The 60948-nt window shown below is 34.1% G+C and overlaps 5 protein-coding genes and 1 long non-coding RNA gene across 9 annotated transcripts; 4 read left to right on the plus strand and 2 right to left on the minus strand.

The window, feature by feature from the left end:
* Window positions 1-2064: 2064 nt before the first annotated feature.
* On the plus strand, window positions 2065-11889 carry LOC25490158 (sucrose transport protein SUC4). 3 transcript variants are annotated; one of them, XR_003010645.2, is made up of 6 exons: window positions 2065-2777; window positions 5883-6613; window positions 7057-7120; window positions 7207-7250; window positions 8095-8316; window positions 11278-11889. XR_003010645.2 is itself a non-coding variant. In XM_013606623.3 (5 exons), the coding sequence occupies exons 1-5, from the start codon at window positions 2258-2260 to the stop codon at window positions 8251-8253; spliced, it is 1518 nt and encodes a 505-aa protein (XP_013462077.1). In that variant the 5' UTR covers window positions 2065-2257; the 3' UTR covers window positions 8254-9139. The 3 variants fall into 3 exon arrangements, 1 of the variants encoding a protein (XP_013462077.1); XR_003010646.2 differs by lacking the exon at window positions 11278-11889 and adding an exon at window positions 9991-10397; XM_013606623.3 differs by lacking the exon at window positions 11278-11889 and having other exon boundaries at window positions 8095-9139.
* Window positions 11123-12035, minus strand: LOC120579636 (uncharacterized). Its single transcript, XR_005645366.1, has 2 exons — window positions 11728-12035; window positions 11123-11568 (listed from the first exon to the last, which is right to left on the minus strand). It is a non-coding gene; the product is annotated as an uncharacterized lncRNA (long non-coding RNA).
* A 730-nt stretch (window positions 12036-12765) lies between these two features.
* Window positions 12766-15243, plus strand: LOC11435474 (protein DETOXIFICATION 48). The gene is made up of 2 exons (XM_003603628.4): window positions 12766-13179; window positions 13462-15243. The coding sequence occupies exons 1-2, from the start codon at window positions 13036-13038 to the stop codon at window positions 14977-14979; spliced, it is 1662 nt and encodes a 553-aa protein (XP_003603676.2). The 5' UTR covers window positions 12766-13035; the 3' UTR covers window positions 14980-15243.
* A 15972-nt stretch (window positions 15244-31215) lies between these two features.
* Window positions 31216-34636, plus strand: LOC11437095 (probable beta-1,4-xylosyltransferase IRX9H). The gene is made up of 3 exons (XM_003603632.4): window positions 31216-32347; window positions 33779-34028; window positions 34115-34636. The coding sequence occupies exons 1-3, from the start codon at window positions 31443-31445 to the stop codon at window positions 34283-34285; spliced, it is 1326 nt and encodes a 441-aa protein (XP_003603680.1). The 5' UTR covers window positions 31216-31442; the 3' UTR covers window positions 34286-34636.
* A 2105-nt stretch (window positions 34637-36741) lies between these two features.
* LOC112420294 (protein MAIN-LIKE 1-like) lies at window positions 36742-37703 on the plus strand. The gene is made up of 2 exons (XM_024779086.1): window positions 36742-37152; window positions 37323-37703. Exons 1-2 carry the CDS (start codon window positions 36742-36744, stop codon window positions 37701-37703), a joined length of 792 nt encoding a protein of 263 aa, XP_024634854.1.
* A 3449-nt stretch (window positions 37704-41152) lies between these two features.
* On the minus strand, window positions 41153-59848 carry LOC25490161 (uncharacterized). 2 transcript variants are annotated; one of them, XM_013606626.3, is made up of 27 exons: window positions 59386-59848; window positions 59117-59276; window positions 58535-58627; window positions 58048-58150; window positions 56652-56814; window positions 52997-53171; window positions 52505-52633; window positions 51789-52403; window positions 51035-51658; window positions 49350-49415; window positions 48106-48219; window positions 47759-48004; window positions 47363-47410; window positions 47136-47276; window positions 46554-46706; window positions 46396-46458; window positions 45746-45856; window positions 45568-45651; window positions 45432-45479; window positions 44553-44627; window positions 44159-44254; window positions 43477-43557; window positions 43321-43392; window positions 42734-42778; window positions 42570-42653; window positions 42335-42438; window positions 41153-41790 (listed from the first exon to the last, which is right to left on the minus strand). In XM_013606626.3, the coding sequence occupies exons 1-27, from the start codon at window positions 59592-59594 to the stop codon at window positions 41676-41678; spliced, it is 4017 nt and encodes a 1338-aa protein (XP_013462080.1). In that variant the 5' UTR covers window positions 59595-59848; the 3' UTR covers window positions 41153-41675. The 2 variants fall into 2 exon arrangements, with proteins under 2 accessions (XP_013462080.1, XP_024635423.1); XM_024779655.2 differs by lacking the exon at window positions 49350-49415.
* Between the last annotated feature and the right edge of the window lie 1100 nt (window positions 59849-60948).

A 60948-nucleotide genomic window follows, 5' to 3' on the forward strand; every position in this document is an offset into this window, starting at 1 on the left:
ATGCTAGTCCTTATATATTTGATTTCATTCTGTCGCAAAACATACAGGCACATGCTCCCACTATGCTATGTGTGCCTCTCTCTTCTCCTAATGACATAACTTGTTGCATTGCATTAGGACGTCACGACGCTCTACGTGTTCTGATTTGCATGCAATCCAATATGCTGTGTTTCCTCCATCACTGTTTTTTGTGAAATCCTATATGCCGTCTTTGCTTTCTTCTTGTCGCAGTCAAGCTGGCCTTTTTCTTTTATTGCAATCTCAATCGAAAGTTTATGATGTGTTTGGATTAAAGGTTTAGGGGAGGAAGGGAGGAGAAGATTTAGGGCCTGTTTGGTTCACTTTTGCTTTTCTGTTTTTAAAAACTATTTTATAAATCAATATTTAAAAACTGTTTTTAAGAAGAACAAAAATTAAAACAAAATCCGCTTGATGATCGAATCTGCCTACAATTTTGTAGAGATTATTCAGGTAGGCTATTTACGAATTTGCCATTAAAAAAAGGAAATGATTGTGACCACGAAAAATTTATTCACGTGTAATAACGAACCATTGATTTCAATTATCTCCATCCTGATTTCCGCCAAAAACCAAGTGATTGAATTATCCTTAACTGATATGCATACACCTCAGCATTTTCATGGATCCCGTGGAAATTTGTTCGTGTTATATAGCAGTGCTTTTATAAAAATGATTCCCGTGTTTTGTTAGAGTGAAAACCGGAATCAAAAACAAAAAAATATCTAAAAGATGTTTCCGTTTTTCTGTTTTAAAAACTGAAAAAGCGGAACAGTTACAAAAAGATTTATCAAACACGTTTTACTCTTTTGTAATTTTTAAAAACTTAAAAATTGTTTTTGAAAAGGATATCAAACAGGCCCTTATTTTTATTTTTTAAATCACGAATAATGTAAAATGTGTTTTTTAAGTATTATGGGATCAAATTTTGCTAGAATGTCCGTAATTTAAAAAAAAAAAAAAGTAAACTCTTCACTTCCTTCCTCTCTTAAACCTATACAAATACACCTTAAGATTTCAATTGGTATGGTGAATAAACTTTTACCAAGTAATTTTTTTTGGGTTACATTACCAAGTAATTTATGTACGTGGTAAGATTCAATTTTGTTCGATTTCAAAAAATTATTATGAAATTATCAGTTTTTTTTTTTTATGAAATCAAGTTTGATCCCAACTATTTAAAAAAATATATATATCTATACCTAGTAAAACTAACACAACCAAGTTGTGTTGTTAGTGTTTATGAAAATAACTTATGATTTTTTTATAATTTATTTTCAACTTATTTATACAAACTCTCTAAGATTGATAAAAGTTGTTTGATTTTATTTTATCTTTTGTTTTTACTATTTCTATCTTTTGTCATAAATATAGTAATTTATACAAAATATTTTAAATACTTATATAAGAAATGATCGTAGGCTACAAGACAACAATGACAAACTTTTATAGTACTAACTTTGTTTCAAATTATATTTCATTATAGCAAAATTTATTTGTTCTAAGATATATATCATTTTATAATATTAAGAAATAATAACTTATAATTACTATTTTCTATACAAAATTTATTGCATTTTTAATATTTGTGAAATTCTTAAAATTGGTCTCTGTCTTTGTAAGTGATTATCAAATTAGTCCCTGACTCTATTGATATTTCAATGTAGATCCTATCTATCTCAAAAGTTTCTCAATTAGGTTCATGTTTCTGTGTTTTTGTCACATGACTAGACACTTAATTGAGATTTTTGACAAAGACAATGACTATTTTGAAATATTGTCAAAAATTTCTCAATTAGACTCATGTTTTCATGTTTTTTCTTCATATGACGAGAGACTTAATTGATTTTTTTTTTGGACAAAGATAAAGACTATTTTAAAATATTAATAGAGTCAGGACTAATTTGAAAATCATTTACAAAGATTAAGATTTTTTTTTTGGTTATATACCGAGATCAATTTGACAATTTACTAAAAAAAAATCTTAATTAAACTATTTATTCAAAATGTGTTAATTATCTATCATCGAAGAAAAGAAACGGTTTTTATGAATATGATTATTGAACTGAACACGCCATGACAATAGAATCTGCACTCTAACTCTTTCTCTTTCTCTCTCCTCCTGGTCTTGCGTGATGCCCTTAGGAAACGGTCACAAATTTCTTGTTCTCAATGTAGTGATGAAGAAGAAGAAGAAGAAGAAGACACAATACAATCTTCCAAGCCACTACACCACACAATGGCGAATCCCGAAACTCACCGTCAACACCACCGGTCTAAACCTCGACCCTCTCCATCTTCAACGGTTCGAATCAAACCACGTCCCAAAGACCGGGTCCTACTCACAAAGCTTCTCCGAGTAGCATCCGTCGCCGGCGGGATTCAATTCGGATGGGCTTTGCAACTCTCTCTTCTAACACCATATGTGCAACAGCTCGGAATCCCACACGCGTGGGCCAGCATTATATGGTTATGTGGGCCTCTTTCTGGGCTTCTTGTTCAACCCTTGGTTGGGCATTTGAGTGATCGGTGTACGAGTCGATTTGGGAGAAGAAGACCGTTTATACTCGGAGGAGCTGTTTCGATTGTGATTTCTGTTCTTATTATTGGTCATGCTGCGGATTTGGGATGGAAATTTGGTGATACCAAGAATCATCGCCATTCTGCTGTCGCGTTTTTTGTTTTCGGGTTTTGGATTTTGGATGTTGCTAATAATGTTACTCAAGGTCCTTGTAGAGCATTGCTTGGTGATCTCACTGGTAAATTTTTCTCCTCCTTATGAATATTATGATCTGAAATAATTTGCAATTGTTTCGGTGTCTAGTTGAGTAAACTTGAGTTCATTTCCGGAGTTTACTATAGTTCCAGTTTATAACTGAGGCAATTCGAAATTGATGCCTAAACTCGTGGAATTGTCCGATTGGACAAGTTAACAAACCCTTCGTCGTCAGATGTTAGGTAAGGTTGGTTATCTGCAATCTTCACTGGTGCATGACAGCATCAACTGAATTGGGCGTTTACCCAATCTTGCGTGTGCGCGTGTGTGCACATTTCTCTGTCACAACATGATTTCAATTTATTTGTCTAGCAATGAGTTAGCTTAAATGCTTGTTTACCAAACTACAGCCACTACGATAAGCATGAAGGCTTACTAGTACTATTTACCACAATTGATCAAATTTTAACTTGGTAAGTATTTTAGGACATGGTTCATTGTCAATTGAGCGTGCAACAGAGGCATCTAGGACACCATCGATAGAACTGGTTCAGATTGTAATTGGAAAGAATTTCTTTTATTGACAAACCTTAATCACGATCCTGCCTCAATACGGGCTCAAAACCTAGAATAGAAAGCTACACAGAGAAATTATAATTCTCGGAAGTTTAAGAGACGTATGGCTTCCCTCTCTATTTCATGATTTACAATTTTGGCGCCTTCCTAAACTTCCTATTTATTCCTTCAGCCTAACTAACAACAATGTTTAGTTAAACTCTCTTCTATACAAAACAACCCCTTTACTACTTCGGAGATTACTATCCTCTGCCTTCCCTTTAAATTTCCTTATGTAGACCCTTCAAACTTAATTAAGGACCTAGGTCTGTCAAACCCTATCTATGACTCAAGGCAGTTGATTGATGCTGTCATGTCACGCACTTACAGAAAAGTATGTTTACCGTTCAGATGATTTTTAGAAAAGAAACTGAACTTTGATTAATAAATCCCCCCTCTCTCTCACTCTCTCTCCATCCCTCTGTTAATTGGTCTATTTTTAGTGGGAACTTTTGTTTTAAATGTTTGAAATCAAATTCATGTATATACTTTTGGATGCTCATATATTTATATTTAGTAAAATTATTCATGCTGTATGAATATCTATAAATTCATATATCAATATATGCATAAACACTAAACGATAAAATTCAGCCGTGCATTGTTAATGAACTTGGATTCAGAATATCAACTTAAGATTCAAAGCTCTCATTGTAACGCATTTGAGCATCACATTTAAATCTCATTCAACATAGCTTGTTTACGAGATTGGAAAGATAATGGGAGATTTCCTTTTGTCAAGAATAGGAGAGGAAAAACGGATTGATTGTTTGGTTAGTCGCATTGTTGTGGTTTATATGGGGTTTGGGTCTTAGTAAGGTCTTTAAATCAGTTCTTAGTTTGGTGAATTGCAACTGCATTCTATGATCTCCCTTGACATTATGTATGGTTATATCAGAATGAATAAGATGCTAACCTAACAATCATTGCTACTCACTTGATTATTTGAAAGTTCGTCTCTGTCACATACCCCTTTTAGGAACTAGACAACTAATTTATCGAAAGGTAAATTATGTTTCTACTGTTAGATTTTGAAGGGATCTATATGCAGAGGACATTTCCTTTAAAAAGTTTTTTCATTTCCTGTTTAGTTCTCATTACTTTTTCTTCTTTGCACCACCCTTCCCTTTTGAATTTCTATGATAACATGGATTCCAGCTTGACTTGAAACTCCAATTTTAGAAAGTGCTAAAGCTTGAACTACTTTATGTTAAATACAGAGGTTTTGCAAGAAGCACACAATTTTATGTCATTATCAAACATGCTGTAGTTTGTTGTCTGTTGATGTAATCATTGGATTCATTTGAAGGAGAAAATGTAGAGAATGTAGAGTCCTTTTTTATAATCTCTTCAGTTTAGAAGGAGAGTCATCATAGTCATGAGATGAGTACATAGTGTTTAATTAAATAAGTTTTTGTATTATATATATATATATATATATATATATATCCTACGTTTGACAGATATTACGAAAGGATTATATTTGCAGAACATATTTTTATATATTTTGGATAAGATGATCCCAACTAAAAGGTACTCCCTCCGTCCCAAATTGTATGTCACTTTAGAAAAAATATTTGTCCCAAATTGTATGTCGCTTTACAATACCAATGAAAAATTAATGTTACTTTTCCTATTATATCCTTAACTATTTATTACTCTCTCTTCTTTCAATTCCTTCATTTATCTTTCCCATATCATTTATTGAGGACAATTTTGTAAAACAACTCACAATATCTCTTTCCCACACAATATTAATTACATTTCTTAATATGTGTGAAATGTCCAAAACGTCATACAATTTGGGACGGAGGGAGTAGGATATAACCTGAATAGTAAAAAAATAAGTTTGTTCCACATCGGCTGTCACCAGACTGTCTTCGTATGTACTCCTGAATGCAGTTTTAAGTTAAATTGAAAAGACTATAATTATCTTGCCTACATTGTTTTGCAAATGTGGCCTTAAATGTCTGAATAGAACTCCTAAAAAATAGAAAAAGACACAATGAGAGTTTATGTTAATTGTAACTCTTTTGAAAAATAAAAATGATTCGACTATGAAAAGCAAACACCAAATTGACATTGAGGAAATCAATATTTTAGTTCTTGAAATCGTAAGGGCTGGACAATTTAATCCCTCAAATTGTAAAATGGCAATTTAGTTACTAAAATTAAAGAATATAAGTCAATTTAATCATTTTTCCAAAGTTTAGCACCACTATTTTAAAGATTCTGTCTTTGTCTTGATGCGGCAAGAGACTATTGAAGAAAATATGTAGTCTTTCATTGGTTTTGATAGATGTTTTCTAAAAAGTTATTTTGGCGGAAGACTAGATTGATGTTTTTTAACTTAATGGGGCTAAATCTTTTTTTTTTTTTATAACTTAATGGCGCTAAATTATTATTTTGCAAATTTAAGGGACTAAATTGCCTGACCCTTACGAATTACGACTTCAAAGACTAAAATGCTGATTTACTCTATTGACATCCTTCATGCTTTATTTATCTATCTTTTTCGTCTTTGGAATGTAAGGTAAGGATCATCGAAGGACACGTGTCGCAAATGCTTATTTCTCCCTATTTATGGCTATTGGTAACATTCTTGGATATGCAACTGGATCATACAGTGGTTGGTACAAGGTCTTTCCTTTCACACTTACCCCTGCATGCAATATTAGTTGTGCAAATCTCAAGTCTGCTTTCTTTCTGGACATTGGTTTCATTATCATCACCACCTATATCAGTATCATGGCAGCTAATGAAGTGCCTCTTGGGACACCCAATGCTGAAGCAGAAGGGGAGTCAGGTGGTAGTGCGGAAGAAGCTTTCCTTTGGGAGCTATTTGGGACATTCAGATATTTTTCAAAGCCTATATGGGTAATATTGTCTGTTACTGCTCTAACATGGGTTGGGTGGTTCCCATTTCTTCTATTCGATACCGATTGGATGGGCCGAGAAATTTATGGCGGTGAGCCAAATGAAGGCACTAATTATGATACTGGAGTTAGAATGGGGGCACTTGGTTTATTGCTTAATTCAGTTGTTCTTGGAATAACATCAGTACTCATGGAGAAGCTATGCAGGAAGCGGGGGCCTGGGTTCGTGTGGGGAATCGCAAATATCCTAATGGCTGTCTGCTTCGTAGCAATGCTTGTAGTAACCTATGTGGCAAATACCATTGGTTATATAGGCAAAGATCTACCGCCCACTAGCATCGTGATATCTGCACTGGCAATCTTTACCATTCTCGGGTTTCCACTGGCTGTAAGTTGCTTTATCTACTTCTAAAAGCATATTGTTTGTTCGCTTTCTGTCTCTTATGTTCCTTGAAATCAACCTCAGTCCTTTTTCACATATCTTTTGAAGTCTCAATGGTACGTACATGTGAAGTGTGTCAATTGACTATTTATCTAAAATGGCAAGCCTTTTGTTCTTCTAGTTCAGTAAAATCCCCATACATATTATGTTCTTGCATTTTTCTTTTAAAAACTTTCAGTGAGTCGTACATGTGAAGTGAATCGACTCTTGACTGAATATTAGCCGCGTAATCTTAACTCATTCTGGCATATTTTCTTAAACTTTTAGTTTGAGAGTCACAGTGTGATGCAAAATAAATCTGGAAATTGTCCCATTGATTATGCATAAGTTTAAGAATGTATGCATTGAAGCCCTATATTTAATTTAATCTGACTTCTTAATCATTTCAGATCACTTACAGTGTTCCATATGCCTTAATTTCCACGCATATTCAGTCATTGGGGCTTGGCCAAGGTGGGCATGATTGATACCTTATTATTCTTTCTTAGATATACGATAATATAAATATTCATATTTATATTAATTGTCGGTACTTTCAGGATTGTCAATGGGAGTCCTAAATCTTGCAATAGTGTTCCCACAGGTATTGCCTCTTTCAATAGTGTTCCAACAGCTATTTTTAACCGTTAAATTATCCACCCCTGAACGGAGATCCAAATGAAGAATTGTAGAATTGTTTAACACTTCTAATAGTTGTTTAGCGGATTAATTTAGCTTAAATTCTAAAAACGAAGATCCTTGGAATTTTGCAGCATTCCTTATAGTATGTTTAAGTGAACTAATTTGACTTAAATAATAAAAACATATTATCTTGAATTAAGCGTGAGAAATGGTCCTGAGTCTTGAGGTGACCACTCACTCACAATTTCATCACTGGATAAAAAGTTATAATTTGAATGTAATCCAAATTATTGAGGTTGATACATGCTGTCTTCTAATGCAAACATCCCATTAAGATTATAGTCTGCAAAATTGCCAAAATTCAAACATGAAAACATGACTTTTTGGTCTCTTTCAATGGGTTTCTCTAAATAAAACTATCAGCACACTGGTTTTCATGCTGGGACCAGATTTCTACGACTTTTGGGAAGCACTTTAAATAAGAAACATGAAAATCAACACAGGAATTGTGACAGAAAAATTTAGAGGGGCTCATTATGATTGATTGTCATGTCCTCTCTGGTAGAGATTCAGCCAGAGTGGCATGAGCTATTTGTATTGTCATACAGATTTGCTGTAAATCTTATTTGCATTTTTGTTCTCCCAAAGACCCCATTTCAAGCAACTGCCTGACAAATTTAATGGTGACATGACCAACTTTTTGAGAAAGGATTTAGCGGTGCACATAATTTTTGTTTGTTTTTTTTGAAAGGAATTTTTGTTTGTTTTAGTTACTGAGGTTTATATGTTTTTCATATTTGAAACAGATGATAGTGTCCTTAGGAAGTGGACCTTGGGATCAGTTATTTGGTGGAGGAAACTCTCCAGCCTTTGCTGTGGCAGCTGTTGCAGCCCTTGCCAGTGGACTCATAGCTGTCTTGGCTATTCCCCGAACTGGTACTCAAAAGTCTCGAAGTCCAGTATGAGGTATCATCTTCATTCTGCTTTGGCACAGATTTCTTTTGAAGAGGGATTATGAAATTGAACAGGTAGAAATAATTTGTATATAATTATGTTTTACTTATTTTAGTAGGATTTTATCGAGTTTTCCTTTCACAAAGAACCTCTCCATCTTTTTTCTAATACGAATAATTGAATACATTGGTGCGTTTTTATCTGATTGGTCATTATTTAAAGCCAATGACCTAAACTTAGAGTGCCACTATTTTCCGAAGTTTTGGAAACTTCAAACTTTTTCCTTGTTTTCTTCTTCTTGGTGATCCTGATGAGTGAGTAGTCTGTTTAAACAATGAGAATATCTGTTTGGTTAACCATGGGGGACCATCTACTGGTGGCAAGAAAGAATGAATACTCTTGATGTATAAGGAGGATTACGGTACAATGTCAAAGAAGCAATTCACATTGCACTGCTTTTTCAAACATCCTGGCAACTCAAATGTAATCATAAAAGCTGTCCTAAAAATATTGATTAAATTATCTGAATTCAGTGGGGAATTTCTTCATTGTAAATCTGTCCCACCTGTGAAAGGTGTTGCTTTTAAATGTGGGGGTAAAGCACTTGGGGCATCTTCTATAGGTTCCAAAATTACTCAGGCAAACATCCTTTCCAACCAAGATCGGTTGCTGCTGATAGGGAATTATTCCCCATGAAAAATTCCTTTTAATTTGAGGCAAATCTGTTCATTGGTGCTTCGAGCATAGATGTGTCGGAATATTAGAAATTTGTGCGTTTGTTTGTATTAGTTTCATGAACGTGCTTAGTGGCCAATAGTGAATATGTTAATTGTGCTGAATAAAACCTTGACTGTGTACATGGTTGAAATGCTCTTAGGCATAATCTTTTTCTTTGAACACAAATATTCAACCAATGACGGGTTTTGATTTACACTGGTCATTTATGTGGACATTTAATTTATTTTGCTTCTTTTGAACCATGGAATAAATTCACATGTTAAATGCATTTCACTCTTCATGAAAGTCTAATTTGCTTTCAATTCTTCGTACAGTTCCTGTTACTAAGACTCAGAGCATTTAAAAAATACCAACCTTTTTATCATCATTTGTCCTAACTACTAGTGATATAATTTTTGAACCATGTGCCAGCTGCACAACTGAAAGTTTGGTTACCCTGCAAAACTGCTATGTTTGGCTTTAGAATTTGCAGGTTAATTATAGTCTACAGTTAGTTAGCGTTAACTGTTTGTTAAGAGGATTAAGTGAACAATGCTGACACATCTATAGTTTATTTACCTAATTTATAAAGTCCAGACTGTTAAATTTTATTGCTCCTAGTCATAAGCGGGATGAATCTTCTCTCTCATGTGTTATCAATCTCACTTAAACTTTTCCACTCCTATTTTTTACATCAAGAACCCATCCCACATTTTTCTATTCAATGATATTTTTTCATGTCAAACTGTCAAGAGAGAAAATCTATTTCCGCCATAATCATCCCACCTCTCTGTGGATGTGGAAAACGTTTAGCTAGATGGTTCTGGACCATCATAATCTTATGGAGATTGCTCTTTCGCACCTAAATCACCCCATTTTTTAAATTTGTTAAACCAATTTAAAAAGTGATTTAAGATTTAAAAATTATCGAACGGTAATTTTGGTGTTTTTTAGGTGTTTGTAAGCAATTACTAGATGTCTAATGATCAATCCTCTAATCTTATTCACATGCTTGACCCTTATCATACAAGATTTGTAGACCCATCACGGAGACCATGAGCCCTAACCCGAATATCATTGCACATACGCTCCAGCAACGCATGTTGGTTTTACTCAGTACGATGGAGATAGGAAGAAAGGTAAACAGAAGTTATCTGAAGATATGACCGACGTCTTGAGGCCACAACACGAGGGGGCTAATAACACAAGAGGGTCTGCATTTTACCCTAAAAACTAAACACACGACACATCGCCGGCGAGGTCTATCGTGTGATATTTAGCAAGCGAATTTGTTTGAGCTATCAGAGGAGAGTTATGGTTGTTAAATCTAGTCTTTTTTGTGTTGATTTTTGTTTTGTCTGATTCCCAATCGGACTATTTGTTTTACGATATCTTTTTTAGATATACCACAGTAAATCTGAATGCCATCATTACGTGATCTTGAGCTTTTATCTGTTATTATAAAAAAAAAGTTCAACAAAATCCTTTGGGTGGAATCTCAGGAACTTAGCACTTTGCCACATGAAAGAGGATGGCAAATTCCTTACGGGTTATATTCGAAGTGATATAGTATTAATTAATTCATTCATTGGACGAGACTGAGTTTTTTAAATTGTTCATTGTCAGAACTTCTTCTGTTGCTTTATTTTCAGAGCATTGGGTTCCCTTGCAATGATACATATCTTTCATTGACATCAACTGGATGAGCTACAAACCAATGGAATCTGACATGGGGTGGCCATGTGTTTCAGGCAATTTTAATTAATTTATCGTATAATGTACAATGAAACAAAATTGATTACTGGTCCTCACCGTGCAAGTGAAAATGAGAGTTAATCTATTCTAGTGTATGTTTCCTCATATACAATCAATAACACCGTGCACTCCTATACACAGACAGAATCATCACAATCTCATACCCTTTTTCACATGATTAATTAAATGGTTGTAATTGACGCACGTAATTATCTCTCTAATGTCTCCCATCTCCCATCTGTCTCTTCTTCATACGGCCAACTACCATCATTCTCCATTAACAGTTAACACTACAAGTGGTCCCTCCATGATACTTGAGATCAACACCTACCTCCATAATCCATACATATATTCACATATGTAGTAGATACATATACATATCCACCATGTCGAATTAGATAACCTTTATAAAAAGGGAAATGGGATATATATTTATTATTTTTATTTTAAAAAAGAGGCTTTACCAAAATACATGTCAATAATGAGTTCTTCCTAAACTTAAATTTAATAATATTGCCTCCCTTAGAAATTTGTTTCATCTTTTTTCTTCTTGTTTTATTTAGGGGGAAAATTCATATTGGGATCAAATTATCATTCAACAAGCTATATATACTAAAAGGAGAGTACATAACAATATAACATACAGCAAGAGGCATGCACAGAAAGCTTGTGGGGCCTACATTGGATGGTGGAGAAAACTTGCTTCCTCTGTTGTAGCCAAAGGAATGTTTTGGCCTTTGTGTGTTTCAGATGGTCCGTCTATTTATAGACTGTAGTTGCTTTAGCAATTTGGAATGAAACATGCATGGATTTGCTTGCCTTCCCTTCCTTATACAACATATCTTTTGCGTACGCTTACAAAAAATACAAATTATCAACCAGCAACCGTAAAAAACAAAATATGTTGACGTATAGTAAGTATATTATTTGCACAACAAATATCAATTATGAATTTCCTCTCAAGAAAAAAATATCAATTATGAATTGCCACAAATGTATGTATGTGTGAGTACCCTTGTAGTTTCAGAAATACCCCATGCGGCAAAAGCAGAAAAGAGAATTAGCTTCTCCATAATATATCATCACTTTATTTTTTTCCTTCCACTCGGGATAAAATTCGTTATGTTTCATACATAACGGAAATCAAGCCAAACGTGTGGTGTTTTAAAATATTATTATCCACATACAAATCCACTAGCTAGGTATTTGGTTTGGGCCATCACGGTCAAATCAAAACTGTGTCATTGATTTGACGGCTATAAAAAAACCATTAAAGCAAATAAATCCATCCATCCAAAGGATAAGACCGAACTTGTTTCTGATTTCCACACCCAAAAACCATAGCTAATTGGAAACCTCTGCATTACATTAGTTTTTGTTTTATCAGATTCCATTCTCAAATTGTTCTCCACTTTTTCAATAAAAAATAGTAATAATATGCTCTTTCAATTTTGAGAGAAAGCGAAAGCCGGTTGCCTCCCATAACTTCCATAAGGCATTTCTTCCATTCAACTTGTTCCTTCCATTTATTTCACTTTTTTTTTTCAACAAAATTTGATTTCTATTTTAAAAATGCCGCATTTTTTAAAAAACCGTGTAATAAATGCAAAACATTGAGTAATTCATCGTAGAATTTGTTGAGCATATAAAATAAATTTCTCCAATCAAATTTTCTTCATACGCACAAAATATAAAACTCATAACTATTATTTAATTTAGATTTAGATCAAATATCCGAGTCCATTACCACTCATACCAACTACAAAATTCCTTTATATTATTTAATTTAGATGTCCGAGATTTATACAGCATACAACTAACTACATGCTGGTAAAACTAATTATAAAGAAAATAATAACGGTCTTTTTAATTGAGAAATGATATTTGAACAACTATTTTGTGACAATTTTTATGACAATTTTCTCTTAAATATTCACATTGTATTTTTATTTTCTCTATCTATTGTTTTGGTTTTCTGCCAAGACTTAATTCTTTTATATATTTTGGTTTCTACAAATTGTTCTATAAAATGATGGTTTAAATAACATTGATATTCTAATTTGTACACTCTAAATTTTAGCATTTGGTTCCATTTATGACACGTTACAATTGTAGGGCCCAAGCCTTTCTTCATGCATAAAAACACACACTCACCTTCATCATCTTCCTCCCATACAAAATACACAAACCTCTTACATCTTCTCAAACAGCTTCAAACACAGTCCATCCACGATCACTAAGCCTAAGCTAGAAGCAAGAGCAGTGGTAGCTCTTGTATATTCTATCCTTTGTACATATCCAAAACTACTTGCTAGTGAGATATGTGTAAACCTAAGCCATCCCCATTTCTCTGTCCCACACAAACCAACCTCATAACTTCTGATCCTAAACTACTCATAAATGACCCTCCTCATGATGAAGTTCAAGATCAAAATGAACTTCAAAGATGGCCAACTCCAAATGAGGTATAATGACAAAAAGTAAATATTAAAAAATACAAGAAAAAATAACCCCAGTTATATATATAGTATATATATATATATATAGCATCATTTATTTTTTTGTGAATGTAAATTAAATGAAGTTTCTAGCTAGTTGCTATCATGTCTCTCTTAGTCACAATCACAACATATGAAAACAAACAATGCCAGTTTTATTATTATTATTATTATTATGATTAACAAACAAACATACCCTTGAATTTAATATTATATATAACTTTTGTTCTTAATGTATGAATATTTCAGGTGATAGAAGAATTGAAGGCCATAGGTAAAATATCAGGTCCAACAGCTATAACTGGTTTACTCTTATATTCAAGAGCTATGATCTCTATGCTTTTCCTTGGCTATCTCGGCGAGACAGAACTAGCAGGAGGTTCTCTCTCCATAGGTTTTGCAAACATAACTGGTTATTCTGTCCTATCTGGTTTAGCCATGGGAATGGAACCCATTTGTGGACAAGCTTATGGAGCTAAACAATGGAAGATACTTGGCTTAACTCTTCAAAGAACCGTTCTTTTACTTCTTTCCACTTCCATTCCCATTGCATATTTATGGCTTAACATGAAAAAGATTCTCATGTCTTGTGGTCAAGATGAAGAAATTTCATCAACAGCACAAACTTTCATTCTCTTTTCACTACCAGATCTTTTCTTTCTCTCGTTTCTTCATCCTCTTCGTATTTACCTAAGAACACAAAATATAACATTGCCATTAACGTATTGTTCAGCCATATCTGTTACTCTTCATGTTCCTTTGAATTTTCTTCTTGTGATCCATTTCAAAATGGGTGTTGCAGGGGTGGCAATAGCAATGATTTGGTTCAATCTCAACCTTTTGATTTTCCTTTCATCTTTTGTATTTTTCTCACGTGTTTATAAAGATTCATGGGTTTTTCCTAGTATTGATTGTCTCAAAGGTTGGTCTTCGTTACTTGCGCTTTCGATTCCGTCGTGTGTTTCTGTTTGTTTAGAATGGTGGTGGTATGAACTCATGATAATTTTGTGTGGACTTTTGGTCAACCCAAAGTCAACCATTTCTTCAATGGGTATTCTTATTCAAACAACTTCTTTGGTTTATGTTTTTCCATCTTCTCTTAGTTTTGGTGTTTCAACTAGAGTTGGGAATTTGTTAGGTGCTAATTCTCCTTCAAAAGCACGTTTTTCTATGATAGTCTCAATGTTTTGTGGTTTTGGTTTGGGAATTTTGGCTATGGTTTTTACTACTTTGATGAGAAATCAATGGGGGAGATTGTTTACTAGTGATGACGAGATTATTAATCTAACGGCTATGGCTTTGCCAATTGTTGGGCTTTGTGAGATTGGGAATTGCCCACAAACAACGGGTTGTGGTGTTTTAAGAGGTAGTGCTAGACCTACGGTAGGTGCAAATATCAATTTGGGGTCTTTTTATTTGGTAGGTATGCCTGTGGCTATTGTTCTTGGGTTTGTTGTGAAGATGGGTTTTGTTGGGCTTTGGTTTGGGTTACTTGCAGCCCAAGGCTCTTGTGCTATTCTCATGTTGTATGTGCTTTGTACAACGGATTGGAATGATCAAATTGAAAGAGCAAAGAATCTCACAAAAGCTACTACTACCATTGGTTTTTCTGATTCTACTACATTCATCACAAAAACAGTACTGCGTCATGATAACAACAACAATAAATGTGGTTGTCTTGAAGAGATCATAGTAATCACACATGATGATGCTACCAAGACATGTACACACTCACTTGAATCAGACCCACTGCTACCAAACATGTAGACACTGAAATTAATTAATTAACCAAGTTTATTTTCGTCCATTTCTTGGGGAGAATCGAAATTATCAGAATCTCCATTTATTGGATTAATGTAATGTAGAAATAGAAACTACTTAATTTGCTCTCATTTTTCTCTAGATGCTCTTATTAATTAATATATTAAGGATAACAAATTTTAGTTTTAATTGAATTATTGTTATTTTGTGTGGACACACCCGTGTCCATGAAGTTTCATCATATCATCATAATAGTAAAAGTTTACGTTACAAATGTACTTCAAGTCCCCTTAAAAAAGTTGTAAAATGACCAGTAATATATTAATAATTTTCCTTGCCATCGACTTCGTTTAAAAATTTTATTGCTATTTTTCATACCAATTCATCGACCAGACCTAAATGTTTGGCTGCTGTACAATAGTATAAATATAAATAAAATTAATTACATGCACCGTACATATTTATTTATAATGGAGATGGAGAGAGAGAGAGAAGAAGAAGAAGAAGATGCGCTGTTTTAATAAGTTCTCCATAGATAGGACCATATTCAGAGAAGCATTGGATTGAGTTGTCGGTTGTTTTTGAAGGAAAACAAAATGAGTTTGTTTTCTGCCTAACTTTTGTGTTGTTTGTTCCCTTCCATAAATGGTAAATTCTTGACTGTCCATAAATGGAAAACCAACCTCTTAACACACTTGCAACCACACGCCTAATAACCTTTGTATATAAATAATTAAATAAACACACACTTTCTTTCATTTGCACAAACATCACATTCACATTCCTATTCCTATTCCTATTCTTCTCTCTCTTTTTACATTAATTAATCTCTTTATTTAGAACTACTGCTACCTAATCAAGGGAAAATTTCATATCCTAAACACTCCCAATCATAGTATGATAATGAAAGTTTCACACATGATTGCTCTTGATTGACTTGATTATATATGAATAAATTTCAAAGGATCTAAGTCTAATAAGTAATCACGCATTCTAATAATCATTGTCCTACAATTCCGTAATATTGACCTACCCTATATATGGGATGGGCCTCTATGTATGTAACTTATTTGTTCTCTTCTAAACCGCTCCTTTTGCAAATGAAATTAATTTGTCATTTCGTTGTAAAATGTTTTATATAATTCTCCCTAGATTAAAGATAAGGTCTGAATATAATACAAAAACTGTTATAGTATCAGAGTTTGTCGATCGAGCCACCCAATATATATTCACGCACCAAGTCTAAATCTAATAGTGCTGGGTGTGAGAAAGTGTATTAGAAAAAATCAAGTCGCACACAAAACAGACCCAAGTTTATAAAAAGTGACATTTATCACCTTATTAACCAGTTTTGTAAAGATGAGTTAAATCCAATACAAAAGCCTAATATATTATGTAACTTTTGAAATACTTATAGTTAAAATAAAATAGAAAGGTTATGTTAACCGGTGCCTTTAGGGCACTCGTTAAGGAAACTAAAAATAGTTAGTTTGTATTGAATTCAGCAATTTTTTTACTTTTAAAAAATCAAATATATCACTTTTCACCATTTCTGAATACAATATTTCTAAATTTGTCCTTTTAACCAATGCCTTAAGGTATTCTTTAGCATTTCCCATATAATTTCTCCCCAAATTTTTTTATTTATTTTTGATAAAATTATCCCCAACGTTTATTAGGACCACTATCTATATGTTTGCATGATCGACACACGTCCATATGTGAAAAAATATATTTAATTTTGAGGAATTTAAGCTAGGTAGTTTGAAATGAGAAGGAGAAGGTAGTGAGTGATAATGAAAGTGGTGGTAGAAAACAGAAAGATGCACGTTTGCTAATGCTCTTTTTATTGTACATTGTTAATGCTCTTTTATGTACGACAAGAAAATGTGATGAAGACAAACAGAGAGGGACAAAGAGACACGCAAATAGAGAGAGAGAGGTATCTGGTCAGTAAAAGTGAATGATAACAATAATTGGTATCATGCATGTAGAGAATTGTATTGTATGTAAGTATGTAGTGTAGAATGCTTTGGTTGGAATTGGAGGGGCCATGTTAGGAACTGCACAAACAAAATCCAGCTATTATTGCATCTGTCTACTTCTCACATTACAAATAATTTGGAACAGTGTTTCTGCAATCTACAATGCCACTTCCCCACCACCTCAGGCTACCCTCCAATTCTTTTTTATCTATTATTATCATTATGAATAGGGTTTTCGATTTTTTTGCAGTACTCACACAATCACTTCCAACTTATCATCAATATCAATATTCAATCAAGCTGATTAAACGGTTCAAAATTTAGTATAGATTTTCATTATTTTTCTTAAATATAAAATATCAATCAAGTTAGAAATTTGGACCCTTCAATCTATATCACTCACCAATAATGCCTTTTATGGTGAAGTTAATACATATTACGTCAAATTATATGGTTATTGCATATTTGTCCATAATGTGTGTTATTATATTGTTACTTATTGCAATTGTGTCTCCGATTAAATAAAAATTAAACATAGATTCTCATTTATGCACTAAGATTGAAATTCTCTTAATATTTTGTATGAGTACTGAATTGTAATAAGGTAAAGTTTAATTTTAGAGTGACCCACCAGTACAGTAGCTGACATGACATCGGCAATCATACTATTAACTAAACTAAATAACTTTTTGAAAAAATCAATTTTCTGACTGCATCGCACGAGGTTATGCTTGCACAAGAATGATGCGAACCTCAAGACATCTCAAGAAAACGGATTTGAATAAATTTGAGAAAATATAGATTTTAATATTTCTTCGTTTGTAATTTATTTATAACAAGTGAAACACTTGTAACTGTGCGAGATCTTTTACAGTTTATATATCTTGCGCTTCTTTTTCTTTTCAGTGGTTGTAAGCTTTCATAATGGGCTAGATGCTTATTTTGCTTGTCTTTTAGGCCTCATGGTTGAAGCCTATATAAGCCATTGATGTGGTTCATTTAAGTGAATGCATGAATTTAATTATGAAAAATGCTAACAAATGCTTTAAGGTATTGTTTAAGATACAAAAAGAAGTAATTTTTATATAAAAAGTTATAATGACTATCACAAGTGTTCGATTTGTATTTCTAAAACAATTTTTTTTTTTTTTTTATGTATTCCTTAAACAATGCTTTTAAGATATTTGTTAGCGTAACCCTTTAATTAAGACATTTGTTATCAATAATCCTTTAGGTCATGTTTACTTGCCTACAAGATTAGAATATTGAAGTGAACAATTGCTATCATAATTACTAAAACATCATCTTTAACTTGCATTTCATATTGTCCCCGTGAGCTTTGCTCAGTTGGTAGGGACAAATGCATTTTATATGCAGGGGCCGGGGTTCGAACCCCGGACACCCCACTTCTCCACATTTAAAATGTGTGAGCTCCAGCCACTAGGCTACCTGACCAAAAAAAAAAAAACTTGCATTTCATATTTTCTCTATTACAATTGTTCATTTTAAGATTCTCACATCTTCTTCTTAGCAAGTTAAAATGATCACATAATATTTAAAAAAATGAAAAATATAAAATGTTTTTACAAAATAACGGGTCTTATTCTTGTGACAGGTATATTCAAAGTGTATTCTTCATATTATTCGTCTCATTTCATCTTATATGTTTTCTTCTATTTGTTGTTTATTTTTCTTACGCTTTTCTTATAATTATTTCCTTCACTTTCTCTTTATATTTAAGAAACTTTCATTGAAGTCAAGATCCGTGTTGTGTGAATCAATCCGCATCACACATCCTTATGAATACACATTTCAAAATTAACATTTTCAGATTTCCTTTTTCCTTTCTATATTTTCCTACAACACTCTAGTACAAAAATATAATTGAAACATGGCTCATCTCATAATTTAATAGCAGTTTTGAGTGGAACACCTTAGTCCAAGTTTGTCGTCTTCTTCTTTTTTTCTAATTTCATCGATCCCTACATAGTGCTTCTCTAAGTATATCTCACCTTTTTTTTTTTTTTAAGGAAAGTATATCTCACCTTATCATCTTTTTTTCAAGTTGTAGATATAAATAATATCTCAATCTCTATCTAATAAATGATCTATGTAATCCATATTAATGGTCACATACATTTAGTGATGGGAATAAGTCAGGCCGACTTATATGGCCTACGACCTAGCTTACGATAGGTTAGGCCAGATCATACTTTTTTCTTAAATAAAGAAGGTCTAGGCTTTTTTTAAGCCTATTTAGCTTAAAAGGTCAAGCCACATGTCTCTCAAAAAGTCTCTTAAGTCTATTAGGCCGGTCTATTTAAGAAATATGAATAATAATATTATTTATTATTATATTATATTTTTTACTTTGAATTAAAATATAAATTAAATTTTTTCAATAATTTAAGCTTTATTAGTATACATTAATTTTTTGCATGTATAAATGTATTATTATAAACTAGAATAAAAATATGATACAATATATAGTCAAATTTTCTAAAACCTCGTGTTGATTATCAAAAGAGAGTTTAATCTAATTGAACAATTAGTTTGCTAGTCCATTTAAACTTAGATCACATTGCTTACTTAAAGATATTCATAAGACCATATCAGGCTTTTAAACAGGCTAGCAGGCCATATCAGGCTTTCATAAGACCAGACTCAGGCCTAAAAAGTAGGCCTATGACAGACCGCAAGTCAGACTTAGGCTTTAAAAAAATATGGCAGGCCAAGCTTAGGCCTTGCAAAGTCTAACTCGGCCTAACCTATTCTCATCCCTACATACATCACTCTTTCAATAAACTTAGAAAGACGTTTTTTGCTTATAAGATTTCACAGTGGATATCCAACATTTTTAGTTTTGAATGTGTTATGTGTGGACATGCAACTCCTACAAAGGGTCTTTATAACTCTTACTACAACCCCTGGCATTGTTTTTTTGGGGTACAAAACCCTTGCCGTTTTTATGCTATATATGATTAATTTTGTTTTTTTATGTATGTACATATGAATTTATATATAAATGGATGTTGAAAATTAAAATAAAGAAAACAACTTAAATATAATCTTTATATAGATAAAAAAAAGAATAAAAACGGAAGAAGACATATCAAAAGTTTATAATTTTATGGCGATTAAAATTTAAAAGTTTGCATATGCGATAGTTGAAGCTAGAAATTGAATTAAACTTTTTTTTAGGTAATTCATATCTTTGGTCTCTGAAATTTATATGTTTTTTCTTTTCTTTTCGATCCATGTAATTATGTTTAGTATTGTCTCTGAGACAGGAGAGTCTTGCATGAAAGATGTCGCATAAATGACATAATAGCTCAATATCACGTGGCACCAAAATATGAGGTAGTGAGCCACACCATCTACTTTGATGCGAAGATGACACTAGTGACTAAAAGTGATAATCATAAATTTACGGGGACATAAACTAATAAAAAAGATCTCAGTTGTCAAAAGAATAAGAAAAATTCAATAGAGAAGACTACATATATCTTGCGTGTTAATTAATTACGTTACTTTTAATTTAGATTGTGCAGTTGTTCACCAATTGCATATACACTAATATAAAGTGTAACTTTAGTTTATAAAAAAAAAAAAGTGTAACTTTATAAAGGCTTTAGAGCCTCACCAAAGAAAAAACTAGTATAAAGTAGAATATCATTAAGGATGAAAGCAGTCAAAAACAAAGTTTAAGGATTAAAGAATCACACTTAACAAGCTTTTTGAGAATATTTTAATTCATATTCCAAAAAGACTTCATAGGAGAATTGCCTTAATATGGCAATTTTCCTTATAATGTCTTATCACGCACCAACCCGTTTTTAGTGAGAGGGGGCTATAGAAGTGAATGAGTGGTCGAAACCCTTTTGAGAATGAATGGAGGTAAGAGCCTAGCTTTAAGAAGTGCGACCCTTAATTCTGCTGGGGAACAAACAATCCGTTGGGTGCCAAATTCTGTATTTGGTTTGTATTCCATTTATGTTTGTTTGGCATCTTTGTGCTAACTTTTCTTTTGTAAAAAAATGCTACATATGGCCACATGGGTGATAAAAAAGTGAACACACTTAATGTATTAAAAACCGAAAAATGTGAACTTATCCTGTCAAAAAAACATGTGAATTTAAATTTGGTGGAAAAAAAATGTGAATTTAAATAAGAATATGATAGTATTTTTTTTTCTAGCAATATAGTATTTAATGGATGTGGAAATCAAATCTTACATTATCTTTATCACTCAACTCCTTAACTCTCCCGCCTCGGCCACCACACCAACCTTATTTTTCCTTATTGCTCATGTAGGTATCATATTATATTACGTATGTCTTTTTATATTAGTGATTTCTTTCTTATTTGAAAGAAGATTCAATTCCGTCCCTCATAATTTTCTCTCGGACCCATTTTTTTTTTTTGTGGTGGCCGGGGTTTGAACCCTGGATCTTGCATATATTATGCATTGTCCATACCAACTGAGTTAAGCTCACGGGGACACTCATATTTTGTTCTGACACAAAATAATACTCAAACCAATCATTGATATTAATTTTTATACTGCGAACAAATTAGTCATTCAGTTATAGTGAATCACGAAGGCCCCTACTATCTCTTGGGTGAAGACTAACACGGACGGGTCGGTTAGAAATTTGATGTCCGCTTGCGGTGGTATTTTTCGTGATTATTGCGGAACTTTTCTTGGTGGGTTCGCAACCAATGTTGGTAGAGTTTCTGTTTTCGAGGTTGAAGTTTTGGGTCTCATTTTGGCTATGGAGTATGCGGCTTCAAACAATTGGTCCCGCTTGTGGCTTGAAAGCGATTCCTCTAGTGCGGCCCAGGCATTTCATAAACCATCTCTTATTCATGTTGGTCTTCGGAACCGTTGGCACAATTGTACTCACAATGGTATGTTTATTATATGTTCTCATATCTTCCGGGAAGGAAATGTCTGTGTTGATGGTCTAACAGCCATGGGGCATGATTTGCAAGACATGATGTGGTTCTCTCTTTTGCCTCCATCTTTAGGGGCGGATTTTGCTACCAAACTATAGATTCCCCTAGCTATTTCAGTTTCTAGTTTTCTGTATATATTTATTTTCTTTCGAGAGTATTGGCTTAGTCCCCCCTCTTTGTAATTTTTTTCCCACTTTTTAATAAAATTAATGTATTGAAAGGTGGCAGAGGATGGGTGTGTCTGTTTGGTGCCAACCTAGTTGGGATGCTTCAGATTCTCCAAGATGCCCAACCTTTCTCTTAGCCTTATAAAAAAAAAAAAAAATCAAAAACTAATTTTTCCTTTGAATAAAACTGCAGGGACTAATTAATGTGTGTATTATTTTTTGTTAGAGACTAAAATAAACTAGGAAAAAAAATGTGAGAGACCAAATTAAATTTTTACTCTACTTATTAAAATACATATACCGATTTTGTGTGATATATCGCTTGAATCTTTTATAACTTTGCAACTTAAGAAATTACTTTAATTTTTTTTTTTTTGTGAGTAGTTCTAATATAAAAAAATTATTTTATAACAAAATTGACTTTTGATGTTAATGAAAGTTGATTCGTTTGATAAGGAGTTGACCGATATCCTGCAAGAATGTGGATTCAATAATTCCCTCTATGGACAAGATAATCTTTTTGGTGGTTGATTTGTATGTAATTCTATAAGCACTATTTGAACTTAGAGAGATAATATTTTTGGTGGTTGATCTGTAAGTAATTTTAGAAGCACTCTTTGAACTTTGAGGTCAGACCTTATAAACCCCTAGATCCCAATTCACATAAACTTCTTTAAACCAATTTTTTTTTTAAAACCTTTGATAGTGCTTTTATATAGAAGTATTATTAAATGTACAACATTTGTTTACAAAAACCCTAAATCGTAAACTCTAAACCCTAATCTTATTTGAGACAAGTTGTGAGATGTGAGTCACTTCCACTAGACTCAACATCCGTTGTTGTGCATTAATCTTAAGTATATCATGAAAAAAAAATCATTATAATATGTAGGCCATATGATTTTTATCGCAAATGTTTGTTACCATTACAAAGATAAAAAAAATCTTAGTGTTAGTAATTTTTTGGCTAAATTGCATTTTTAATCCCTTAACTATTTAATTAGTATCGCTTTGGTCCCTTAATTAAAATTTAATTTATTTTGGTATCTTAACTTTCTCTTCTTACACATTTTGGTCTTTTATGTTAGTTTTCACTACAAGAAATGTTGCATTTTGCCAGGGGGCAGAAGCCCTGACAAAATGCAGAAAGCCTTGGCTACTGGACGTTTGCCAGAATTTTGTCAGGAGCAGAATCACCACCAAATCTGCTCATCGCAAATGAATCTGCCAGGGCTTTAGCTCCTGGAAAATGCGCTCCTGGCACAGGCCCTGGCTCAACCCCTGGCAAATTGTGTCAGCTTGCATGCAACTTTTCTGACGTTTTGCAGATTGTGTTAGCATCACATCAGTCATTTTCAAAACATGCCAGGGGTTAACCCCTGGCAAAATGTGTACGAATTTTTTTTAAAAAAAAAAAACGTTTTTTCATTGTTTAAAAAATCAAAATATTAAAATTTAATATTAAAATATCAAAGGTGTTGGTTTCATGGCTAATAGATGTCGGAGTGTGTAGATTGGTCAACGCGAAGGTGGGTGGTTGTGGTGGTGTTTTTCGTGAAAAGAGAGATCGAGGAAAAAATTTCTCAAGTGAGAGAAAATAGAGGAAAAGACATTGTATGCTAGGGATTACAGGCTTTGCTGACTGAATTCAAGGCTTTGCAGTTTGCCAAGGGCATCTAGTCGCACAACCCCTGGCAAATGTCTGAACCGTACTGCATTTTCTGACCAAAGAGGAATCAAAATATTTCCGTTTGAATTTCAATTCCCTCCATGCATTTTGCCACGACTTCTGTGAGGGGTTGCCCCTGGCAAATTTGTCAGGAGTTTTCCCTACCAGGAGTTCTTGCTCCTAACATTATTCCCTGGCAATAGAGCTGTCAAAACGGGCGGCCCGATCCGTTTAGGGCCGGCCCTAATGGGCTTCGGGCTTTATCTGGCCGGGCCAAAAAGCCCGGTTGAAAAACGGGCTTGAAATATACTACCTGAGCCCGGTCTTACACGGGCCGCGGGCTTAACGGGCCGGCCTGTATTAAAATTTATATATATATTTTTTTCAAAAAGTACTATAAAATACTCCTATAAATTTTTTTTTTATAAATAATATTTTTAATATGTTTAAATAATGCATAGAACAAAAATAAATTGTAAACATTTTCGTACAAACGTCGTAAACTAAAACGGTGAGGAAATCAATTTTAAATAAATTAGATACATTATGGTTATAGATATTTATATATTCGATCTTTAAAATTATAAATAACGAAACGAGTAAATATAATTTTATATTACATGTATATTTGTGTTAATTCATTGAATTTTCACTTTTATTTATTACTTTGATAATCAACTAAGTAAATAATTATTTGAAAAATATATATAATTTATAGGATTTTTTTTGTTATGCGGGCTACCCTCGGCCCGTTCGGGCTAGCCCTAACGGGTAGCGGACTTTTTAGGGCCGGGCTAAAAAGCCCTATTAAAATTCGGGCTCAATATTTAAGGCCCAAGCCCTATATTTAATCGGGCTAAACGGCCCATACAGCCCGACCCGTTTTGACAGCTCTGCCTGGCAATATGCAACATTTCTTGTAGTGTTTAATTCAAAAACGTTAGGTTTTCTTCATCTTCTTCTCTTCTTCTTCATCTTCATATCATCTCCATCAACCTTCAACAACAAAAATCCAAGAAATATTCCATAAGAAAATGAAGAAAACCTAACGTTTTTGAATTAAAACTGACGGAAAGGGTCAAAATATGTAAGAAGAGAAAGCTAAGATACCAAAATAAATCAAATTTTAATTAAAGGACCAAAACGATATTAATTAAATAGTTAAGGGACCAAAAACATAATTTAACCTAAAAAAACTAATTTTTTATGGATAAATGTGTAAATATAAGATCCTATTAAATATTTTAATTATCTTTTTTATAATAGACTTAAATGTGTGTTTGGTCCCTGCACTTTGACCCAATTTTGGCATTGGTTCCTGCGCTTTTTTTTGCTTGGCATTAGTCTAAACTGGAGGAACTATTGCCAAAAAAAAAAAAACGCAGGAATCAATGCCAAAATTAGGTCAAAGTGCACGGATCATACGCACATTTAAACCTTTATAATAACACCTACTTCAAGTTTTCAAATGCATCTATTATTTTTTTTACCGTCCTGTCCAAAGGACAACAACACACGGGTGAGTGTGACAGTTATGTTGGTCGTGCGTGGTAGGTTTTTCACTGTGTACACATGTCCTTCACTAAAGCTTGCTAGTCCTGCATTTACTACAAACATTGCGCGCCAAACCTCCCAACCCAATTAAAGTCTTTGTAGAAAATGCATTTTTGTACACGACTCAGTCTCAGACTCAGACTCAGACATGGCAGAAGTAGCTTAGACATATTATTGTTGAATATACATTCATGCACCCATCCTTCATGCCTTCCATTATTGAGCACTTCTGTGTCTTATAGCTAGGGATTTTATTTATTTTCTAATTTCCAACTTGCAGTAGGTGTCTTGTCAAGAAATTACTAGTACATGCATGATCATTGAAGTGCTATATATGCTAGGGTTTGAATGATTTTAGCACATTTGCCAATATTGTCATTTTATATATATGCATGTATATTTCCACAAAACATGATCATTGGGTCGGTGTTGACCATGTTGGTTTGCAAGTGTGAGTTATATGTCTCACATCGAATAAAATAGTAAAGGTTGAACATCATATAAGTAAGAGGACCCATAAACTCATTGCGTTTTGGATAAGAGTGTGATGTCTCTTTTGCAAGTGTGATTGTTCTAATCTCGATGTGAACGGTACCCTGACTCCCCTCGTAACCCAACAGACCACCAATAGCTAGAGAACCACACAAATCATTTATATCAATATTGTTTCACAATATTAATGATTATAACATGCACACATTATAATTTTGTCAACAACAAAAAAACATGACACATTTTACTACGACGACGAGGCTTATGGTCTTATTTCAAAGTGTTAAATAATATTGGGATCTTCTATTGTGACTAGTATGCTATCTTGACCATAAGCAGTAAAAGGAACGAATTATTCAATTAAAAGGACGAAGAAAGAAAAGCACACTGACAACAGAATAGGCTATATATGCACCGGTCCGGAACAATTTATTCAGCTTTAAAAAGATGCCAAACGTGTGGGGTAGTTACTGCATAGCATATAAATGAAAGTTGCTGTGTTAGGTCTCCTCAAAATTGCTAGCCCTGTTGAAAATAGCTCGTCAGGAGTTACTATCCCATCAAATTTTACACATAAAAATAATCGATCGAAAGTTACGATCTAATTGGAAGCGAATTTGAGGCATTTATAGAGCAATTATGATTATGATATCATATATAGATCATTGCATGCAAAATAGTGGCCCATTGCAAACCCAACAAATTTTGTATATATAGGATATATAGGATAGGATTAGAGAATTTCTTTTCTTAATCAACGGTTTTAAAAAACCGTTTCCCTTTAATTTATCTATTCAAATGGGAAAAATACAACTTTTCTCGAATTTACCATATGTTAGACAAAACTATGTTTTTCCGCACATAGATTGGGGTAAGTCTGGAGGGGTTTGATTTTAAAAGGGGGTCTTGTTAACAAGTGCTCCGGGTACTATTTAAGAATTCTACAAGAAGAAATTATTTATTTCATAAAAAAATTAAATATTTAAATTTTGAATATTAAACGATACAATATTGTGACAATACCCATAATTTCAATCTTTTAGTCCATGCATTATGATTCTACTCGAGTACTCCACCACAATTTATACGAGTGAAACCGAACCAAATATTTAATGTTTGATTTTTAAGAAATGAATGGAGGGCAAAAGCAGCTCTCATAAGATTAATCATTTTGAGCCAAAAAAAAAAATAATAAGATTAATCATTTAGCCTATGCATTTTGATTCTACACGAGTCACTTCACCACTATGGGTTATACGAGTCGAACTGTAAGTTTGACTTTAGTTTGTGAAAGAAAAATAGTGACTTGGACTTGATTAATTTACTTTTCAATGGACTTAACTAAAAACTTAAGTTTGACTTGCAAAAAGATTAATGAGTTTGATTGGTTAAACGCATTTATATTTTTATATTTTTTTTGTTTGTGGTCGGAATTCGAACCCCATATCTTTATATCTTCATATTTTTATTTTTCATCGTGTAGACCACAATGAAAAAAAAAATCAAAAGCAACTTTAACACTTTCAAGATTAAATTAAGCTTTAGAGAATTTTTTTATAGGAGCCTCTAAGTAGGGATGAAAGTAGGCTAGATCGTCTGATAAGGGTCTCATGACCCAGCCTATCCAAGGCCTAGCTCGACTTTCTTAGTAACAAGGCCAAATTTAGGCTTTTAAAAAGTATATTTACCTTAAGTGAAATGTTAAGCTTTAAATGTCATCTTTTTAACTTGTGCATTTATCCATTAATTCTTTTTTTGCTTCTTAACTTGTACTTAAATAGAATGAGCTTGAGCCTTTTAGAGTATGGATTCATATATGAATTCTTGGAAGATTTGTTTTGGATTATATAATCCAAAACAAACCAACACAAAATAAATAAATTAAAGAAAAATGATTGAAGAGGTGTGACCTAGACTTTGTTTGATGGTTGAAAAGGGTTGAAATATGATGCTAGACTTTTACTTGATGGTTGAAAAGGGTTAAAATATGATGAAATAGACTAACTTCACTTCAAAAATGGCATAGTGCGTGGTGGTTCAGATTTAGAATCTTTTGGAAGAAGTTAGGTTAAAATTATGTAATTGTTGAAATGAGGAGAGTTCTAATCTTACTTATATTTAGATATATTTTAAATTATATAGTTCGGAATGTGTTTTTTTCTTGTTCGGATTATACAATCCAAATGAGAGTAAAATGGAAAATTTGGAGGGACGCGAGAAATACGGGAGGTGGTAAAAGAAATACTTTTTTTGTTATAATAACTTGGGCCAAAATGATCCATCTGTAGTTCATAGTACTGTTTAGTTTAAAAAAAAAAATGCCACCTTTTTATGTTTACGGAGCACGCCCCAAGGAGGGGTGTGTGGAGAAGTAGAAGATTGAGTGAAAGGCATGCAAAACTTTTTAAGAGGATAAAAGAGTAATAAAGTTCACACTACTAACAATGAGTTGGTCAAAAAAGTAAGAGATTTTAACTCCTTAAGGATGTGATCAAGTTCAATCCATGTCTCTTGCATGGAGAAAATTCAGTTGAAATGAGAGAACTCGTCTTGTAGGTCTCAAACATTGACCAACGAAAATTAGTCATCGTTATACGATGAAGGAAATTTAATATCTATAACATGGTAAAAAAAAAATATGGTGTACCCTTTTTTGTCCTATTAAGAAAAAGTTTCTCACAGAAAAAAATAAATCTCACTAGTCACAACCCATAAATAAATATTAATTAATGGCAAGCCAGCCACTATGCCAGTTCCATGAAATCTAAACTGGCTCTGTTTTAACATCTAGACCTTAAATGAAATTTAGATTTGGATTGACTGTGTTTTTTTTTTAAAAAAAATAATTGTCCCATGCAACCTATAATCTCAACTTGACAATGCAGTTTGGGTATTGGTTGGGAGACTAGGCAGAGAGAGGTTTCCTTCCATTCCTATCATGGAATGATCAGATTTTGGGCTACATTCAGAGTTGTGAGCGATGGGTCTTATTTTTTAGGGGCCACAAGTTGTGTGTGTATATCTAATAATCTAAGGGTATTTACATCTTTTATTTTTATGGTAACAACATTTTGGATTTTTTTGTTTTAAGACTCCTAGAATTTCGATTTCCAATCTTATTTTTTGTAACGCTATTTTTTTTTAAGGGTAATAGTCATTTTGATCTCTGAATGTGTAAGGAGTAGTCACAATAGTCTTTCAATGTATCAAAATTCCAAAACTATCCTTGATTTTGCGCTTTGTTAGTCAAAATAATCATTGACGCTAAAATAATCTCTCAATACTCACAATAACTCTTTTCATATAGGGACTGAAATAACAATAGGTAAATACATGTAAGGACTGATACAATAATAAGTATGTATATTAAAGGACTAATAAGACACTATTAACAAAGTATTTTAATGTCGGAGACTATTTTGACTAGCAAAGTATATAATCAGAGACTATTTTGAAAATTCAATACACTGAGGGACTATTGTAGCTAGTTGTGGCACATTAAGGGACCAAAATGACTATTACTTTTTTTAATTATTAATTATTAATTTTTCCATTTGGCACTTAAAAAATTAATGATAAGAGGAGAAATATCGACAAAATTGATAATTGAAACTCGCAAATCATATTGAAGAATTAATAAAATATGTACTTATGACCGAAAAAACATCAACTTGTTTAGTTAAAAGGGCCACAATTCTCTCCACAAACACAATATCGGGGGACATTTTGAATGGAATCAAAGTGAAATGTCTTGAACAAAGAAATTGATCTCAAGTTGTTAACGAGTTCTACTAATGACGAATTGTTTAAGAGAATTAGATGTTAATTTATCTTGATCTGACTTTACTTATCTTCCGACCGAACTCTAAATTATCAGAGCTCGTTTTCCTTGAGAACGGGAGATTAACACACGCACACAAAAAAATGAAATGTTTTAACAAATTAGGTTGATCTGTTTGGTAAAAGTTCAATTCAAATCACACAAAAGCTTAGGTTCTGATTTGTTTATTTTTATTACAAAGGACTAATGGTCGAATTTTGTAATCACTGTGATGACTTTAGTGATAAGTAATATGTAAATTAATAAACGTTCTTTTAGTTTTTGAGACTTTCTCTAACTCTAGTGAATTTCGTAGTTCAACTCGCCTAAACTATCTTCTATAAAAATGATAACGTTAAATTCATTCGTGATTTTCTGTTTTTATTTTTTGGGAAGTGGAAGATTTTTCTTAAAGAATGACACTAATCGTCATTTTAAAACGATTCTCAAAGGAAATTTGAACTCGTTGCAATGCAAAGTTCTTGTCATTTAGTTAACACCTTAAGTGTATCTTACATGCAAATAAAATGACGATGCCATCATACAAAATTGGCTTAATTACTCTTTTGATCCCTTAACTTATTTTTTGGTTTCGTTTTGGTCCCTTAACTATTAAAAGTTTCGTTTTGGTCCCTTAACTTACTTTTTGGTTTCGTTTTGGTCACTTAACTTTTTTTTTGATTTCGTTTTGGTCCTTAACTCTAATACATTCATCCTAACATAAAGGACCAAAGTGGTTGACGGAGGAAGAGTTAAGGGACCAAAATGAAACAAAAAAATAAGTTAAGGGACCAAAACGAAACTTTTAATAGTTAATGGACCAAAACGAAACCAAAAAGTAAGTTAAGGGACCAAAACGAAACTTTTAATAGTTAAGGGACCAAAACGAAACCAAAAAATAAGTTAAGGGACCAAAAGAGTAATTAAACCTACAAAATTATTATATATTTTTTTATTATAAATAGACGAAATGACAGAGTCATTATAAACTCACAGACATATAAGTGGAGGAGTAGTCATGACGTATGATTTAACAATATCAGTATTTTACTAGTTGAATCAGAAATTATGGACTATTGTATAATTTTGTTGAAGTTTTTTTTTTCTTTCTTTTTATGAAAATTTTGTTGAAGTTTTGCAACCTTAATAAACATAAATCATATCATAATAAATGTTTTTTTTGGTGTGAGGCCAAGATTTTAAAAAACTCACCGTAAATTCAAGCATTCATCATGCATAGATATTGAGAAATAATGAGATTTAAAAAAACTCATTGTAACTTGATGCATGTATGTATTTGGACTAAAACCTAGCTTCCTGCATCTCATATTAAAATTGTTCTAACAATACACAATACCCATAAAATATAAATAATTGTTTTTGTTTTATTCTCTTACTTATGACTTTTATTTCATCAATTCTTTTCATCAACATGATATCAGTATTTTTTAATAAAAAAATGTTATAATATTAATTAATTAAATTTCTTTCCTTTTTATTTCATATAATTTTAGTATTAAATTTCAGTTTATGTTTGACTTAGATTTTAATTTTAATTCTTTGTATAGAAAGAAAAGTTTGAATTAGATGAAATAGAAATAGTTCTGTAATTTGTTCATTACAGGTTACCGGAGTTTCAACCTCGATCCGAACCGAATCCATACCCATAAACACTAACACCGTCTTCTCTCTCAGACGAAGAAGGAAGTAACGAAGAAGCATAGTATAGCATAGATCTAATTCAGATTCATTGCAATTTTCAATAATTCACATTTCAATCCCTAGATTTCTAGGGTTTCCGATCTCTTCATGTACCTAAATTAATGGCGTCATTCCGACGGACGTTATCTCCGGCGTATCACGACCGTCACTATATAAACGGCGATGGTACCGCCTTTTCACCGTCGTCTCCATCTCACAAACTTCCATCTTCAAACACAAACTACTCTGCAATAGCGTCGTCGTTTCAGAGATTAATCGGTGGCGTTTTCATGCGACGCTACAATCGAAAGGGACAATGGCGAAAAGTTGCTTTCAGGTGCGTTCTTTGTTTCTTCGTTGGGTTTTTATTAGGTATGTTCCCTTTCGGTAATCTCATTCATGAAATTCCTCAACAACAACGTGAAAACAACGACAATATCATTGCTTTTGATATCAATAAAACTCCACAATCTGATGCCAAATCAATTCTCAATAATCGCGTTTTGAAAAAGCACGTTAGCGTCGGTGGTGGTGACGCCGACGACGAGGATGAGGATAAGAAGGGTAAGGGTTTTATGATTGAACAAGTAAGTTTGAGCTCAAATATGAACGCTGAGAAGGATAATGAAAATCTGAAAGAGAGGGAATTGGGTGAATCTGAGAAAATTGATATTGTGGCGAGGAAGCAATTGATTATTGTGACACCGACTTATAACCGCTCCTTTCAGTCGTATTTTTTGAATAGGTTAGGACAGGTTTTGAGGTTGGTGCCGCCGCCGCTTTTATGGGTGGTGGTGGAAATGAATTCTGCTTCTATGGAAACTGCTGAATTGTTGAGGAAAACGGGTGTGATGTATAGGCATTTGGTGTGTACTAAGAATTCAACGGATGTGAAGGATAGAGGAGTTCATCAGAGAAATAAAGCGTTGGAGCATATTGAACATCATAAACTTGATGGGATTGTTTACTTTGCTGATGATGATAATGTGTATTCTCTTGACTTGTTTCAGACAATCAGAGATATCAGGTACATATTTTGTTACTTCCTTTTGTGTTATACCTACTTTATCAGTATTATTATTCTGTTTTTCCTTTGAATTTATACTTAGTTTGAGTTTTTCCTGATGATGATAAAGTGATGGGTTTGCATCTCTGATTAATCTTAAAGTTATATTGCTTGTTTTGGAGGTATGGTTGTTGTAATTGTAGTATGAATTTGTTTGCCTTTTGTTCGTTGGCTTTTGGTAATCTCGAGTTATCAATGTCTCAACTCAATGCAGTTGTAGTTGGTACCGTTGGCTTTTAGGGTTTACTTGATGTGTAGCATATAAGTTTGTGGGATTGTGATTTGGGAGTTTGGGTTTTTTCCCTCCCTTGATGATTGTTTTTTTTTAAATATCTTTGGATTCTACCATTTCTTTGTATGAATTTTATAACGGGCGGGCACCGATACACTTGTAGTCTAATGGTTGGCTAGAAATCTATCTGCATTATCCAATGAGTCTGGCGGTTACAGTTATCGAGGCATTGGTGGACCAGTTAAACACTTGTGCACCGTAAATGTCACCTTCATAACTTGCTACCGACAAGTTGGTTGTTCTTGAGAGGAGTTAATGTGGCCGAAATTTGCGGTTCTTTTGGGGATCAATTTGGGGTTTTTACATACACAAGGAATAACGTATTTTCTGTCAAATACTCCTAATTTGTATTGTTTTGATTTTAATGATTACATGACTAAATTTGCGCCTTGTTTTTGGGTATTCACAAGCTTGTCTGGGTAATGAAGTAGCTGCATTTGTCCTTTGTTACATTAGCATGTTTTATTGCTATTTCCTTTATAAATCTTGTTTTCACCTTTTCCTTCATAAATTCTCGAAAACAGGAAATAAAGTGAAAATACGGTAACATGTTAATGTTTGTATTATTAGTAATTAGTAATGACGTATTGACCGAAAATGAAAGGGAAAAAAGTACACGTCTTTCCCTTTTTAATTAAGTGTAGGAGGAAGGTAGGTTGACCCACTCCCATGGTCGAGACAGGCCACATGCTTCAATGAAGGTTCATAATGGAACTACTAGAATCAGATCACTGTTTAATTTTACCTACTGAGCCAACCATCTTTGGCAATTGTGTTTTTCCTTTGATTGTTATGTATTGATTTCATTTTCCTTTTTTTATGAAATGGAATCCAAATTTGAATTTTTCAAATATATATTTCATGATTAAATAAATTCAAGTGTTTGGAGCTGTAAATGTCTAGTTTTCTGAGTTGTATCTATTGGGTTTTCATATTCGAAACATATAAATATGATGTTTTCATGTCGACAACTCTTTTTTCCCATCCTCTGTGTACATCATTTAACTTTTACATGCTCAATACTGCCCTTATGAATTGTGTCATCCAACTTGTTCATTCAGTTCCTAATCCTATGTTCTAATGTTGAACTGGTTTTATAGTCGTTTTGGCACTTGGCCTGTCGCCATGCTTGCACCAAGCAAGAACAAGGCTATTTTGGAGGGTCCGGTATGCAATGGAAGCCAAGTGCTTGGGTGGCATACAAATGAGAAAAGTAAAAGACTTCGAAGATTTCATGTTGATATGTCTGGGTTTGCATTCAACAGCACAATCCTGTGGGATCCAAAGCGGTGGCGGCGCCCTACTTCAAATCCTATACGGCAATTAGACTCGGTGAAAGAGGGTTTTCAGGTATTCCTCCTATCATTACTTTTATTTACACCACCCCCATATCACCTGCAATTCGTATTATCTGATAATACCTTTAACTTTGACAGGAGACCACCTTTATTGAACAATTGGTGGAAGATGAGAGTCAAATGGAAGGTTCGCCACCTGGTTGCAAGAAAATAATGAATTGGCATCTTCATTTGAATGTTCATAATATAGTTTATCCAAAGGGTTGGATGCTTGAGAAAAACCTAGATGCTGTCATCCACATCAAGTAATCTTCCACCAATTCTATAGAGTGTGTGATAGGTATGGTCAGATTTGTAATGTGCCATAAAGAATTTTATTTGTAATTCTTAAGCAAATGCAAAAGCCGCTAACTTCTAAATCTCAGTTTTGTTAGTGGTGCTATAGAAAATATAATGTCGATAACTTGAAAAGTTTGTCTCATTCTAGGCTGTTGTAATTGTAAGAGTATCTCGTCATCCTTAGCCCCTCCCCCAAAAAAGAGAGAAAAATCCCCCATTCTTTGGGTCCCAGCAACAACCTGAAATTCATGTAGTTCAAGAAATTTTTATGGGTTTGTTATACTTTTTAACTGGAGACCAATTTAACTTGTCTTTTGATCATGACAGTTTTCTCATATTGGGTAGCGCATCAGTTAGCCACCATTGGCACTAATGCTATGTTGCCCAACAAGACAGAAACAGGTTACTGATATTGTCTCCCAAATTTTCTTGCACAAAGTTATTTGCAGGGGTAGTTTTTTGCTGTTGTAAAGTATGCTATTGAGGAAGATTTTGCAAAGGCTATTCAACAAATTATTATTACTTGATGCTATATAAAAAAGTCAAAAACAAAATTCAAAACAAAGTAAGCCCCGAAAGATAAGAAGGAAATTCATCAACTGGTAGATGACAACGACATCATATAAAGTCACCGTCTTCAACCTAACATGGTTTCTCTGCTTCTTTCTATAATGGTTACACACTTTGGTTATAATGGTTGCTCACTTTGGTTGGTTGCTCCTCTCAGTTAATTATGTTGTTTGTTGCATCGTGAGTTTGATTTGAGGGAAGATGTTAAATAATAATTTACTAGATATATGCTATTTGACCCTTTATGTTTCTAAGTCAGTAGAGTTGATTAGATATTACTATATATTATCTTGTAACCCTTATTTTTAGATGTTATATCATTGGTATTTTTATGAAACCCTAGCTGTCTTTGTTGTGTCATTCACTCCTCTCTTTGGATGTCAATATTATTAAACCACACCAACAACTGCTAATAACTAATGCTATATTGCTCATTGTTAACACAGTTTCACAGCCAACTACATCAACTCTAACATAGTTATACAGCCTACATCAATAGTTACACAACCAATACAATAATGACTATTACTTTTCCTATCCTATGGCCTTCTCGCGTGCCCTATATAAATTACCAACATGCCCTTCGGATTATATAATCCGGAACATCTATACGTATTTTAGAATATAAAATTCGGACAATTGCGAAGTATAAAAGGAACTTCACCCCCCATTTTTACAGTTTTACAGTTTCACTTTCAACATTCTCTCTCTCTCTCTCTCTCTCTCTCTCTCTCTCTCTCTCTCTCTCTCTCTCTCTCTACATTATCTCAAGTTCCGAACACCACAAATCTTGTTCAAATTTAGAGTTTTGTTGATCAAAAGCACTGCATTTCAACCCACATCATGGCAGGTAAGTTCGATTTCTGTACATATGCATGTTTAATTTCGTCGATTTTTTTTTGGATTTCTGGTCGGATGCAATCCGGATTTTGTTTTCCGGACTTGATTGTTTTTGTCCGGAAGTTGAAATCCAGACAAACCCATAATGTTTTTTTGCTTCTGTTTTGTGTTGTTTGATTGTGATGTTTGATTACCCTAATTTGAATGTTACAGAAGGTTCAACATCTAATACTCGGCGCGTAAGGGATGCAGGGCATGCTTCCCATAGGAGAGAGCGTCTCCGACGGCTGCAGGAGGAAGGTGGTGTTCCTCCGAGGCGTCGGCGTGGTAGAGGACGTCGTGCTAATGTCGAGCATCAGCTGGAGCAGCAAGAGAATATGGACATGGACCAGGAGCAGCCTGATGTGGAATTGCAACATATGGAGGAGCATGAGCTTGAGGAGGAGCTGCAGGGTATGGACGAGGAAATGGAAGATGCCGAGCCACGGCGAAGGCGAAAGAAGAAGATGGTGGACCCTGAGCCACTAGATGACTATCCCGGTGGCCCACACGAGACTGGCCTGCTGTGGAGGTACCATGTGCACGTGGCCAGGAAGGCGGCTGATGGCGTGATATTTATTAATGTTAAACTCACTTTATATCTGAAACTGCGTGTTTATGTACTATTAAATCTGCCTGTTTATTTATTGTTAAATATGATTGTTAAGCCGTAAGTTTAAACTCACTTTATTAATTTTAATTTGCAGTGGCGTGGAAAATTAAAATGCATCAGCAACGGAAAGAAGATAGAAGCGATGCATGATGATGACACCAGACCTATCATGGTTGCACGATGGTGGGAGAGCAGATTGCACCAGACCTATCATGGTTGCACGATGGTGGGAGAACAGATTGCAGGGCACCGACCTTGGTTGGCTCCAGGATACCAGCTACAACATGATTGACCATGGATTGATATTGCCTTTGTGGAGAGGTGGCACGAGGAGACTTCCAGCTTCCACCTTCCGTTTGGGGAGATGACAATCACACTTGATGATGTGGCCTCTTTGCTGCATATCCCCATTGACGGCATGCTCCTGTCCCACGGGTCCATACCACGGGAAGAGGCGGTGGAATTGATGGAGGAGTATTTCGGGTCTGATACGGGTGATGCTCTTATTAAGGTCGACAAGACCAAAGGTGCACATTGCAGATTTAGCTACCTGGAGAGGATATTCAAGGATCGTTTAAAGGAGCAGAGGGATTTGGCGGCCGAGTATGGTGTGACTGAGGAGCTGCAGAGGTTACGGGATCAGGCTGTTCGCATATATTTGCTATACTTGGTGGAGATCACGATCTTCAGTGACAAAAGCCAGTGGGTTGTGGATGTTGTCTACTTGGAGTACTTTAGAGACCTTGATCTTGTTGCTGGTTATTCATGGGGAGCTGTGACACTAGCTCACTAGTATAAGGAGCTCAACAATGCTGCACGTTGGAACACCAGTCAGGTGGCAGGATACTTGAGTTTGTTGCAGGTATAAATTTAAAACTATGTTTTATTTTTTAAAATGTAAGTGTATATGATTTGTATATTTATATGTGGTTGTCTTTGGTGCAGGCTTGGGTGTTTCATCACTTTCCAGGTATGAGAAGCAAATATGTCTGGGAACGATATGTAGAGAATATTGATCCACGCGCGATGCTTTTTTTACCACTATCTGGTTTAGGCATAGTGGACAACTACATAAACTATCTGGATGCGCTGGATTTGACGAGGGTTGTCATTGCCCCATATGGAGAGCACCGTCAGGCACGTCAGTTTGAGCGGGTCAGCCTTTACTCTGGATGGCTGAGATGCGAAGAGCGCATGGTGAGATATCTGCCTGAGATGGTGCTTCGTCAGTTTGGGTGGGTTCAGACCATACCGAGACATCCTGTTCAGAATGCACCTTTTGATGTTAACTTGGCGGAGATCACAAACCGCTTTCAGTGCACTTGATTATACGCTGACATCTCAGGAGTTGAGAGGGATTGCAGTTCATGGTATGTTTGTTTGGAAGCAAGCAAAATGTGCCAAAACAGATGGCTTTTGCCTCTGTACTGATGTAATCCGGATTATATAATCTGGACAGGTAAATCACATTTTGGATTATATAATCCGGAATCATCGTTCACCCCCCATCCCTTTTGTTGACTTTCAACGGGGTGATTTACACGTTTCGGATTATATAATCCGGAAGCTATCTAACCTTTTCGAATTATATAATCTGGAACAATATATTCATAAATGGCATCATCATCCATCAGGGTGGATAAAGTGCCAAAATACACGAATAAATTCGAAATTAATATCCCGAATGGGTTTGGATTATATAATCTGGACTAGGGGTATTATGGGAAAAAAATAAGACGCGCGAGAAAAAACATAGGATAAAAAAAGTAATAGTCTACAATAAATCATCAACAACTTAACACAATACATCAGGTTCAAAAAATAAACAGTGTATCAAGCACAATAATCCTAATTTTCGTAGTATTCATGTAAAACATAATATGAATAAAATAAGAATGTAAAGCATAATAATTCAATCTTACCTCATTGTTATTTGGAGCATGTGTATAAGTAGAATGACTATAATATAATTCGAAAAGCAAAGTAAGATTGAAAAACATAATATGCTATTGTGCAATAGAAAGACTATAATATTTGTCGAATTATTTCCTCATACCTCAATTATGTTTCTTACAACTTTAAATACAACACACAAGCTAACTACCTTCCTAGTAGTTAGACAGTTTTACGGTTTTTCCTCATCCCTTCTGTTAACCGCTAAATAGTAACCACATATTTTATTTTATTTTTCAAGAAAAGAAGCTTATAGCTTTTCATTATTAATCAAAGTAGTTATACAATGAGGAATGTTAAGATGCAAATGGAAACTAGCATGTGATAGTGCTTCCCTAGCTAAATTATGGGCAACACCATTGGCTTGTCTCCTAATAAAACTCACATCAGAGTTTACTAAGTCGGTCATCAACAAGTGTCTACAATCATGAATTATTGCCATAAAATCAGAGACACCATCTCCTTTATAAATGCTATCTGCCACAATCTTTGAGTCTGTTTCGAAGTCCATACTCACCATGTTCAGCTCTTTCGCCCATTGCATTGCTTGTAGCAGCCATATTGCTTCACCCATCTCTACATCGAGTAAAGGGGATAGAAAGGCTGTTCGACCTGCGACAAAATTACCTTCCGCATCTCTAATACAAGCTGCAAGACCAACCCGGTTAAGTGAAGTTGAGAATGCTGCATCCACATTACATTTAAATCTCCCTAACACCGGTTTTGTCCAGCAGGGAGATTCATTTTGCACGCTAGAAATTTGGATGCGTGGCTGTATTCTTTGTGCACTCTTCCAGCTATTTAAAAACGCTTCAGCCCTCTCACTAATTTGTTGAGAAGTTTCCACAACGTTGTTCCATACTTTGTTGTTTCTATGTTTCCATATGCTCCAAAGAGTGACCGCAAAAGTCTGCTGTTGTGAAGGATCAAATTGTTGGAAGAGAGCAAAAATTAATTCAGCACAAGTAGCATTTGGAGACCAGCAATGTTGAATAGAACTCCAAAAATTGAGTCGTTGCCAACAAACAGTACTTTTACCGCATTCAAAAAACAAATGCTTTCCATCTTCATCCTTTTCCATACATACTGCGCAAATATTAGGGCAGTCCACTCCTTTCTCAATCAACCTCATCCGTGTCGGTAAACAATTGCGACAAATGCGCCAAAGGAAATTCTTAATCTTTGGGGGGAGCTTAAGTTTCCAAATACTACTCCAACAACCAGGAATTCTGTGCTGCAACATGCCATCATGATTGTTAAAAATATCTCGATATGCACTACGAACGGAATATAAACCATTCCTTTCATAACGCCATACAACCGCATCCGCACGCACAGAGGAGAGAAGAGGAGTCTGCAGAATTTTGCTTGCTGTTTCATCATCAAAAACATAGTAAAACTGGCTATTATATATAACTCACCCTAGAATCCACCATAAAATAATATTAATAATTTATTTGATATATGTATCATATTACCATTTGCATATTTTGAGACACATTTTTCTAAACTAAAATTGTTAAAATTTTATTTGCGATCTTTCCTCAAAAAAAAATTATTTGCGATCTACGTTATAACAAGTAGTAATTAAGTAGTTGCATTTTAATTTCTAGTTAAATAAATAAAATAAAAAACAATAATTATAAATAAATCATTGATGACCTTTTCATTTATGGGTAACCTTGATTGATCACAGTTTAAAATGAAACAATTTCAACAATAATAAATCTTCCAAACAATATGTAAATTACATTTCTCAACCATCCTATTCTTCTATATTTTTTTATTTGACGCAACCAAACTTAAGACATTTCATAACAAATAACAGTTGCAATAAAACTACAAATTGCATGAAAGTAGTGCGAAATATTAGTGTAAAATATAAGCATGATTTTGCTTAAATCTTCCTATTAGCGTTCTTTTTTATTTGTTTATAATCACAATTTAAGGAAATTTGTAACTATTAGTCTCAAACAACTTCCAAAGCTTTCCTAGCTTCCACCAACTCGGCTGAATTGTTCTTGAACCACAGCATAGATATGGGTGAAGGGAAATAAAATGGTATACATTGCTAGAATTTTTTGCTGTTGGAAAAAACCGGTTATTAGTAAAATCAAGGATTCAGGGGCACCCTAAATATAAAACATACAATAAGTTTATGAATAAAATTCAGTTTGAAATTTAACTTAATTAAAGTAATTAAAAAAATACTAAAATCCAATACAGCCTAGGATAATAAATTTTAATTATCATTTCAACTTCTATCATTCTTTTGTTACCCTAACCCAATAGCACTTGATGATATGATAAGAAATCTCTTTCAATTTATTAAGATGTCTTAGAATTGAATTGAGAATGCAACAATATTAAAACCCTTGAGGAACTTGTCATCTGGCTAATATCACAGAAGGGTAATTCCTATAGCACTAACCCCAAGACCTGAAAATATTACTGCAATCAAAACTGAGGCTTCTTAGAGCACATAAAAAAGAATTAATTTTTACTTTTAATATTTTTAAAAATGATTTTTACGAAAATTTATTCAAATATCTTGATATTCTTCAAAAATTCATTGTTAGAGGCTTAAAATAGTAAAAAAAATATCAATCATTTTTTAGAAATTTTTTGAGAATCTATTCAAAATTATCTTTCCTTTTAAGCATTTTTTGAAATTTTATCATCTAAAAAAAAGTCATAGCAAAAAGATGAAACATTTAAAAGGACTTTTTACGTTAAGTTATTTAAATAAATTTCTCATTTGAATTTTTCTTTAAAAAAGATCTGTTAAAAAAAATTACAACAAAAAAAATGAAACACAATCATTTTTTTTAAAAAAGCTACAACAGACGAACCCTTAATCTTATTCGGGGCTTTCAGCAGCTTAATTGCATTTTTATCAGGACTATCGCATCCTTTAGAGAATGATGATCATGCAATTACACATATATGCAGAGTCACATTTCATGACCAAAAAAGGTAAAAATACATCAAAATTGGATGAATAATAATATAATAAAAATACAATGAAAAACCCACAAAAAACTATGATACAGTCATGGAAGGAGGCTGGGAGGATTTCCTCGAGCACTTGAAAGAGGCACCAATCATGGAGAGGAAATTTGTTGATACAATTGTGAATGCACGCCTTTGATTCAACCAACTGGGTTATATAAACACTCAATAAGCTGCATTCTGGTTGGTTCAAACAATTTGTCGACGATCACTATATGAACTATTAATCTGTGGGTTTCCACGTTAGTTGCCTGGAAACCCCGGAAATTGACGAGCTCATCGACCATATTTTCAATTGGGCCATGGACTAAAATTCTGCCAGTCAATCAACTATCATGTCAGAGTTGCCCCACTAACGGAAGTACTTGTCTCAGAATGGTGCAATGATGTCGGTAAATGTTGCTGCACGTGTGTTTCATTTGCAAGGCCGAGAACAACTAAAGTTGATCTGCACATTGATATTATAATTTTAGTTATTAACAATGAAATTCAGCCAGCTTCTCAAGTATATCCCAGAATGCAAAGGAGAATCTCAACTCAAACAAGATAAATATGATATATTCACTTCAAAGTATATCATCCTATTTTATTCTTCGTCCTCCAAAAAAAGTTCTTTGGTGACAATGGACCAAAAAATTGTGATCAAATCACATTTAAATATCTTAACCTATATTATTAGCTGAGGAATAATAGCTGACAACATTATACCATTTATAGACAGATCAGTTTACACAGCAAAAAAACTTAAGAACCCTTCAAGAGTTAACCACATCTAGTTTTTACCAAGGATTCAAGGGCCGTAACAGTTACAAAATTATTACTTCAAATTAAACCGAATATGCACCCTGATCAAATACTCAAAATTCATTGCAGAAGTTCTTGAATGCCTCCTTCATATTAAACAAAAAATGTACCCTGATGAAGTGCTTAAAATTCATTGCAGATGTTCTTGAATGACTTTTCTAAAATAATCATATCTAGAAAAAGCTTACCTACTAAGTGAAGATTTTACAGTTGGTTGGTTGGCATAAGAAGCAAGGGGACCTCTGAGATTGGCATGCTTGTTGAGTGCACTTTCCAGTTGTTGAGGCGGTAACTACAAGGAGAAAACCAAAAAGGTTATGATTCAACCCAACATAACCAGCTTGAAAGACAATGAATGCGGATGCACACCACTTATTATCACAATTCAGGCCATATCACACAATAATGAACAAGATGCAGTACCTGCAATAATACATGAAAAGAACGTGGCTGCGTCTGATATACACATTTTAAGAAACCAACCCAAAGTTTTGGCATACGCCACACCTGCACTCAGAATAAAGTAAAACATCAGCTGCGGAAAGTCCTTATTGGAATAACCTGAATTCAGGATTAAGTAAGCATACCTGTTTGGTCACAAGTTTTGAGAGTATCTCCATGACAAAATCAACCTAAACAGCACATTAAAACTATAAGTTGACATTTTCTCCATATGATGCAAGACTTCAAAACACCACAAAGTACAACAAAAACAACAACCAAACATTTTCCTAGGACTAAGGGAGTGTTCGGGTAAACAGTTTAATCAAGTGCTAAAATTAATAAGTGGTCATACAAAAGTTGTTTCTGCAACGACAGAGGGAATGGATATAAATCCACATAAGCTCTGTATAAGTTACTTTTATAAGATTTTTTTTTTTTGAAGAAGCTAAATTAGCCCACTCAAATTGACACCGGAGAGAATCGAACCTGAGACCACGAGGAGGAGCACACTCCCAGATCCCAAGCCAATACCAACAGGTCAACCCAGGTGGGTTACTTTTATAAGATATTCCAAGGAGTTCACAAGAGAAAGTCAAAAACAACTCTGAACATGCCAGTATGGCACATATCATCTAAGAAGTCAACTTCAAAATAGTATATTTTAACAATCAAGAAATGCATTAACAAAAGCAGCAGAGCATGTATACCCAAAATTAAAAAACAAATTTACCAGTGCAGGAAAAGCATCAACGGCCTGAATAATCGTTCTCATGAAAAGCAGAGGCAGTGGTGTTTGATCAACCTGAATTTTTTAAAAATAAGGCAAAAATCAATCAAGGTACAACCACTATTATTGGCCAAACATGAAAATACTGAATCTACTGACCATCTGATTCAATGCCTTGGCCAAAACCTGCTGAGTGAACACTGTACGTTGTTCAAAACAAGCTGAGCAAGCATCTGTTATCTGATAGTCCAAAACAATAATTCAGAGTCACAACTTATGTTTTGAAAGGTTTTCAATGGTTGATATAATGACATATGCAACTAAGAATAAAGAATAAGACAATACAGCTAATCAGATTTTGGTAACCTAAATGATAATGGGCATATAAAAAAAAGTACTAGCATTATAGTTACTGCAAAATTTGATTAAATCAGGGTTGCATTTTATATGGCACACCATGGTACAGACAATCACAATCAGGCCAAACTTTTAATGCACAAGACAAGAACAGTGATTTCATTATATCTAAACAGTGCTATGCTAGAGCTTTTCATGCATGAGTAAAAGGCCGGCAAAAAGAGTAAAACAGGCGTTTTAAATTTTCGAGGGAAAATAATGCACTTACAACAAGACACCGATAATCACGTGAAACCAGCAGAATCACATTATACATCACATTTTTATTTTGTATCGATAATTAGTACTCTGCAGTCTGCAATTATATGGAAAAACCAAGTCCTTTCTAAAAAAGAAATTACTTATGTACTTTAACCCCCAGATATAAGAGAGGAGGGAATCGGAACTCGAAAAATATCGGTACATAAAATGATAGAAGACGTGCCTTCTTAAGTGCTAGGCCATCTTTCTCAGGAACAATTCCATGGATTGCAACCAAAACTTCTACAGGTGTTAAAGCTGGACCTGTATGAGCTGAACCCTGCCATGAATAGCTTAGAATACTTAGCACCCATTTAGAGAGAGAGAGAGAGGGGGGGGGGGGGGGGGGTTGGGATAAAGAATATATGAACAGTTCCAATGAAAAGCTTTAAATACTCCGTTAAAATTTCACTCTGTTCAGGCTAACTTAAATATAGGTCGCATTGATTGTACCCAAAAAGGAAACTTATTTATGGAAGTGGGGTGAGAATTAAGAGTGCTAATCCCCAGATTCTAGGTAACCCCAAATAATGAGTAAGAGACAAAATATGAAATTCAGCTTGAGAATTCACATGTACCTGTAGTATGTGGGCAAGTGCCCTTTGAAACTTTTCCAATGGAAGGTCCACAAGTCGGGGGAAAATTGGTAAAACCTGCAATCAGGAAACAATTGAAGCTGAAACCTAACAATATCCACCATTTTTGCAACAAGAACATGCCAATCAACACCTAACATTGCATCATGTGCTTAAAGTACTGACATACTGTTTAAGGAGAAAATGTTGAACCTGATGAAAATGACAACGTCTTCACACAATTTCACAACTTAACCAGATAGAACTAGATGGTGGTTCACAAACAAAACATGCTTACTGTAGGTCCTAGAATAAACTTTACCAGCTGGATCTAGATTTGACATTGGACAGATACTTTCAATAAACTAAACACCAACTGATAGAATGCTTATAAATGAGAATCTTGTCATCTAACACTTTTAACAGAACTTATTAATCTAACATTTTCGGCCCTGAAAAGAATGCAGAAGATACCTATACAGAGAACTAAATAAAAAAATATGAAAAGTAAAAGCATCCCAAACATTAGCATAAAACGGCGTGTATAATACAATGGTTTTGTAATAAAAATTCCTAAACATTTTGAGATCAATTTCTCTGCACTGCAGTATAGATTTTGTTTGCATATACAACCAATTAGATCACACTATGATGCCACTTTGTTATGTTAGTTCCTAAAACACCTCCACATATATGTGAATGGTGAGATGTGATTAGGTACATGTGAAAAAAAGTTGCACGGTGTAAATTAAAATCTAAATATTTTTTATGCCAAAATGAGATGCACACCACACATTCAATTACGTCGATTTTATTTTAAAGAAAAATTTAACAATAATGTAAATCGAAAAGAATAAAATGAAGGAATGTTTTCAATATAACCTCCGTTTTGGAGAGCGATGACAATAATGGAACAAGAATTGTAACATCCTGCAAAGGAGAACCAGAATAATAAGAAAACAAACAAAATCAAAGCATTGCAAGAAAATTTAGCATTGCTTTTAGGTGTTGAACATACTCTAAACTTGGTTTCATATAAATGTTTAACGGTAGATATCAAATCAGAAGACGGTGTTGTGTCTTGAGTCAATATTTGCAGCACCTTCAAGAAAATAACATCAACATTAAAATCAGCTTTCATGTGCTAGTAACTCGGAATATACTAAGCTACATTTAGCAACGAGAACGTAAATTACCAGTGTCAGAAGATTTTCACTTCCTTTTGGTGGATCAGATATGATATGGAGCAATTCAGAATAAGATTGCCCTAGGGCCCTCACAAGATTAGGAATGTGGCGATGAAAAGCCTGCAAAAGCATTAGAACAAAAAGCTAAACGACAAACACCTTTGCAGCACAGGGACGTGGTTATAATGATATAGGTGAAATGTTTATGTTCTCAGAGCAAATTAAATAGTTATAATTGGGTGTGGATACTGTCCCATACATGAGCAAAACCTAAGGATTGAATATGCAGAAAAATGTATGAGACGGAAAGCGGACAGTTCAGGCACAAGCTCTCAATCTTGGTAAACTAACATACTCTGAACATTTTATGTGAACCGAAGAAAGAGATGAGTTAATCTAATTTTATTTATCCTATTGGTAAACTAACATAGTCACCAAAATAAGATCTGTTCCACACTTCTCAACTTTGCCCATAGACAGAGATATTAAATAGTATAACTGCTCCAAAGACCAAGGCAAACTTCATAACTAGTGTTCAGACTCTAAGGTCGAAAACACTCGTGTTTGTATAACATAAAAGACCCAAGTGGATGATTAACCTAGTTATCTGTTTATTGCAACAATTATACAGACAAACTAAAATAATAAACAGAACAGACCTGCTTTACAGTTCTTGAGGCTTGCCCATAGACATCAAATACAATCTGTAGAAGACTGGGTTTCTGCAAGGATAAGAAAACTTGGGTCATATACCGAAACAGATTAAAAGTAATCATCATTGTAGTTATTGCCAAGAGTGATTATACCTAAAACTAACCTTTGTACATAGAGCAAAAAATAAAGAAATGAGGCGTTGTGCCTCAGAAAACGATATAGATGAAACACTTTGACTTGATGGTTTAGCAACTCCAGCAGGGTCATTTTTGGGCTCTTTAACCTGTGAAGTACCACTTATTTCAAGACTTTCGACCTGAAAAGTTTAATAAGCCACTATTGATGATGAGTTTATCAAACACAGCAATGACCAAACGATATCTCTCTTGGTTTGATATATTTTTGAGCAAAATAAATATACAAAAAAGATAAATAAACAGACAAAACATGATCATGTCTAGGAACAGAAATATCAGGGAATGTATTTCTGTTCAATAGGTTTCTGTTCTTTTTACTCCATCTTAAGTTTTATGATTTGGTCTAACTCATTCGTACAAAATCGGCTTGTAAGGTGAGGATTTCTTCTTATTTATAATTATTTACAATAAATATATTTTCAAGTTTTATCTCATTCAATGTGGGACTCTAAAGTCTCAACAGAATTCTCCAGAGATCATTACGAGGTATAGAACTAAAAGAAAAGACAGCGGAAAAGAGCAGGCCTAAAAATAGTACAAGTTTACACCTGTGCCTCTGTTCTTTGTTCAGTAGGTCCAGATTGCGCTGCATTTGAAACTTCGTGATCTACTGCAGAGAGAAGCATTTTTGTCGCAAATTTCTCAACATCTTCAGCTATGTAACTAAGCTGAAAGAGCTTATTTGTCACCTGTCCAACACATGCAAAAATGAAGTTGGTTAAATTATCATAAACAGTTCATTTGATATTGTACAACAAGAGGTTATAGCTTATACCAGCCGAATAGCTTTAGCTCGAATCTCGTCCTGTGGATGAACAGCACACTGCCATGGTAATTTAACAGATTAAAAATTAGAAAGTCAACATAATAAACAGCTCCAACAACAGAAAAAGAAAAGCCAACTTCAAGAAAACAGGCAAACAAATAACAGTTTAAATAGTGGCTATTTTGCAAAACAGTGGACGTGAAACTCATATACATAAAAAACAGTATTTCTTTGTTTGAAAAAATATATATATCTGACGAAATAATTGGAAAAGGAAAACCAAGTTTATAAAACATGTACACGAAGAATTTGAAGGCAACAAATTAATCATCAATCAGGGAAGATAACATTCACTGTCCAAAGGACCGATACTAAGCTACTAGAGACATGTGAATGACAGCTTACCTTCAATGCTATTCCTAAGCAGCCTTGTCGGTTTTGTGGACGACCCAAAATTAAACTCCAGATAGCACCAAGGCCTTGAGTCACACGCTCAATGTCACGGATAATTTTTCCATCATGATCAACAACATCAGAATAGCATAGATCATCCAAAATCTTCAAGGCAGATTCAGGCAGAAACGGAACTTCACCAAGAAGTTTGCTAAAAGACTTGTCTGAAGCTGGAAAAGAATCCAATACAGTTTTGGCCTACACAGAGGTAATAATCTGAGTGTTATAAGAATGACCTTATGTTAAATGACATAAAAATGTCGTTTATAAAAAACCCAAGCAATCATTTATGAGCATACCACTCCCAAGAGAAAGTTATCATATAAAACAGCAGAAGATGAAGTGTTTCCTGCTGAATCCAATATCATCAAGGAGTGAAGATGGTACAGGACATGCAGAACAAGTTCATGCCCCTGAAAATTCATTAGCAAGTAATATTTTAGAATCATTTAAAAGAAATTAATGAACCAAAGAAGGTAATATTTTTAGAATTATTTTACCAACATGAAACTAACAAGTTAGAGTCATACAAGACTGGAACTACTCATCGATTATACCATAAAAAATCGACTCCAGAATCCAGACATTCCAGCAAGTAACCAGCCACTATTTTTTTTTAATTCTTCAAGCACACACTCGATCATCCAGTTTTCATTATACATAATGTTCCCCAACATCATATATGTAATTCATTCAATAAGTAATAGACTGCATATAAGCTTCAACTACAACATCATACTCACTCCATTCCAAATCTTTATTCAAAATCTTTGGAAGTTTTAGCATTTTATTTTTGTTTCAAGACAAAGGGTGTTTCAAAAATCCAACTGTATTTATGTATTTATGATCTTTGCATTGAGAAATGAGAATTGCAAAACAATTAATGATAAAAATCAAGGGTATTTTAGTACAAATACACTTCAATTAGTAGTATATGATTTCTTAATATGTGTACAAAAACCTTAAACTACCAAAGGTGTGGAATGGAGGAGTAGCAACACAATATGCTTGACAAATGAGGTCAAATCTACAACTATGATTTTAATATATATCATCACATTAATATAGTTGCATTTATTTCCACTTATTATCATCTAATAGAAGATGATTCATCTAAACCACAAAATATACCATCATACACATTTTAAGCCTCTTCCAATAAATGGGTAAAAAAATACGCATATAATTAAAAATTGACAAGGTTAATCCTTATCTTTTGTATTTTTAATTAATAAATCAACGTCCCATAAAAGGAGGTAACTGGTGTACTCATTTTAGTGGGGTACACAATAGTCTCAGCCAAGTAGTCCAAATTTTTGGATCCATAATGCAAAACTATGCGCAATTCTGTTTGGCTTTCATGCATGAATAGCAACTGCCAGAGTACCCCTATTGAAGAGAGTGAAATGTATAATGATAGTCAAACTAATGGGGCCAACAACTGCACTCGAAATATATTCAGCAAATCTTTGTAACCTCGTTGAAAATATAAATAAAAAATAAAAAAATTAGAACAGATTCTAAAATGCAGAAGAGGCACCACCTTTCGCCAGTGGTCTTCCAGAATGTGTTTTTGCAGCATCGTAATGATCACATTATCATTATCAATCTGCAATAGAGAGCCAAAATAATAAATGATAATGCTGCTCAGAACTTGTGAAGACGAAAAATGATTAAAGTGATTTCCTTGTGGCATACAGAAATTAATCAGAGCTTGCATTACAGTCAAATTTTATATGTCATGTGAATTGCAGTAGTTAGTGTTTCAATTTAGTAAAATATATTTCTACCAACAGAGGTTGGTCCAGTTGGTAAGGAGTTGGCTCATACCCCGCAAGAGCGTGGGTTCAACTCCTGCTGTCGGTGTCAGAACCTCGTTGGTGGGTAATCTGGAAGTATCTTTGCCTTGGCCCCGTTGAGCCTCAGAACCGAAATCACCTAAACTTTAAGTAGCAAAAACACTACCGCATATGCATTTCATTTTTTCTTCCGGAAAGGCAAAAATAATCAAAATGATGTAGAAAAGGCTCAAGATGAGGAATGACCAAACAAATTACATAATAATAATAATAATAAGTAAAACAAACAAGACCTTCAAAAAGTTCCTTCCGCAAGATAAAGCTTAAACTGTAATAACTAATACGACAGGCAACCAATAATCACACAAAATTACAACGGATTGGCTATAAATCCCACCATAGTGACCCCATCTCGTTATCTTAGTAATCTGACTGAAGTTTCAAAAACTAGGTATGCTTTCAAAACAATGGCAGCTTCACATTCCCCATAGGCAGCTTAAAACTCCCCAACTGTCTTGACTTCACAAATGCATGTTAGTGTAGCTACACATTCTGCAGAGACTTTTTCAAGAACCACTCTATTAACTACCAACCCCACTCATTACTTAATTGCAACGCAACTACAAACAGTATTCCGAAACAGCTTCCACCTCTTCAAATTTATTGCCTTGATATGACTGTGCTTCATTGATCATTCTACCCACAAACCTTCCTCTGTTCCCACGACAGCCCCATAACAATATATATATAACCACTTCATTCTAGAATAGAATATAACAAATTCAATCTATCAGCACCATCACACACAAATCATAACATCTTTAACAAATTCAAATAACATGTGCCCAGCATCCCCACCCGATGCTTTGTGTTAATGAATCTATTATGATTATGACAAATCAAAACATTCCTTTGGGTTCACTATCCATTGCAAGATTGAGTAATCAAAACCACCGGTTTTTAAATATTTTAATGCTTCCAAACATATATTTACGAACACAAAAACACATTTCTTTGAAAACCTTTAGGGTTTATTACACAACACCTGCCTTAAAAGACGCCTAATCACACTACCATTCTTATCTTTATAACTCGGCATCATCATTAGCTAGTTCTTAACGCATACTAACTTTGGTACTTCAGAAGATGAAACAAAGATTTTGAGTGAAATTTCAAAATCATATTTGTGCTGTAAATCTTACAATCTGAGTTTTTCAGCTGTACCATTTGATTTCTTATGGTTAAGGCAATTGACTGTATATGGTAGCATATAAATACTAAATAACTAAACTTCAGGAGAGGAAACAATTTAAATATTGATGGTAAACCACATATGTAAAAGATATAAATAAAAATAAACAAATGCACATTAATATCCTCAAATATCATTAATTCTTGGAACATTAAAAAGACGAAACAATTTTTTTACCTGAGCTACAAGTCTAGCTAGTAGTGGCATGCAAAACTGTTGACAATCTGCCCCTTGCAAATGATTGTATGACTCTATTATGTGGCTAATAGCCATGTGTTTCACCTTACTTTCCTGTTCTTGGGATAGTTGGATGTAAGGTGGAAGCTGTGGCAACTCCAGACAGGTATCTTCTGATGTGGGTGACACTTGTACGTCAACAGAAAACTGATCAAACTCTAAAATAGATGATGAATCTATCCCATTTGTTTCATTATCGTCCAAAAGATTTGCTGTACTCAGATTCTCATCTTTTGAATCAGTGGAATAGACCTCAGGATCCATAGAAGCATTTGCTTCCATAATCTGGTGATCTCCAGGCCCTTCAAGAGTCTCTGTTTTGGGACTAACCCGGTCAGGTCCTGGAACTGGAGGGCCTTCGGAGATCATGTCATCATTTTCTATTTTGATTGTTAAATTTGATTGGATATCATCATCGGTGCTTGCAACATGATGTGAGGCAGGTTTAATAAAAGACACGGGATCCTCAGATTCTAAATGTGTGGCCGCAGTATCGTCTGTAACTGAGACAGCTGCTCCTCCAGGAGTTATTGCTCCACGCCGCGGATCAAGGCGACGAGGGTCCTGAAAAATTTGAAGTTCAATGAAACTCAATTTGTGTTTTTATAAGTAAATATAAAAATATTAAATGGAAGATACCAGTTATATAAATATCAACTGGAACCGATTCTTGCAAAAATCAAGCAGATTTTACCCGGCGTGGATCGCGTTTAGAATCAGCAGGAAGGTTACTGAAATTAGATGTGTCGGATGGTGATGAAGTAGTGGCAGCAGAAATGGCTGTAGTTGAAGAGACCTGTGCTTGGGCAGAAACAGTCAAGGATTGGACAGAACTCATTGAAGCAGATGTTGTTATAACATGCGATTGACTGACGAGGGAACCTACTGGTCGAGTTACTGATGGACTCTCAAGCCTTGCTAGTGGTGGGGGTGCCTTAGGCAGGTGCTTCATATTAGCTATGACAATATCAGCCAATAGATCAGGATGAATCTGTGATATAAGTATTTCAAGAGATTTGGCGCCTCTTTCTCCTTCAGCAATCAAAGCACCAATAACGGCAATCATTTGCTCCACAGCAGTTAGTTCACTTTCCAAAACAGGAACATTAGGTGACACTCCGTTAACGGAGCTATGATCCCTCCCAGAATCATTAACTTGAGCAGGTAAGGTAAAGTCAGAGTCAGGACCAGAACGAATCCGCTTAGCAATCGCCTCATGACCATTGGCCAATTGTTCATTATCATGAGGAACAGGTCTTTTCCTAGATGACTCCCCTGAAACGGGCAACTGATTTGATGGTTGATCATCCTGAAAATTAAAAACCATATTGAATAAATAAACGGGGAAAACTAGTGCTAGGTGTCAGAAGCTTACTTGGCAGGGGAAAAAAACAGTAAATCACTACTTGCCTTGTTAACTCGAGCATCACGGATAAAGCGATCAGCACTTTTAATCATTTTGTCTACTTGCCGAATTACCTGATCAGCTGCATCGCCTGCATTCATGGCTCGCAGGCTCCTTATCAGTCTTTCTCTTGACTGTAAAACATAATGAAAATAATTCTTTAAGATAATGAGTCTAAACATTATTAGCTATATGAATACAGAATCCTTCTCACTTATGAGCAAAAGATCCTCATAGAAACTATTTTCATAGTAATTCTCTTCCTACCCATGCTTGTGACCATTCACTTTGTTATTCATCATAAAATTCTAATTGTGTGCAAAAAATGAAAAGAAAGATATGGAGGTTCGTGTGTGATACAATAACAATAGTTCCATTTGGTCAACATTTCACAGATAAAAAGCATATATCTAAGCCATTTCATTGCCATACAATTTTGGGCGAGATGTATTACAGTTTAAGTTTGAGGCTCAAATTTAGAAGAAAAACATATTTACCTCTATTATTGGAGAATAAGTGCATCTTAGAAAACCTAAAAAAGCTGTTCTTAAAGAGTACTGAATACTGGGAACATGACATCCTTTCACTGTTTGAACATTTGGATCAAAATCAAGTAATGCTGAAAGGATAGTATCATAATGTTGTGACCTTTTCCTTGCAATAGCTGCTAAACTGTCAAAACATATATATTACAGGGTTAGACTTGAAATGATATTTCATGACAGAAAGTGGAGGCAAGAAAAGAGAAGCAGCACCTAAACCAAAGCAAATACATGTAATACTACAGAGCAACGTAATCATAATGCAAAAACTTCTAAAAAAAATCCAAACATTTGGATAATAATGCATATCGGAAATGTATCTTTTACTAGTATCACTTCAGCTCATCCATTCAAAATTTTGGACGAAGACAGTCTAACTGGAAACCATTAGCATGGATAGCTAGTTGTTGAGTATCAATAACAGACATCACTATATGCACAACTGTCAATGTATCTGCATTTGATTTTAAGCAATCCTAACTAGTATTTTCTTTTAAATTCATATTATAACATCCTATGCAGATGGGATATATCTAACAGAGTATGGGACAAAATGCTTTTAAACGATGTCAAAAACAACCTGAACCAACTGCAAAATAGTATATTAAAGATCTTGCTCAAATTTTGGCAGTCGGTCTTGATCCTTGAGATGATTGAAGGAATTTAGATTTTTTACAGTTACTAGTTTGAAAAGTAAAGGGCAAGAATCGGACTGGAGCAATAAATGAATGCACTGAAGAGCAATTTGGGATAGAACCAACTATGAAAAGAATAGTTGGGAGATGTGTGGTGGAAACCTGTAGAATCCCCTAGTACAAAAAGTAGATCGTATAGAAGGTAGTAAAATAGGTCACAATAGGCAGAGACCATGAACACCTAGGGTTCAAGCCATAAAAATAAAAAATATAAAAAAAAGGAATTAAATTTTAATGCTTTGTCACTCGACATGATTTTATGCCATCTGAACTTCTGGGTAAAAGGAAAACGGATTTTTCCAATGGTTTTGCCGGTTAGACAGTCTCCAAAGCATATGTCTGATATTCTTACTTAACCCATTCATTTTTGGGAATTTTAGGTAGAGTCCAGCATGATTCTCTATATCTGGATTTGAAAAAATAGCTGAAAATGCTCATGTGACCAAAATAAATCAGTAAAACTCCTTTTTCTGTCAATTGAAATATGTTGCAATGCTACAAAACATTGCAATACTCTAATGAAAGAAAACAGGCAGTGATGAAGCCACAATTTTTCACTAAAATAGTGCACAAATATATTACCCACTCATCAACATTGTAGAGAAAAAGCAATCAGAAATCAAACATATGCTCCAGCTCAGGACCATGCACACACATGATATGTTTGTTGCTGGTATAAGCTGAAAAGGCCAGCTTAAGGACAATATCAAAGAAATAACCCAGACAGTGCCTTGTGGAAATGACAAAACGATGCTTCCAAACTTCAGAAGCAAAGCCTTATCAATCACAATTGATTTCCTTACATTGTCTGACAGTTTTTATATATAAATATGTATGCAGCCATTGAATGTGTCTGTCTGACTAGCAATGTGCATTGTCATTAGGAGGATAACATTCAGACTGGTTACAGCTCAATGAATATATTTATTCTTTATTACTAATTGCTTATTTTGGAGCTGCTCGAGACTTTAATTTCTCCAAAAAATGTTTACAGGAATGCAAATTTATCTTCAGACCATGGCAAAAAATTGAAATTAAACCCATCATTTATCATATTCCTTGCTTGCGCAAATAAAACAGGGTAAACAAAAAGGTTGCAATTTAGAAATTGGTTGCAAGAACAATCAAGAGATCCACATAACAGAATGAGCTAAAAATGGAATGAAAAATCGAGAGATAAAGGAGCCAAAATAAATATGTAACACAAGCCCACCAAAATAAAATTTGAATTATTGAGGCATTAATCGTGTATTGTGCATCAGCTGTTATAATAAATACATTAACTGTGCATGCGCTTACAGCACAAGATTTTAAATAGTAAATGGTCTTCTCTTAACAGTTTACAATAATAAACTGCATCGCTTGACGACCATGTTTCCTCAGTTCACGAGATGACCATTTTAATGCATCACTTTTGATTTCTATCACCCGGCCAACTGGCACTTCATAGTATAACTAATGAACCATCTTATATATTCTTATGACCGTAACTTCCATTTATTGAACCACCAATGCAGAAGCACCCAAGTCCATTAACTCCTCATAAAGAACAGGTCAGCATGCTGCGATGTTATAAAAGAAAAGCAGTTGAACTTGTTCTATCCATGAGTCCCTGCTTCAATGCTCACTCCATAGTTTTGAACATAGTAAAACCACAGATAAAATGCAGTTATGTGCTAAACTTTTAAAGCCTTTCATTTATCCTAAGACATATAACGGCAAAAGTAGTGATTATGGCAGAAGCACGATACAATATTTATAATTTCTAAAATAGCACATATTATATTATATAGAATACATTGCAGTTGCAACAAAGGTTTTCAAGTAAATGCGTATGCAGTTTTAATCTATTTAACTTCAGAACCATTGCTTGGAAACAACGGACCTATACTTCTAAAATAAAGGGCTTAAGAGAAAAATTGTTGACCAGAGAGGCATACTATACTTCTAAAATAAAGGGCTTAAGAGAAAAATTGTTGACCAGAGAGGCATAGACTTGGGCATCTCTGTATTTTGTGGCAATATTTGAGCTTCCTTTTTTCGCTCAAACCTCTGCAGTTAGTATTTTTGTTTCCATCTTCTTGTTTTTGTACTCGTTCATTTCTGGCATTAAATTACTATTTTTTTACCCAAGAAAATATTCAAACATTCATGATTCCCTGCAATAATTTTGCTTTCATTTTTATAGACTACAGTTACACTTTGTAACTCACATAGTTCATAATGTTATTGATGATACTTTGACTTTTTTCATTGCTTTCATTTTTATGGGCTATAGTTACACTTTGTAACTCACTTATAGTTCATTATGTACTAATCTTACTTCACTTCTTTTATGCAATCATTTATTTTTTAAACCATTATAACGGGTAAAATCTTGAAGGTTCGTTATCAGTCATGGAAATTCAGTAAAGTCACATGGCCCAAAAGAGGCAAAATGAAAAACAAGATCAAATACCAAAAACCCTATCTGACTCAGCATGTGTACCATTAAAAAGGAGAGAGAATTATTTAAAGCATGGCATATGCTTATGCTAGATTGTTACCTTACTGAAGCTAAAAACAACAATAGTTCCAGAATACACATACACAACTAAACAGACATATTTTAAACACAGATATGAAAGGTGTCCGTCAGAAAAATAATTAATACTAGACTTACTAGTTATGAGGAGAAAGAAAAATTATGCCTAGGAAAGGTACAAAAACCAAAGAAGTTATCTAAATATCCGTTCACAAATAGAAGTTATCATGCAATAGAAGAAGGAAAAAAAAAAGCCTTTTATATGCAACCACACAAGTTCAACAAGTAGCCTATTGGACGACTTGTATAGGATATACCACCATCAGAGAATGAAAGAGTGAACAATACTATGAAAACAAAGGTCAATGACAGCTGCAACTATTAAACTCACCAATTCACAACAGTAATTGTCAAGCAACCGGGGGTATTGCCAGCACACTGCAACAATTTTAATAAAATGCCAATTGTCCTATTTGCCTCTGTCATAAGCACCATTGGATCAAGAACAGGGTGAGAACCCACCAACCATGAGATATTAACAGCTTGCCTGACTCCTGTATATCAATGTTAACATATGAACGAGCAGATGAGTCGATGACAATTATACAAACAAATCAATTCCCTATCCTAGATTGGAACGTGAGAAGGAAAAATTGCAACTTAACTATGTAAAGAATCCAATTAAATTTGTTAGAATACATGTTGGGAAATCCACCTTCATAGCGGTCCGCCCCTAGCTGCCTAATTGAAGCATTTGGGTTGCCTTCATTGCAACCTTCAACGCCTTCATTATGTTGAGTGTGAAAGGGTGGATTTAGTCCTACATTGCCTAGAGATATGGCATATGTAGTGTTTATAAAGCTTGGGCCGCCCTCAGCTTACAAGCCAGTTTTGTAAGGATGAGTTGGGCCCAATATAATTCTAAGAATATATAACAAATATCACATGTTATTTAGGCTGCAGCTTTGAGTAATTTAAAATATAATAGACTATCTATTAAGACTTCTTTCCATATATCTCTTTGTATTTCATAATTTGTATCCTTAATTAGAATTAGGAGTCTGTGTTTTATTAGTTTGTCCCATTGACATGTCCACCACACAGCAACCTCTAGCTATCCCAAATGCAGTTTGGCTTCAACCATCCTAGATGCCATTTGTCCTTGACTGTCCTAGATGAAGTCCTTGGCTGCAGCTTTGAGTAATTTAAAATATAATAGACTATCTATTAAGACTTCTTTCCATATATCTCTTTGTATTTCATAATTTGTATCCTTAATTAGAATTAGGAGTCTGTGTTTTATTAGTTTGTCCCATTGACATGTCCACCACACAGCAACCTCTAGCTATCCCAAATGCAGTTTGGCTTCAACCATCCTAGATGCCATTTGTCCTTGACTGTCCTAGATGAAGTCTAGCTATAGCTATGCCTCAAATCGATATGTCATTTCTATCCTCAAATGGTTCTAGGTACTAATGTGTTTTCACTTTTCACTAATGATCTTCAGTGAAATCTTTCTTGCAAATGAGTCATACAGTGATGAATTACATAAATTAGCTATCTATAATTCCTATCAGCTACCTATTGTAGTCCTATAAATTGTGATTTCTCCCGTTTCAATAATGAATCGTATCGGGATGAATAATTTGTGGTTGTAATGCACACCAAACACATTTATTTTATTTTCTTTAGGTATCTAAAATTTCTTTTTGAATTGAAAAATAATCAAATGTTGAAACCTTTTAACTTAAAGAAAAATTGTACTCGTCAAATTTGAGAAGCAATACCTTCAGTAGCTGATTTCTCAGAATCACTGATGTCAGATGTAAAAAGTAATACAAAAATCTCCAAGAATTTCAGTGCCAGCAACTTTATTCCAACAGAACCACCCTTCAAAATCAAATGAATTAATCATCAAATCATAATGAAAACTAAAAAACCCACTGTTTCTCAGGTTGAAAGAATAATATTCACGTTCCAAGCATGGAATAAAATTAAAAAAATAAATAAACAAATAACCAGTGATTGACAGAAGTTTAAACTCAATTAGCTAGTCATAATATAGGTAACATGGAATCTAAAATCTCAGAAGACAACAACTGGAAACATATAAACATTTAAAATACATAAAATGGTAATCTAAGGAATGAATACATAAAATGTTTTCCAGAACATAACAATTTCTAAAAAATGAATACAGTAAAATAGAATGAGACAACAAATATCTGTGCAGAGATCCTAAGAAATTAAAAGCAAAAGCTAGTTAGTAATTACCTCAAGAGCAATCTCAAAAACAGCCTCCTTGAACTTAAACATCCACATCCAAATCTCTTCTAACCACCTCTCAACTTTACCACATTGTTGAAACTGTCAAATTTCCAAAACAGCGTCAATAGTCAGTATCACACTACATACCAAAGTAATGAAAATAGAGGGACTGGCATCGGCACAGGCTCTTTGCCCCAAAATACAAATCCTTCTTTCTTTGAACGCGACAAGAATGAAGGTGAAAAACCCATCAAAAAAACCAAAGTCAATTGTAAATAGTTCCCGGATTAATTAGCCGTGACAAAAGGAAGAATTTGAAATTATTAAAGGTTGTCGACAATTCAACACAGCCAAATCATATTAACTTCAAAAATAATACTACTAATACTATAGAACCCACATAAATCCATAACATGGCAACATTATCTGAGGAAATTTTATGTAAGTCATACCAGATCCACCACTGTAATCCACCCAAAAACACTATTTTAATTCACAAAATAACATTTTTAAAGAAGAAAAAAAAAACAAAAGAAACATATCAACAATAATTATGCATTTATGAATAAGGGTTACGCAATAAAGTACCTGCAAAATCAACTCCTCAAAACAAGCACAGAAGATGTTTGTTCCACTAATAATAGACTGCTTTACGACAGTTGCATCAGTGTCTCTTAAAAACGTTAATAATGAAGAAATTAATGTAGGAGAATGTTGAACGGCTCTAAAACCAATCTCTTCAATTATCCTGAAACAAAAATAAAATAAAAAAATGAGATAAAATTTGTAAATATGACGTAAATTAAAGAAACAAAATGGTAAAAAGTATAATTGAGAAGTTGTTAGTTAATAATTACTGAATGAGCAATTTGCGAACGAGAGGTTGATGAGAAGACTGAAGTTCGAGGAGATAAGGGAAAAGGTCTGCAGCGAGAGAGGGGTCGATGGAGAGAAGAAGGTCTTTGGCTTGTTTGAGGGAAGTGGTCTTGACGGAGATGTCGCCGTGGTTGTTGGCGGCGGCGAGGAGAGAGAGGACTTGGTCTTTGGTGGGTGGTGGTGCGGCCATGAATGGGTTGTTAGGGTTTTGAACAAAAACAAGGTTTTGTTATTGTAAATTGTAATTGTGAGGATGAAGATGAAGGAGAAGGGTAAAATTGGGATTAGAAAATGGAAGAAATTGTAATTGAATTAGGGGCGCGGGGTGTTCTTATTAATCGCAACAACATAAGTCCCGCCTGCCTCGGTGGGACGATGCGCTATTCAACATTCGGATTGCCAGGAGTGGGAAATTTATCTGCTTTTTTTCTCAAATCAAATCAATTTTTTTTTATTTTTTCTCCAGACAGATAATTTATTACAAAAATAATACTATTTGTTGGTTTCTAGGGTGAGGGTCCAATTAAGTCCCTCACCGATGGACCACTTTTTATACATCATTAGATTTGATGAAAGGTTCGGATTTTTTAAAAATAAAAATAGAACTTTGAAAGATTGCTACACACAATCATGCCCCCATATCTTCCACAATACTCATAGGAGATCTGGATACTTCATATGCGGCTGTCGCGTAAATTAAACATACAGAGAAGATATTGTTCCGGCTATAAAATGAAATTGAACCTTTCTAAATTGAACTTTGTGTTCGTGTCCTTGATGCCTTGGCATGTGGCAACAATGGAAAACATATACATACATAATTTCTTTTAATGATTTCAGTGAATTAGAAATAAAACAAAGTGAGCAGCAAGCAATTATTCTCTTTTCTTTTGATTTCATTTCATTGCAACATCTTTTTCAATTCTATTATTTTTTTTCTTAAACAAAATTGAATGAAAAAATAAAGGTGTATCGATGAACCAAGGAGTTATTTCTTTGCATTGGTCCAAATGATATTTTAAGATCTTTCATTTGGGAAATACCTTGATTCATCGTCTCCATGGCTGCCATCATAACCAATTAAGCACCCCAAAAAATGTCAAATGCAAGGGCAACATTGGTGGACATGGACGTTTGGTAGCAGAGAAGGGAGAGGAAGAGGGTATTGAAAAAGATGTGTGATCTAGTGTATACAATGTATAATATGATGTATATGTTTGATTAATCTAATAGTTCTTATTTGTTATTATAAGTGATCCACCGGTGACATTCTTATTCTCTCTTCCTTTTTCTCTCTCCATTGTTTTTGACCAATAAGAAGAGGGCCTGGAGGAAAAAAAAAACAAAAAAAGTAACGTCTAATTAAGCAAGGTTTCGAAACACCGGTAAAATTTCCCTGAATTAACTAAAAACTAATATGGCATTATTCAAATAGAACCATAAGTGAACCACCATCACATGTTAATTTTGCTAAAGTGTCTGCACGAGCATTATTTCATGATAAAAATGATGAATTTGAACCTCTCAAACGAACTTCAATAATC

This window comes from Medicago truncatula, chromosome 3 (assembly GCF_003473485.1).
Source record: "Medicago truncatula cultivar Jemalong A17 chromosome 3, MtrunA17r5.0-ANR, whole genome shotgun sequence".
NCBI lineage: Eukaryota > Viridiplantae > Streptophyta > Magnoliopsida > Fabales > Fabaceae > Medicago > Medicago truncatula.

Bases quoted from the DNA above. Each gene is read 5' to 3' on its own strand.
- LOC25490161 (XM_013606626.3), bottom strand. From the start codon at position 59,594: ATGGCCGCACCACCACCCACCAAAGACCAAGTCCTCTCTCTCCTCGCC. The intron at 46,459-46,553 runs GTTAGTTTTAGG...TTATCCTTGCAG, and splicing joins TTTTTGCTCTATGTACAAAG to AAACCCAGTCTTCTACAGAT. The intron at 41,791-42,334 runs GTAAGCTTTTTC...ATCAATGTGCAG, and splicing joins GTAAAATCTTCACTTAGTAG to ATCAACTTTAGTTGTTCTCG.
- LOC11435474 (XM_003603628.4), top strand. From the start codon at position 13,036: ATGTGTAAACCTAAGCCATCCCCATTTCTCTGTCCCACACAAACCAAC. The intron at 13,180-13,461 runs GTATAATGACAA...TGAATATTTCAG, and splicing joins GATGGCCAACTCCAAATGAG to GTGATAGAAGAATTGAAGGC.
- LOC25490158 (XM_013606623.3), top strand. From the start codon at position 2,258: ATGGCGAATCCCGAAACTCACCGTCAACACCACCGGTCTAAACCTCGA. The intron at 2,778-5,882 runs GTAAATTTTTCT...TTGGAATGTAAG, and splicing joins ATTGCTTGGTGATCTCACTG to GTAAGGATCATCGAAGGACA. The intron at 7,251-8,094 runs GTATTGCCTCTT...TATTTGAAACAG, and splicing joins TTGCAATAGTGTTCCCACAG to ATGATAGTGTCCTTAGGAAG.
- LOC112420294 (XM_024779086.1), top strand. From the start codon at position 36,742: ATGACAATCACACTTGATGATGTGGCCTCTTTGCTGCATATCCCCATT. The intron at 37,153-37,322 runs GTGACACTAGCT...TCTTTGGTGCAG, and splicing joins CTGGTTATTCATGGGGAGCT to GCTTGGGTGTTTCATCACTT.
- LOC11437095 (XM_003603632.4), top strand. From the start codon at position 31,443: ATGGCGTCATTCCGACGGACGTTATCTCCGGCGTATCACGACCGTCAC. The intron at 32,348-33,778 runs GTACATATTTTG...CTGGTTTTATAG, and splicing joins CAGACAATCAGAGATATCAG to TCGTTTTGGCACTTGGCCTG. The intron at 34,029-34,114 runs GTATTCCTCCTA...TAACTTTGACAG, and splicing joins CGGTGAAAGAGGGTTTTCAG to GAGACCACCTTTATTGAACA.